This window comes from Miniopterus natalensis, chromosome 16 (assembly GCF_054644295.1).
Source record: "Miniopterus natalensis isolate mMinNat1 chromosome 16, mMinNat1.hap1, whole genome shotgun sequence".
Classification (NCBI taxonomy): domain Eukaryota; kingdom Metazoa; phylum Chordata; class Mammalia; order Chiroptera; family Miniopteridae; genus Miniopterus; species Miniopterus natalensis.
Genome location: NC_142096.1, coordinates 42,553,528 through 42,623,033, shown reverse-complemented (window position 1 = coordinate 42,623,033; position 69,506 = coordinate 42,553,528). Strand labels below are relative to the sequence as shown.

Genomic DNA, 69,506 nt, shown 5'->3' with positions numbered 1-69,506 from the left:
AATTGCCCCTTCGGGGCCCTTCCCAGCCCCAAGTCCCACCTTTCCTGCAGGGCAATGTGGGGCAACAGGGCACAGGGAGGCCCACACCCAAATCCAACTGCAGTGCTGGGTGCTATCCCTTTATCAAGCACCAACTGAGTGCAATCCCTGGACCAGCCCTTCCTTCACCCATGGTCCTCAGCAGATGTGTTCCCCATCATGCAATTAAGCAAACAGGTGACCAGAGGCAGCCCCTTGCTGGGGTCACAGTGACTAGGACAGTGAAGCTCCCCAACCATTCTGCCTGCTCCCCCATCTCCCACTGGGCTGCAAGGGGAGGTGCCATGTCACTTACTGGGGCAAGCACAGACCCACCAGCAACTGACCTTGCAGATCTGCCCTCCCTGTGCTGGCCCAGAAGGTGGACTCTCTGCAGTCCTGGAGCACTGTGTGACTCTGGAGCGAAGTGCCCAGCCTCGCCCCTGCCAACCTCAGCAGACTGCCTGGGGAAGAAGTGGGCATTTTAGTCATGACATCACTGAGGTTGGGGCTGTTTGTCACAGCAGCAAACCCAGCCTATCTTGACAAATCATTAACCTGGAAAGGGGTCTGACAGGAGGGACCCAGCTGGTTCCCCTCTCACTCACAGTCCTAAGCCTCCACGTCTGACAAATGGGCGCAACAGCAGGCACTCTCTCTCTTGTTCCAGGTGCGCTACCTGAGAACGAAATGGAGCCAGGCCCACCCTGAAACCAAACCACCTAAATTGCGCCCTCCACACCCACTAGGGTTGAACACTGTCATCCCAGCTACACAGGACTGCTCACCTCTGTCACCAGTGGCCCCATTTCAGCCTCATGACGGCCTCATGGGGCGGCTGCTCCCCCGTTCCCATTCTTTAGACAAGGGAATGGAAGCTCAGAGGAAGTGACCCCCGAGGTCACACAGCTGGCACCTGACCGCGGCGTGCTGTACCTGTCCTAGCTCCGCGTCACCTTCACCTGGCGGTAGATGGATTCATGGGAGTCAGGCAGGAACCTTCTTGGCTATCAGTCCACCTGCCAGTCACTCAACAAGCGGTCACCAGTGGGTGGAGCCCAGCCCCCAGCCCCGCCCCCATGGACGCCTAGTCCGGCTTGGCTGGGGCGGGGAGGGGCGCAATGGAAACTATCAGGGGATCCGGCAGGTGAATGATCTGTGGTCCGTGCAGACAGTGGAGCAGCACTCAGCGCTAAAAAGAAATGCGCGGTCAAGTCATGGAAAGACTTGGAGGAACCTTAACTGCCTGTTACTCGGTGACAGAAGCCAACCCGAGGAGGCTACATACCGTGTGATTGTAACTGTGTGACTTCCTGGAAACGGCAGCACTGTGGGGACAGTAACAAGGTCAGCCGCTGCCAGGAGCTGAGGGGGTGGGAGGATGTATAGCTGAGCACAGAGGATTCGGGGGGAGGTGAAAAATCCTCTGTATGATTCTATAGCGGTGGCCACACGTCCTTATACATTTGTCCAAACTCACAGAGTGTGCGGCACCCAGGGGGATCCAGATGTAAAGTACAGCTCCGGTGGTCAGTGTCAGGGCAGGTCTATCAGTTGTAACAAATGTATCCCTCTGTGGGGGTAATGGGAGGCCCCGCGTGTGTGGGGCACCCGGTATATGGGAAATCTCTGGCTTCTGCTCAAAGTTTGTTGTAAACCTAAAACTGCTCTAAAAAAATTAAAGTCTTAAAAAACCCCACAACCCAGTGCTCTGCAGGGGGCTTTGAGACTCAGACTCTGGATAAACTGGACCTGTTTTCCGCTTTTCCTTGACCATTAAATAGACGATTGAGTTTGTGGGGAGCGAACTTGCCAAGCTATTAAACCACCTACTGGCTTTCCGAGTTCGGTGTCACAAGCAGCAGAGGGGGTGGCTCCCTTCCCCAAAGATCCTCAGTTGTGAGAGGTGACCTGGTTAGGCCAGATCTACCTCGAATAGTCTCCCCTTCCTCAGGTCAGCTGTGACATGTTACATAACCGAATCAGCGGAGATGGCTCACTATATCCACAGCCCCAGGACGGTGCAGGGTGTGACCATCTTGCAGGCCATCTGAGAAACCTGCCTGCCAAAGGGCCAGACACACCTGGGCTTAGCTCGGCCCAGGCTGGTGTGTGGCTTTGGCTTCCTGCCTCAGATTCCCCATCTGCCCAGGGGTCCCACTCTAGCACCCAATCTTTCTTTCCAACCTCAATTCAAATCATCCACTGACTCACACACTCATTCATTCATTCCTGAACTTACTTGACACACACTAAACATCACCCCACGCAGGCCCTGGGCACTGGACTGACATGATGAAACCTTCACATTACCATGTCCCACCCCCAGGGCCCTGTGAGAGGCCCGCGTGTCAGTGCAGGGAGGAGCTAGTCTACATCCTGGTCCCTCAGAGAGGGACTTGGGGGTCAAACAAGTTTGTCAAAGTTTGGCTTAAAATGTTGAACGCACAATGAACTGCCACTTCACACCCACTATGATGACAAGTGCTGGAGAGGAGGTGGAGGAACTGGAACCTTCACTCACTGCTGGTGGGAAGGTAAAATGGTGCGGCCACTGTGGGAAATTTTGGCTGTTCCTCAAGAAGTTCAACATAGAACTGCCCTACGTCCCAGCAATTTCGCTCCTAGGTACATACCCAAGGGAAATGAAAACCTATGTCCACACAGACTTGCGCATTATTCATAATTGCCAAATGCCCATTGACTGATGCACAGATAAACAAATGTGATATGTCCATACAACAGAATATTATTGGAGTGAAATAAAGGGAATGACAGCCCAGCCAGGCATGGGTCAGTGGTTGAGCATTGGGATCCAGGAGATCAGGGTTCGATTCCCGCTCAAGGCACATGCCCGGGTTGCGGGCTCGATCCTCAGTTGGGGCGTGCAGGAGGCAGCTGATCAAAGGCTCTCTCATCATTGATGTTTCTATCTCTCTGTCTCCTTTCCTCTCTCTCTGAAATCAATAAAGATATATTTTTAAAAAAAAAAAAAAAGGAATGACACACTACACACGCTACAGCATGGATGAACCTTGACAGCATCGTGCTAAGTGAAAGAAGCCAGACACGGAAGGCCATGTGTTGTACGATTCCATTTGTAAATGTCCAGAATAAACAATCCGTAGAGACAGAAAGCGGATTCGTGGTCGTGAAGGGGATACGGGCAGGGCGCAGGGAGGTGGGGGCAACGGCTAACGGGTGGGCTAACAGGTGTGGGCGTCTTTCTGAGGGGTGACGGTGTTCTCAAGTTGGCCGTGGCGATGGCTGCTCATGCCTGAGGAACGTGAAAACCTCTGAACTGTGCACTGTAAACTAATCAGTTCCATAGTATGTTGTGTTTGTTTGTTTGTTTGTGATTTGGGGGAGAGGTTTTTTGGGGGGGAGATTGTTTTAGTGTTAAACAACTTTCTTCAAACAAAGTGAAGCAGTTTTCTGAAAGTTGACTGGTCTGCCAGGCTGGTCCCAAAGGCAGAGCCTGGAGGGCACCAAGAGCCGTGGGCCCCTGGGGCCGCGTGGGTGGGTCTCCTCCTTTCTTTGCTCACGGGAGGGGGGGGTCATTCTTCCTGGTTCAACAGGTAAAACCAGTATACTTTTTTAAAGGGGAAGATATTTTTTTATAATTTTGTGATGCTAGAAAACTGAAATGTTGTTTTTGCCAGGCCCTGGGGGCAGGGGGAGTTTGAACTCCTGGCGGGTTAGGGAAGCGGGGCGGGCGACAGGCTGAGGGCCTCTGGGAAAGGACACCAGCATTGTCCTGGGGCGGGGACAAGCAGAGCAGCAGGTGGGGCACCGAGAAGGCCCGGGGAGGGGACGCTTCCTGGCTGGGCCTCTTCATTTCTCTCCCTTTCATGACTGATTTCCGCCTCAATTTGGGTAATTGCTCTCTACTCAGCACCATTTCTTTCCTTCATTCAGGGACAGGGAACACACACCAGAATCTCTCTGGGGGAAGGAAATTCTCTGGACTCTGCGCAGCTGTTTTCTGTGCGGGCGGGTCGGGGGAGGATGGCTCTTCCAAGGTAGGCCAACTTTTCTCCCCTGACAGAAACCAGTGCTTTCCCACCAGCCTGCGCTCTTTAGAAGCCCAGCCTCAGGTCGCAGGTGATGTTTGATCCCAGGCTCGCCTGCTGGCCAGTCACTATCAGGTCTCCTCCCGTGCAGGAGATGAAGAGACTGGGTCAGGGAAGGTGGCTGCCAAGCCATGTGGCTGGTCCGCGCCTTTCCAGGTGTGCGCCACCTCCCCAGCCCTGAGGCTCACAGAACAAGCGTCGCCTCCGTGTCATAGGTGTGGAAACGGAGGCCTGGGAGGCCGAGCGGCTTCCCTGACAGCTGGTGCTGGGTGGGCAGAGCCAGGCTGGCACCCAAGTGCACCCTCCGCTCCGGCACTTGGGAACACTATGTGAGAGTCACCAGGCAACTGGCAGCTTGTTGAATTTCTGAGTCTTCATCTCCTCTAGCAAAGGGGCCGGCCTGTGGGGGCCACACGCCTGCAGGGAAGAGACCTGGGCCGGGTGGCTTCCTGCTGCCGCCCCTCGAGGACCTCAGGCAGGACCCTCCAGGGAAGGAAAGAGGCACAGTCACCAAACGCACTCACCCTCCCCAAAATGTGCTGACCGCCAGAGCAGCCAATGTGATTTATTAATCTGCCAGGAACTTTTCAAGATTTCACTGTGGCATTTAGAGTCTATTTAACTGGGTAACAGAGACACCTCATGGCAGGAGCTGTGCATAATGACCCCCTTCCTCGGCCTTCAGTGTGGAATGGGGTCGGCCGTCTTCCCCTCCAGGCTGCTCCCCCAGGTTTTCAACTTTTCTCCCTCCTTTAACACAAGCTCCCTGTTCATCAAAGGAGCCCCACCCCAGGCCTGGGGACACAGGGAAGCGGACCCTGCAAGTCTGTGATTAGAAAACAAGAGGGGGGATCAAGGCAATTAATTTTTTTTAACGTAAAGAGATTTTGCTTTGTTTCCCCTTCAGCTCCTCCAGAGCTATGTGAATTATATCTGCTTATGTAAATAAAGCGAACTAGCGATAACATTAATTAGCAGCAGAAAACTTTTGCTCATCCGACTGGAGAGAGCAGGTAGTTGGGGAGAGGATTAATTTCTCTTTTAATTAGAATTCACACTTCTGGCAGCGCGGCCCCAGCAGTGAGCATCGGCCTGCGGTGATGGCCTCCAGTTCCTCCCAAACGGTCCGCTTCTGGGGGGCACTATGGGCATCTGCCCCTCCCAGGGGCTCTTCCTTCGCTTCCAGCCAGCCTGGGCCCGGCTGATTAAAAAATGACATGACAGGGTGACAAAGGTCCTTTGTGGGGCTGGTTCACCCAGCAGGGATTGGGGGGCAGCAGTTGCAGGGCTCCGTGATGCCTCCCAGCTAGGCGCCCCCTCCACCATCCAGGAGGGCAATAATCTCTAAGGATCTCACAGGAGGTGAGAAGAGCTAGCCGTCAGCATTCTGGGGGGGGCGCTAGCCCCCCCAGATCAGCGAGTGGGGCCCCAGTGATGCCCGGTCCTCGGCAATATGGGAGCGTGTTTCAGAGAGGCTGGGGCCTGGGCGTGCTCTGCCTATGCGCATGTGTGTGCCTGCATGTGTGACAGGAGAGTCACAGCTTCTGTGTGACATGTGCTTGTGCAGTGCATGTGCCACAGGTGGTGTGGTGTGTGAAAGGTTCGTGCATGCAATGGGATGTGCAAAGGACCTGGAGTTGGCTTGTGCGCATGTGTGGCCTGACTGAGAGAGCATGTACGTGAATAGGAGCCACCCTGGGAGGCCGGAGCAGCAGCCCCGAGGCCAAGGCCCAGGAGGGAGCCGGGCAGCCCAAGCCGACGTTCCTCCATGGAGCTGCCCGCCTCACCTCCACTGTCATCAACCACACTGCCTGGCTAATGACCCCAGCTTGTCAGAGCCCCGGCTAGATCTGAGGTCCTGAAGGTGGGCCTGCCAAGGGTGACTCGCTTCTGAGCCCGCAGACCCCAGAACTAGGCCCAGCCCTCAGCAAGTGCCCAGGAGACGTCGGACCATCATCATAATAACAGCCAACCCCTGGGCATCCTGTGGGCCAGGCCCTATTATAAGGGCTTTAGATCCTCACTGAATCCTCCCAGCCACCTGCTTAGGTGGGGGTTCCCCATTTCACATATGGGTAAACTGAAGCACAGGGCGATCATGAGTGGAGCCAGAAGGCAGTTCAGGCAGGCACAGGAAAATGGAGGGAGTGAGGGAGGAGACAGACTTCCTCCGTCAGTCCTGCAGGCACCTCCTGCCTGCCACCCCGGAGGCAGCACACGATCTATGGCACTAGGCTGCTATTTTTGTGCAGCATGTTCCTTCAGAGAGTGGAGGGTCCAGCAGCTCCGGCACCTAAGCACAAGCCAGCCCTGCCCTGTCACAGCCCAGGGGAGGGGTGGTCAGAAATCAGGCCCCATGCAATCCTGGAAGACAGAGACTGGAGGGGCTGAAGCACCCTCAGCTCTCCACTAGCAGGTGGCCATGCTGAGGGGCAGCAAGTGTCCAAGGTGACTCCTAGGTCAAAGGCAAGAACCCTGGACAGGACCTCACACCATGAGGCTGCCTTTAAGCCCATGTCCTGGGCCAGCTGGCCTCAACACCACAGCAACACACCTGACACCTTAAACAGATGTCCTGAACTTGTCCCAACTCTTGTCTGTCCATCCCAATGCCCCTGACTCCGGGCCCAGGCTACTATAAGGGCTGCGGGGTGAAGGTTGAGGTCTCCGGGAAAAATCCTGGAGAGCTCCCAACCATCATTATTTGTCCCAGCTTCCCCCCATGCCCCTCAGTCATCTCCCCTTTCAAAGTAGCTTTGACCCAGGCTCTGGCCTCCCTGACCCCACTCCTGCCTTCATCTTGCTCTGCAGCCCACCCAGTAGCCAGGCGACCCTTTAAAAAGGTCCATCCAAAGCCTCTATGGCCCCATCTCACAGATGGCCTACCAGACCTCCAGTGATCTCCCCCCAAACCCCACCATCAGCTCCAGCCCCACAGGACACCTCACTGTACTCTGAACAAATCAAACTCATTACCACCTCAGGACCTTTGCACAGACTGTTCCTTCATGGAATACTGCCCCACAGTTCCCATGGCTGCCACCATCCATAGAGAGCATCTCAGTCCCCCAGGTCCCCTGACCCTGCGGCTCAGTCGCTTTACCTTGTGGTCTTATCTCCAAGCCTCCTGTTCCCACTTGTCCTTGACTGTAGCCCAGCCTGGTCACAGACACTCAGACAGCTGCTGATGAGCAGCCCCTCAGTCCTCACCCTGGTGTCCTTTTGGGGGCAGGAGGTGGAGTAATTGACAGGTGAGCTTTGGGCATCCCTGGGCACCTGGCAGAAATCAAATCACACCATAGTAACCCATAAGGCCCCTCTGACTCCTCATAGCTGGCCACTTCCCGGAGGTCACCCCGGTGCCTCCCTCCATGCTCTCCCCCTGTGCCTGGCACAATGATGACAATGTACCCCGAGTGCCCACTGCATGCCCATCTATGAGACAGAGACGATCAGCCTACCCACCCCTGCTCGTTCAGCTCGTCTTTCCTCTGTCCATCCGTCCGAGGGCAGCGGCATGTGACCATGAGAAGGCAGTTCCCATGACAACAGCCTGGGAGCCAGCTCCAGATGGGGAGTCACCGGAGACACTAGCTCTGCAGAGGCCTGAGCTGCAGACCCGGGTGGGGGTGTCGGTGTGGGAGGAGCCCCTGGGACTGAGGACAGCTGGCAGGGAAAGGTGCCAGGCAGGAGTCAACTGGCAAGCCCTGGGCATCAGGCAGGCCTCGCTGCAATCCTTGTTCACCATGGGGCCCTGTGCAGGTCAGCTTCCTCCTCTGAGCTTTAGTTTCCCCTCTTGAAAACAGACATATTAGGACTTATTTTGTAAGGTTTTCAAGAAAGTTATCATTCCCAGCAATCATTGGGGTCATTTTCAGAGCTTCTGCAAATGCCAGGCACTTTACAAACACCCTCTAGCCTTCAAAGAAGAGCTAGAGGACGGTGTAACTGTCCTATGTTCCAGATGAGAGGAAAGGTCCCAGGGAGCTGAAGGACCCACCAGTGCCACTAGGCTGCTGGGTCAGAGTCTGGTCTCAGCACAGGTCCCTCTAAGGCTGTGGCTTTGTCCCCGCCTCCTCCTATCCCTGGCTGGCCCGTCCCTTGCAGTCCCTGCACACAAGCCCAGGAGGCCCACAAATGGTCGCAGCACCAGGGCTGATGTCCGGATTGCCGAGGCCACATTTGGGGAGGACCACCAGGGCTACAGTTCTCCCCCACAAAAGCAGTTAGTTGAGCTTGTAACTGAAAACAATGGCCAAGTGCATTTCATCAAGACACCCACAGCCGTGGGCAGCGGAACTGCCCGCCCCCACCTTCCCACGCAGGATAGTATGCAGATGCGCACTCCTGCCCAGGACCGTGAAAGCATTTCCAGCATCACAAAAGGCCATCTGCAGGGAAAGTGACTGGTTTGGGTGGCTTTGCGAGCATGCAGCACTGAAGCCCCAGCGACGGCCAGCAGAGCTTGGAGCCGCTGCTTTGATCTATACCTACCATGTGTCGCTTCACCTGCCCCTGCTTCAGCACCCTCCACACAAATGTCAACACAAAGAGACAGACGACACAGCTGTTTTTGCAAAGATGGTTTTGACTTTGTGGCTCCCCTGAAAGTGTCTTGGGGACCCCTGGGGTTCCATGGGCCACACTTTGAGAACTGATGCATTAAGCTCTGGGAGAGCCGGGGTCTCTGTGTGTTTCAGTCTCCTCCAAGAACAGTGCCTGGCACTTAGAAGGGGTTTGCTGAGAATTATTATCCCACTTTACACACGCAGGGTGCAGGGTGAGGGCTGGGGTGGCCTAGACACTTAAACCACGGTGGCCGCTTTAGCTGGTTTGGCTCAGTGGTTAGAGCGTCAGCCCTCAGACTGAGGGGTCCTGAGTTCTTTCCCGCCAAAGGCATGGACCTCGGTTGCAGGCTCAGTCTCCTGCCCTGGTTGGGGTGCGTGTGGGAGGCAACCAACTGATGTGTCTCCCCCTTCCACTCTTTCTGAAAAGCAATGGAAAAAATATCCTCACATTAAAAAATAATAATAATAATAATAAAATAAGCCCCAGTGGTGGCAACAGAGCCTGTCTGCCAAGCACCATCATCCTCCATTGGCTCCTTCCTCTCTGCACAACTCCATCCCAGGGCTCAACTTGCCTGGCCTCCTGGGAGCCACTCCTCTTGGGACCCCACCTGGGAAGGACGCTGCCCCTTGCCCAGCACCCCAGCCCTGGTGATGTAGATGGCAGCCATGATGACATGGGGCACTTCACCTCCCAGAGCCACTCTGTTATCATTTGTGAAAGGGAGAGAGTCGATGCTACCTGCCTGGGATTGTTGGAAGGATCAGAAACACACATGCATGGGCTACCAAAATAGCACTGGAGACCACCAGGTCCTTGGGGGATTTCTGAGTCCTTGAAAGCGGGCTTGAAGATTGTGGATTGAATTTGGGAAGGGGGAGACACTTGGGTGTACAGGAGGTTGGGAGTCATATCTCAATCATCCGCAAAGAGCCCGTCACAGCACCTTCTTCCTTGAGGCCATGATCTCAGGGTCCACAGGTTTCCCTGCCTGCTCAGACCCATCATGTTTACCTCCCATGGAAGTACCAGCAAAGGGAGCTGAGATCATCTGTGCATGTCTGAGGCTCAGTCCATAGCTGGGAGCAGGGCTCAGACCATGACCAGGAATAGGGCTAAGTTTATAATCAGGGTCAATTAGTGCTCAGGATTAGGGCTCAGCCTATGACTAAATTCAGGACTCATTCTAAGACCACGGTCAGAGTTCAGTGTGTGACTAGGCTCAGGCTCAGTATATCAGGGTCAGGGCTCAGTGTGTGACCAAGATCAGGGCTCAGTATAACCAGGGTCAGGGCTCAGTGTGTGACCAGGCTCAGGGCTCAGTGTGTGACCAGGGTCAGGGCTCAGCATGTGACCAGGCTCAGGCTCAATATAACCAGGCTCAGGGCTCAGTGTGTGACCAAGATCAGGGCTCAGTATAACCAGGGTCAGGGCTCAGTGTGTGACCAGGGTCAGGGCTCAGCATGTGACCAGGCTCAGGCTCAGTATAACCAGGCTCAGGGCTCAGTGTAACAAGGATCAGGCCTCAGCCCAGGGCTGAGGAATGAGGGTTAGCAGGGCGGAGTCGTCTGGAATCCCTGCCCAGCTCTGGTATCTGTTCGCATCAGTACAGTGTCTGGGAAGGGGGGATCCAGAGAAACTGGCTGTTGCTTCTGACAGCAAACCACACTTGTTTTGCCTGATTTTTTTCTTCCTTCCCCTACCCTCAGCCCAGCCAGGCAGCAGGGAAGGTGTAATTAAAAATCAGGTTTGTTAACACGAACACGACGTACATAATATTTAAAGCATCCAAGCGCCCTTAGCTCACTACCGACATGCATTTGCTCATTAAGCAGGAACTTTTTTTATGGCAGCAACACTGCAAATAGCTCTTATTAAAATGCTCAAAACACCATCTGGTCCTTCGCTGAAACTCTAAAGTGTTGCCGAGGTAGCCCAGCATGCCTGGAGACCTGGAGATTCCTAGTGGGCGGCAAGACTGGTTTCCCCACCCAGTTCCCGAGTACACTAGGGGTCCCCGTCTGCAACTGCACACTTCTCACCTAACCTCATCCCACATCACCCCATCTTGCAGACAAGGAAACGGAAGCTCAGAGGTTTGGACATCTGCCCAGAATGGCACAAATAATATGACACCTGGGTGTGAGCCCGAGTCTTTCTGACTCAGCTGGAAGCTCAGGCTCTCTCCAAGGAGGGTGGAGAATGATGAGAGGGAAGGAGCCAGGCAACCTTGCCAGTCTATGAGGTAGGGATGGGGAATGAGAGAAGCTGGGCTGCCATTGTTTGGCTGCAAGACATTTTATTTTATTTTATTTTTATTTTTTTTAAATATATCTTTATTGATTTCAGAGAGAGGAAAGGAGAGGAAGAGAGAGAGACAGAAACATCAATGATGAGAGAGTCATTGATTGAGCCCACAACCCGGGCATGTGCCGTGACCGGGAATCGAACCCCGATCACCTGGATCCTAGGTCGATGCTCAACCACTGAGCTACGCGTGGCCGGGCTGCAAGGCATTTTAAAAAGGACACCATTGCCCAGCTTGCATGGCTCAGTGATTGAGCATCAACCCATGAACCAGGAGGTCACAGTTTGACTCCTGGTCAGGGCACATGCCTGGGTTTCGGGCTAGATCCCCAGTAGGGGACATGCAGGAGGCAGCCAATCAAATGACTCTCTTATCATTGATGTTTCTATCTCTCTCTCCTCTCCCTTCTTCTCTCTGAAATCAATAAATAAAATAATTTTTTTAAAAAGGGGGGGACACCATCTCCTGGGGCTTGGCTTTATGGATGGGGTAGACTCTACTCCCTCGCCAGGCTGTGGGGGACACATGGGAAGGGTTTTGCATGCTGTCCCCACAGGGCACCCCAGGATGGGGAGGGGCTGCCAGGTCTCCTGAGCTGCCGCTGGGGGCTGTGTCCAGTGAGGCTGCAGTGAAGTCTGAGACTGGAGGAGCCAGAGACTCCCAGGACCACCAGGAGACGGGCCAGCGGGGGGGCAGTCCAGGGAGGTTAGCAGCTGCATGTCACCTTTGAGCCATTTGTGGGGCTCAGAGGTGCAACCTGGGAACAGGCTTATGAGAGGAAAGAGAACAGTGTTGGGGAGGTGGGCGGAGGGAGAGGTGTGGTGGGGTCGCCAAAGAAGGCTTGGAGGGGGGGTGGGACCAGGTTGAACTGGTAGGGAGGGGGCTGGTGAGACAGCAAGAAGTAAGCTGGGAGGGCAGGAGAGAAACAGTGTGGCAGGAGGGGCTCGAACAGTTTCCTGCCCACTCCACCCGGCCTGACCCACTGTGCATTGACTTCTGAGCCTTCAAATGGGCCCTGAGGACTCAGATGGCCAGGCTGTGGTAGTTCTCATTTTGGGGGCCTCAGGCAAGTCCCCTCAGCCCTCTCAGCCTCAGTTTTCTTCCCCAGTAAAATGGGCCTAAAGTCACATAGCTCAGAGTGCTGCTGTGACAGAGATGGGTGAGGGGGCTGCAAAGGCCTTTGTGTTATTTGTGTACAAAAAACACAGCAAGCACAGATACCCATAGACTCACACACATGCACATGCATACACACATGCATGGATGGGTGTGTGCTGTGTGTTGACACAAACACATGCATACACACTAGCAAACACAGGGGCACACATAGCTGGTACACATGCATACATGTGCATACCCATGCAGGTGCACAGACACAAGTAAGGCCATGCACACACCGAGCTCAGAGCTCTGCACACCTATTTTACTCACAGGTGTGGTGTTGCCAGAATTAGCAGACATCAGACACAATACCCTGAGTAAAAGAAAATAACAACCCAATATTCCAGTTAATAAACTGATCTGAGGCATGTTCCAATAAAAATGAAAACACGGACACAGTGATAAAAATGAGCTACATACAGAAACTCCCCTCCGCTGTCCCCTCCATTTGTCCTCCAAGTCCTGTGAGGCCAGCTCCCCCTAGTGCCCCCTCCTGGACACCCTCTGCCCCTGACCTCCCACCACTGACCTCTGGCAAAGCCGGGATAGGTCCCTTCCTGGTGTTCAAGCTCAGATCAGGGCCGGGGTTTGGTAAGCGTGGGGGGCTCCTCCCTAGCTCCTTCTCAAGCAATAAGTGACAGTTTTTAGAAAGTGTCAACTTATTCCCAGCTGTTGTTGCCAAAAGGAGGAGAAAGGAAAAAAACCTCTTGTTTCAAGGAAACTCACAACTTCAGAAAAGCCGTGAACATGATGGATGTGCTCATTTCCCCGAATATTCAGCAGAGGCCAGCAGCCCACCCCGCTCATCACATGTGGTCTGGAGCCACTGGGGCCAGGGGAGCTTGTCCGGGTCTGGCGTTGTTCCTCGAGCTTCCTGAAAGGCAGCGTCTTTTATTTCTCTTTATTCCCAGGAATAAGGGCTCTTGACATAAACGACTCCCGCTAGCAATTAGCCATGATTAATGTAGAACCGACTGCAGGAGCGAGGAAGTGCCCTGGGAGGGGGGCCACAATCTCGGATTCGTGGATTTGGAACAATTGTGTCTTTAAAAGGAGTGGGGGGAGCTCCTTGAGATTTTTCCAGCACTTGGCCTGGGAACTGGCTGAGACCTAGCAAGGCTGGTGACTGATGACAGGGCCAGGGTCAGAGGACTGGTCAGAGGCCCACCCTCGGCGACTCCCCACCTGCCACAGACACAGCAGCTTGGAGCCTCCAGGCCCAAGACCTCAATGGCTGGGGGAAACTCGGTCAGTCCTGTGACCTGAGCCAGGCCCAGAGCAGAGCGTGGACACATCCTCTCCTTCGATCCACTGCAGCATGCCTCAGTTTCCCCAAAGGGGAAAAGGAGGACTCAGGGGACCCACCTGGTCTGGGACTGGGATGCTCTCAGGCACGCCCTGTCCCCACCCCCACTGCCACACCTCTCTCCTGGGGCCCCATGAACACAGGGGATGCCTGAATATCAGAACTCCCCGTACACCTCCCGGCCCCCCTGCTGGAACCAGGCATGGCCTGCTCTAAACACCCCCTCTCCGGCCTCCATCTGTCCCTGAGATTCTCATTACCTCTCCCATGGTGGGGAGAGAAGGGATGTCAACAATCAGCTCCTCTTCTTAATTTAATTTCAGGGCTTGTTAGCACTCAGTAATTAAGGCATCATGGGGGCACTCACCACCCTGCAGCAGCCCAGCCTTGGGGCCTGAAAAGTCCTCAGCATCTCCTGCCAAGGGCAGTCTCCACCTACAGAGAGGAACTGCCTCCAGGCCCAGTGTCAGTGTGCCCATTTCACAGATGAGAAGCTGAGGGCTTGCAAAGTCAAGGGGCTCCGTGTGCACCTCTCCTGGGTCATTCAAGCATCTCAGCCACCCCTACACCTGTCCTATGCCGAGCCTGTGTCCCCAACATGCCCGTTAGCCAGCAGGCCTTCACGGTGCAGGGTCTGCACCACCCTGGGGTCCCTCCTGCTGCTCCAGCCAAACCCTGAGCGTCCCTCGGTTCATATCTTACCTTCAGGAAACCCCATTGCTGCCCCCCACCCCATGGGGCCTCCAGCGTGGCTCACCTGTGTTCCTGCAGCAGCTCTGCCCCTCTGGCCTCCACTAGCACCCACCCCAAATTTGATTTCAACCCACAGCAGCAGACCAGCTGGTCTCAACCCATCCAGACCAACAGGTCTCAACCTTTCTTTCACTGTCTCACCCACACAGGCACCTAGGGAGCCTTTTCAAACATGTGTTCCTAACTTGCCCCCCAAGAAATGTTAACACCACAGGTTGACCGAGCATCTGCTGGTCTGGTGCATGTGTCTGTGTTTCATACATCAAGAGTGAGATTTCTCATCCCCCAAGAACTGGATTCCCCTTGGGGGCAACACTGCCCCCCTATGAATGCATGTTCTAAGGCAGTCATGAGATCATGTCATTTCTCTACTCTAAACCTACCCATGGGACAAACCCAAGTCCCCTCATTCAGATTCTGGCCCAGCAGAACATACCTGCATCTTCCACTCCCACCCACCTGAACCTGGGTCTCATGCCCCGACACCTGCCATCCCCTCCACCTGGGCTCCCTCCCCGAGCTGTCTGCCTCCCACCCTCCTTTCCCTGGAAGCTCTGCTCAAATCTCCCCTCTCCAGTGGCCTCTCTCTGAGCCACTTAGCACCTAAGATGGCAAGTACTCCCTCATGCCTGTGGCCACCTGGAGGGCAGGGGCTCCTGGGCCTGGCTCCCCCAGGAGCCTCAGGCAGGACTGGAGGAAAGTGAGCCCACAGAAGGAAGGAGAAGGTCTGCACCTGCTCACCCACCACGTGGCCCATGGAGCTTATCCTCGTGGTGCGTGTACACAGCCTTCCTCCACCACATCCAGACCTCAAGGCCTCTGGTGTGACAGAGGACGAAGCTGAGGCAGAGGGAAGAAGCAGCTCGGCCAACGTCACATATCCACATCTGCTGACAGGTGACCTAGGTAGTCACACAGGCCTGGTGCTCAGGGGCCCTCGCTGGTGTAATGTTCCGCTGCCCCCATTATGAGCAGCCCCTCCTTCACTGGCACTGGGCCTGCCCCTCTGCAGCGGCCCTGCCTGTGTGCAGGAGCCTGTGACCGCCAGGAAGCTGGCTGGTGCTGTGGGAGGGAACAAGCCCCCAATCTCAGGGGCCGAGCAACGTGGGGTCTTGCACACACCGGTCACCACGGAGTAGGGAAAAATGACTCTGGAGAGCCTTGCACTGGCAGTAGGTGCTCTGGCCGAGAAGCGACAGCTGCCATGGCACCCACAACCCTTGGCCAGCAGTGATCACCCACCCTACCCAACCATGAGGAAGTGCCAGAGGCAGGAACAGGAAACATGGGGAGCTGCACTGTTGATCCCACAGACCCCAGCTGGCCAGCCCACACCTCCACCCTGGATCCAGATCCTTCGCCCTCAGCCTTGGAGGCTTTCATGGAGATCTTCCTCCAGGCAGCAGCCTTGCCCTCCCCTAGCCCCAGCACTCATTGTCATTCTAGCCCCACGCCTTTGCTGGCTGAACACGGGCTTTATCTGACGGGGAGGGACCCAAAGTGGGTCTTCGAAGCAACTCAATTAATCCTCCATCAGAAACTCTAACACAATCAATTTGGGGAGCCGGCCGACATCCTAACACAGTAATTAGAACAACTTTCAACTCTTGGCTTCCTTTGAAGATTGTAATTGCAATTAATTAAACATCCTCGCTGCTCCTCAGAGTCTATTCCTGAAGAGACTGGAATAGAGGGGAGGGGCCCCACCACAACCTGTTCCTGGGAAACTGGGAAGTCGGTGCCTCTGAATACCAAGGGTGTTTGATGTCTCTTGTGTCCCTCAAAACCTGTGGTGGCTGCAGGGTAAAGAGAACCCAGCCTGGGGCCTCTGAGCTGACGCCCGGTGTCCTACCCTCTCCCCAGTGCTCTCCCTGTACCCAGAATGGAAGGGGGAGCCTCTGGGTGCCCAGCCTTCTGCTCAGCAAGGTTATATCCCAGCCACTTTTCTAAATAAATTTCTACATAGAAGACATACTAAATACAAACCCCAAATTCTTATGACTGCGACAGTCATGAAATTACTCTGTGAACATGCTATGAAAGTTTCTGAGTGGTTACCCCCCCATTCCTGTTCTTAAGAGACTTGTGCTCTGTCCCCTACAGGGCAAGAGGACCTACCAGGGTCAATGTTCCTGGGAGACTTCCTTGTTCCTGGAGTGGAATGGATCTGAGGAAGGCCCCATGCTGCCAGCTAGGGTGCCCAGTGGGACCTGCAGCTGCCCTCAGGGGACACCTTTTATTGGCTTACTTCCCTTCTCTGTCTCCCTTGCTCCCTCTCTTCCCTATGTGTCCATTGTAATCTCCCAAGGAAACCTCCTGCACCTGAATCCAGGTGTAGGGACTGTTTCTAGGGGAGCCCATGCAATTAATACACAGTAGAGGATATTAACACCTAATGTTATCATTGCTGTGGTCCACGGCAGTTCAGGTGAAAACTGCCACACTGAAACTGTGTGCATCACTGTCAAAATAAAGAGACAAGCTCGCAGGTGGGAAGGAGCCTGGAGCAGGAGTTAAGGATCTTATGGGGCCAACAGCAGAGGAGGGGAGGCGGGGAGGCTGGACACACCCCTTCCAGAGCCCCGATTGGGGGGGGGTGTACATTTCCTGTCGCTTTTTCTACAAGTAAGGCTTTAGATAAAAGCATTTCTACCCATGACCAGGAAGCTACAAATAAACCCCATATTAAAGAAAAGGGAGAGGATTCCAAGATGGTGGTGGACTGAGTGGAAGCCACGCTGACACTCCCAGGTCCAAACTGGGAATTACAACTAAAATAGAGAAAAAACATCCTGAATAATCAACTACAACTGAAGATGGGCTGGATAGCACCCTCATAACCAAGGAGGAAAAGTGGAGACCACACAGAGACTGGTAGGAAGTGCAGGGGTGCGAGAGAGCTCGCTGGGCTCCCCCAGGCAGAAGCTGAAGGTCCGGAGGAAGATCTCAGCTGTGGGGGGTTCCCACTGAGAACTCTGGGGTCTAAACCCCAAGCTGAGCTCCCTAGCCCAGAGCACCAGGACTGAGAAAGGTGCCCACATAACATCTGGCTGTGAAAAGCATGGGGTTTCCATCCACCAGGGAGAGATGGCTGGAAATGCAGGCACCCTCTTAAAGAACCAACACACAAAGTTTCCTGTGCAGCCACCCACCTTCAGCTCCTGCAGAGGGAGGGCAGAATGGACTGGAACTGTGTGAGGAGAATCCAGTGGGGCTGGCTTAGGGGATAGAGCTCAGTGGGCAGCCATGTGGATTCCTGTGCCGAGTCATTCCCCTATACTGAAGAGGACATCTTTCTCAGGCAGACATTTACCTTCAAAGCAGCTTTTGTCTGTAGGGGAAACAATTGCCCCACCCTGCTGGAAAACGTCTGGCCCCACCCTATGGAATTTCTACAACCTGAGGCTCCTTAAGGGACTGAATAACAGTTTTGTGTCTTTGCCTGATTTGCTTCCAGACCAGGGCTTGGAAAAGCAGACTTTGGTGTACGTCTTGGTCCTGTCCAAACACACCCAGCCCCAGCAGAGCAAACCAAAAGCTGTGGAGTGTGGAAAACTTCAAACAGGGTACTCAAGGCCAGTCACAAATAGTATCTGACACTGGCCTGCAACAGAGACCACCCAAATGACTGGGAGTTCTAGCAGATCTACCTAATACATAGAAACAAATCCAAACAGGCAGCCAAAATGGGGAGACAAAAAAACAAGCCCCAAATGAGAGAACAAGAGAATTCTCCAGAAGAAGAGCTAAATGAAATGGAGAGAAGTGATCTATCAGATATAGAGTTCAGAATAGTGATCATAAAGATGCTCAACAGCATGAAAAAAGATATAGAAACTATAAAGGAAATTAAGAATGACATAGTAAAAATAAAAGAAACATTGGAAGGAATGAACAGCAGATTAGAGGAATCTGAGGATTGGATCAGTGAATTAGAAGACAGGTAGTAAACATCACTCAATCAGAGAATCAAAAAGGAAAAACAATTAAAAAACAGAAGGACAGTCTAAGGGAGATGTGGGACAACATGAAAGGTAACAATATTCACATCATAGGAGTGCCAGAAGAGGCTGAAAGTAAGCAAGGGTTAGAGAACCTGTTTGAAGAAATAATGGCAGAAAACTTCCCTAACCTGGTGAAGGAAAAAGTCACACAAGTTCAAGAGGCACAGAGAGTCCCAAGCAAGAAGAACCCAAAGAGGCTCATGCCCAGACACATCATAATTAAAGTGCCAAAAATCCAAGACAAAGAGAGAATCTTAAAGGCAGCAAGAGAAAAGCAGTCTGTTACCTACAAAGGAGCTCCCATAAGGCTGTCAGCTGACTTCTCATCAGAAACTGTACAGGCCAGAGGGAATGGCATGAGGTATTCAAGGTAATGCAAAACAAGGAACTGAAACCAAGACTACTCTATCCAGCAAAGCTGTCACTCAGAATAGATGGTGAAATAAAGAGCTTTCCAGACACACACCAAAAAAAAGACCAAAGGAGTTTATCACCACCAAACCAGCATTGCAAGAAATGTCAAAGGGACTTCTGTAATAAGAAGTAGAAATAGAGGAGAGAAACATAGGCATGAAGAATTAAAATCGCAATAGATAAGTATCTATCAATAATAACCTTAAATATAAATGGATTAAATGTCCCAATCAAAAGACATAGGGTAGCTGGATGGATAAGAAAACATGATTCAAATATATGCTGTTTACAAGATACCGAACCTCAGAACAAAAGAGTCACACAGGCAGGCAGGAAAAAAAAACAAAAACAACTTCTGGAGGACTTTAAAGGAGAGATTGACAGCAGTACAGTCATGGTAGGGGACTTAACACCCCACTGACTTCACTGGATAGACCTTCCAGACAAAAAATCAACAAGGAAACAGTGACGGTAAATGACACACTAGATCAGATGGATTTGACATGTACAGAACATTCCACCCCAAAGCTGCAGAATAGGCATGTCCTCAAGTGCACATAGGACATTCTCCAAGGTGGAGCACGTGTCAGGACACAAAACAAGTCTCTACAAGTTCCAGAAGATTGAAATCACATCAAGCACCTTCTCGGACATTTACACCATGGAATACTATGAAGCTGTAAAAACGAAGGATCCCTTACCCTTTGGGACACCTTGGTGGGACCTGGAGAGTATTATGCTAAGCGAAATAAGCCAGGCAGAGAAAGACAAGTTTCACATGATCTTACTCATATGTGGAATCTAATGAACAAAATAAACCGATGAACAAAATAGATCCAGAGGCGCAGAAGCATGGAACAGACTGAGGGATCTCAGAGGGAAGGCAGGGTGGATGGGTGGGTGGGGCGAGATTAACAGAAGAATTTATATGCACATGTGCATAACCCATGGACACAGACAATAGCGGGGTGAAGGTCTGGGGGGAGGGGTACAGGGTGGAGAGGGTCAATGGGGGGAAAAGGGGACATTTGTGATACTTTCAACAATAAAGATAATTTTTTTTTTAAAAAGGGAATAAAAATAAAGCTCTGATTCTATCTGCACTCAAGTGAGAACATGCCCTCCCAGCTCACCTGCCTCACTGGCACACCTGCAACCCAAGCCCCAGTGAGAGGAAACCTGGGCCTTTGGCACACAGGTTGGAGGAGGGAGTCACAGGATCACTCATGCAGTGGCTCTGACCTGTTGCCTGCCAGCCCTCAGTAGGCAGGTCTCCACCAGGGCTTGTCACCTGCACAGAGAGACACACCCAAGATGGAGGCCAGCACACTGGTGGCCGTCCCCAACTCAGGGAATTCTCTCAGCCTCAAAGTGGAGAACAGGAGGCACCTCTCTCTCCCCAGAGTCAGTAGGTGGGGGGGGGGTAAATAAGGGCAGTACTGGGGGATGCTCTGTGCCATTCCCACCTTGGTGTCCCTTTCCCTGTCACAGCCTCTCCCCACCCAGCGTGTACTCTTGGCTCCTGCTTCTCCTCTCTGCTCTGACACCTGTTGCCCTTCCCTCCACCTCTCCACTCCTTCTCCCCCATCCCGATGCCTCTGTGATGGAAAATGGGAAAACTGCTGAACTTGGAGTCAGGCACACCAGGAACCAGATCCCAGCTGCTCCTTGGAGGAGCCAGGACTTTGGTGTCCTGACCTGTGAGATGGTGCCACCCATACTCACCCCAGGAGTGTGGCTAGGGCCCCAGAGGGTAGGCACTGGGGAAAGCTGGGCCACCACCCTCCCTACCCCAGATCCTCTGGCTTCTGGCAGCCACTGAGGCCTGGCCACCCTGTCCTGCCTGCCCTCTTGACTTTCACTCACTGGCCATTTGAGACCCAAGTGGCTATCGCACCCCACAGCTGAGCAGGCCTGGCCTGGGGGCAGAGCTAGGATTCAGGCCCAGCCCAGTCCAGGTGCCTGATCAGGTGTGTCCAGCAAAGAGCGGGGGTGGGAGAAACAGAAGCACTCTTTATTAGCCTTCCGGGGGCTGCCACAGGGCTAGCCCAGTCGGGGGGCGCCCCCACCATGTATGGCGGGCTCAGCCCCTGTGGGCCCCTGGAAGGTGGAGCTGGCGGCAGGCCCGGGTGCCAGGAGCACGAGGCCGGGCCGCTGGCCAGCGCCAGCTTGCGCGTAGCTGAAGGCCAAGCGCTCCAGGTGCTGCTTGCGCAGGGCGGCCTGCGCGGTGCTGTGCAGGGGCCGCAGCAGGGAGGGCGGCGCTGCTCCCGGGCCCCGCAGCAGGAAGTCGAAGCCCGTGCGGTCGTGCGGGTTGTAGAAGAGAGGCCCGTTGGCCGGGTCAGGCCCGGGCGGCCAGGCAAAGGGGAAGGGCAGCGTGAAGTCTTCCGTGAGCACACGGATGGCGAAGTCGTCCTCCTTGCCCAGCGCCCGGTAGGCGCGACCGATGCCGCGGAAGTGCGCCTCCCAGAGCTGTGCGTCCCCGCCGTAGATGTCCGGGAAGGGGAGCTCCTGGGACATGACGGCACCTGCAGACCACATCACCAGTGACGGGCATAAGTGACCACCCGTGCAACAGGCAGAGCCACCAAGCAGACGGCGTGGCCGGGAGAGAGGAAGGAGGTCGTGCCATGGGGAGGGGAGGGGAGGGGAGGGCATGTGGCTGCTGAGATGGGGCATCACCCGCAAGCTATGAAGAACAGAAAGCCCTCGACAGTGTGAGAGCGTACATGCCACTAAATGTTATTTGGGTGGAAATTTCCATATGCGGAGGAAGTCCAGGTAGTTTGCCCAGGCAGGCCCTGCAGGGCCCCCCAGACGAGCTCAGGATGCCGAGCTCACCCTCAGACCATGGAGAACAGGGAAGAGGGTGACCTAGTCACTCTCAGTTGAAAGTTGATAGTGGGCTGTGCCGAGAATGGACTGTGGGGACCCAGCCCAGAGGCCAGGTCAGATCCAGGTAAGGACAAAGCAAGGACAAGAACAAGAGAGGCATAGCTGGGGGGAGGTTGAGGGGCCAAATGCCAGGCCTTCTAGATCAAAGTGGAGAGGAGCCCAGGGTGATAGTCTGGTTCCCAGCTTGGCACTGCTCCACAGGGGACAGGGGTCAAGTTGGAAGGTGAGTTTGTCCTGTCTCTTTTGGGCACCCTTGGGGGCAGGTTGAAGGAGGAATGTGGAAGTCTCTCAGTCTCTATCCTGTGGTCTCTTCCTGAGTCATGTGTGGATCCCTGGGGGGTCTGGTGAAATCCAGGGACCCACTCTCAGAAAACCATGTGTGTACAAACACAGCACTTTGCCCTTGGTCTCGGGTCCCTGTGCTTTCAAAGCCCATCCATGGCCCCAGATGGCAGCCCAGGCTGCTGCTCCATGCCCACACCCTGAACCTAACTCAAAACCCTGGCTGGGTGATCCCTTCCTATTTGGCCAAGAGCCCCTGGATGATAACATCCTCCCCTTCACACAGATATTCATGGGCATCTTTGCATGCCAGAGAGGCACTGTGTTGGGCATCACAGCTGTGGACCACACACTCAGGTCCTTGGTCACTCCAGGGCAAGGAGCCAGTAGACCTGCATTGGAGGTCATACCTTCTACCTGTGAGAGCTTGGATTAGTCATTTAACTTCCCTGCACCTCAGTTTCTCCTTCTAGAAAATGGGAGCAATCAAACATGTTCCACTGTCCTCACAAATGAGAAGGCATTGGTGAACCTGCCTTATCACCGGGACGTATTTTCCTAGCTCAGCACCCAGAGATCTTCGAAGTGGGTGGGCTGGAGAACTGTCGTGTGCAGCACCGTGGACAGCTCCAAGGCCCTGCAGGAGCCCCTGACCGGGAGGGGCTGAAGGGTGGTGCCTCCATCCACAGCAGCCCCTTGTCATCCATTGGGAGGCCTCCTCCCTGCAGGCCTCCAGGGCGAGCAGCTGAAGGTGCAGGGCTGCCCTCAGGTCTGAGCCACTGGCCTGGCCTCACACTTAGCACCAACAGGTGGGCAGGCAGTCAGGGCAGGGGCTGTGAGGTCTTGCTGTGGGTTGGGGGTAGGAGAAAGCTATGGAGAAGAGAGGAGCTGCGTATGGGGCCCCCAAGACTAGAGAGGAGAGAGCTCCAGGAGCATGAGAGGAGTGACAGCATCTGAGGGCAGTTAGCCAGGTGAGAGGGTTGCTGAGAGCAGACGGGTGGGAGGGGTAAGCGCAGCAGGGAGGCCCGGAGGGAGCCAAGGCAGTAATCCAGGCCAGAGGGGTTGTTGGCGAGGCCAGGGCAGTGGTGAGAGGTACTCAGATTCTGAATGTGTCTTGGAAATAGAAATGACAGGCACTGCTGATGGGGGGGGGGGGAGAAAGAAGGAAGACACTGAGGTTTCTGGCCTGAGCAACTGGAAGAAAGGAGGAGATTGGGGTGGGGAGCCAAGAGCCTAACTTGGGAAAGTGGGTGCCTTTAGACAGGCCAGAGGAGAGATGCAGAGGACAGCTGGCTGAGAGTTTGCATTTGGGGTGGGGGCTCCAGGCTGGGGTAGACACCTGGAAGGTGGTATTTAAAGCCATGAAACTGCATGAAGTCACCAAGGACATGAGGGCAGAAGAGGCCCTTCTCCCCGCACCAGGTCAGGGAGCGGAGGAGGAGCCCGCAGAGCTGCGGGAGGAAACCAGGAGGCGCACACCAGGCTGCGTCAGATGAGGCCTGAGAATCATCTTCAGGCTTGCGCTTTGGCGAAGTGCAGAAAGGAAGGGCTGGGCCAGGCGGGTTCCAGCACCCGAGGCAGCAAGTATAAACCACGGTTCTGAGGAGTGTTGCTGTAAACAAGGAGCAGAGAACTCCCGGAGCGGAAAGGGAGGTGGGGTCAGGGCACAGGGTAAATACTGTGTTGGGGGGAAGGTCTAGTGGAGAGAGTGTCCCGATGCAGCAGTTAGTGCCCCGGAGTGAGGAGTGAGGACCAGGGCCCTGAGCAGGAGGGAAGTATTGGGACCCGCGGGAAGTTGGCTTTGGCGGGAGCAGGGACTGGTCATGAGAACAGAGCCTGAGGGCACAGGTGCAGGTGGGCGGTGCCCATGATGCCAGGACCCCCAGGAGTCCCCTTCCCATGGCCTTAGTTTCCCAGTGAAAGAGGGAGCAAGGCCACCCGCTGAGGGAGAAGAGAAGGGAGGGGAGGGGAGGGGAGGGGAGGGGAGGGGAGGGGAGGGGAGGGGAGGGGAGGGGAGGGGAGGGGAGGGGAGGGGAGGGGAGGGGAGGGGAGGGGAGGGGAGAGGAGAGGAGAGGAGAGGAGGGGAGGGGCTTGGAGAGCAGCTGGACAGAGGAGGAGCATGGGGACCCAGAGTCTGGGACTGCCTCGGTCAGGAGAGGCCCTCCAGGCATTAGTGCCTGAGCTTCTCCCAGCTCCGCTCAGCTGAAGGGCCCATGGAGGAGGAAGGAGAAGGGGGGGAGTTGGGAGGTTGCCAGGCTGACACAACAAAAAAGAGGGGGCCAGGAGGGAAGGTGTGTGTGAGGGTGTGGGGGTCACGCAGAGGGGGAGGCAGGCAGGCAGGACAGGCTGGACCAGGCGGGAACTTGCTAGATGCCCTGGCTCCCCCAGGAGTGCGAAGCCCGGCCCCAGACGGCCCAGACTGAGTGAGACTCCTGAGGCTGGGGTGGGGCTGCATGACCGGGTGCGGGTGGCTGGGGTGGGGTACAAAGCACTTTAAAAGGAGTCTGGGGGGCTGGGGGGCCAGTGTGAGGGAAGAAATCACCAATGTGATGACACAGAGATGGAGAGAGTGTCAGTGAACAGAATCTGAAGTTGAAGGAAGGGGGATGACCTCAGGTGGGGGTATGACTCCCCTCCCCAGCAGCAGCAGTGGGAGTGGATATCTGAGGACCTGGAGTGCAGAAGTGGGGTTTCAGGGATGTAGTGGGGGAATAGGCCCAGAGAATGATCTGGAAGAAGCCCTGAGGAACAAAAAGGACCCTGTCCCACCTCCAGGCTCAGGGTGCAAGGGCTGCAGGACCCCCAGGCAGGCTGCAGGGCAGCTGGTCCTGGAGGGGAGCAGGAAGAGGGACTGTTAGTTAGGGGATGGGGTCCATGCCCCAACCCCAGCCCTGTCCTGCTCTGTCACCTTGGCAAACCCCCGCCCCGCCGGCCCCAGGAAGAGGAGGTGGGGTGGCTGCTTCCTCTCTCGCATTTTCAGAGCCCCAGATGCCATGGGCACCCCTTCTTCTCCATCCCTCCCCCCTACCTGGTGTCTCACCTGGAGTAGGTACGGGAGGTGGCAGACTTGCTTTGCTGGGGTCCCCAGAATAGGGGGAGGCCATGTCTGCAGCCTGGGGTTCGGCTTGTTTACCTGGCTTCCCAGGAGACTGGGGGAGGGGCCCCCAGGGGAGGAAAGAACCTTGCATTTAAAGGGGCCTCACCTGGAAGTGGGCTGGGCTGGGAAGGGAGAGGGGCCCCTCCCCCACACCTCCGCAGCTCACCTGGCTCTGCTCAGGAACTATCATTACCCACCCTGGCACTCAGAGACCTCCCCCACCTCCACCAACCCACCCTTCCCCCTGTGTTCAGGTCACTCTGGTGCCCACAGCCCCCGGCCTGTAAACGCTCACAGAACAGTAGAGGCCGTGACCGGAAGAGGCTGGCCGGCCCTCCGGACCAAAGCCATCCCATCCCACAGGTTTCCAGGGTCCAGGGCTGGTCAGCAGCCCCCTCTCGGCAACTCCACAGTCCCTGAGATAGGGGTCAGACAGCACTAGCCTCAAGGACCCTGTCGGGGCCTAGGAAGGTGCTGTGAGTAGGTGGGTGGGGAGGCCATGGTTGCCATGGTGAGGAGCCTGCAGCTGCTCTGTCCTCCCACCTCCCTGGGAGCCCAGCAAGGGCAGGCCCAGCACCTGTCTAGGCCAGACTCCTGGTGGGAGGGCAGAAACCCTCCCCCCAAATGAGCCCCCTGGCATCATGGGGGAGGGAGAGCCTTGCCCAGGCAGGAAGGCACACAGGAGGGAACTGTGCGGGCCCCACTCTTGACTGCTCTAGCAATGAAGGGGACTCTATTTCCTGTGCCACCTCCATCATTTTGTTAGTGAGCATACAGCACACTTACAAGGGCTTCAGAGAACTGGAGCGGTTCCATCCCTGGCCCCACAGCCCCCGTAAGACTGGAGGCTCTGTAGCCACCAGGCTCCTGTCCCTGGTGACCAGGAAACCAGTCCCGAGGGGTAGGAGGGGGTCCTTTATGACCAGGTTGAATTTCTATTTTGTTACATTATATCATCGCTTCTCTACAATAATTACTTTTCTCATTTAATCTCAGGTAAACTGGTTTCAGCCCTATTTTACAGATGGGGAAACTGAGGCTCAGGGAGATAACTGTGTTTATTTGCTGGGTTGAATGGAGTCCCACCACTTTGCATCCCAACCCCTGGAAGAGGGTTAGAAGGTCAGGGGAAATGGTGCACATCACTTCTCAAAGGAGGCCTCAGAATCGAGTCATGCGGTCACTCGGCTGCAAGGGAGGCTGGGAAGTGCAGTCCACACCTGGCAGCAAGGTGCCAGCATCCAGAGGGACAGCTTCCAGTTTGTCACAATAATTAAAACAAACACAGGGCTTTCCCAAGCACAGTGTGTTAGTTTCCTGGGCCACTGTCACAAGTCCCCGCACGCCGTGTGGTTTAAAGCAGTATCACTGGGCCGAAATCAAGGTGCTGGCAGGGCTGCTCTCCCGCCACAGTCTCTAGGGAAAAACCAGTTCCTGCCTCTCCCAGCTTCTGGTGGCTGCTGGCACTCCTTGACTTGTAGCCACATCACCCCAATCTCTGCCTCTGTGGTCACATGGCCTTCTCTTCTTCTGTCTGTATCAAAACTTTCTCTTACAAGGACACCTGTGATTGCATGTAGACCCCACCCAGATAACCCAGGATAATCTCCCTACCTCAAGATCATTGACTTAATCACAGCCACAAACTCCTTCATTGCCAGGTAAGCTAACAATGACAGATTCCGGGGATTAGAACATAAATATCTTTGGGGGGCCATTATGTAGACCCTAAGGCAGTGGTGTGAGGACTGAGGTCACTGGGAAACATCCCCAGGGTGACAGAAGGAGGCCAATCAAGGGTGTCATCAGGCAAGTGGTCATCTCTGGGAGTCACTGGGACTTTATCCCACTGGGCGTTCCTGTCTGAGGGGTAAAGAGCCCCGCTAGTCAACCCCCTACCCATCAATCATGGGTTGAGAGCTGCTCCTAGGAGAGTTGATTCTCTGGTTCTTTCAGGCAGTGGCCAGTGAGCCCCTAAGACAAAGAAAGGCAGGGCTAGCACTGAACTACAGAAACAGTAAGCACCCGTGGGATGTGGGGGGGCAGTATTGTCTGCTCCCCAATCCCCACTACAAGAAGCTTACAGTCTAGCTGGAGAGATACGTAAAGGACAAGTTCATCAATAAATAAAAGAAACACCAATTGTGATAAGGAAACTGTCCAGAGCTGTGAGAGTGGCAGGGGTGGAGGGACACCTCAGCACCATTCTGTGATCAGGGACAGCCTCTTGGGGAAATGGCATTGATGCTGAGGGTAAGGGCTGCATGTCATGTGAAGGGAGGGGACCAGGTCTGAGGTACTGCATGTGCAAAGGCCCTGAGGTAAGAAAGGCACAGTGTCCAGGGGAACAGGACACAGCCCAGGAGGCTGCGTGGCTCGGTTGGTGAGCAGTGAGCCAGGAGAAGGAGCAGGGGCCTTAAGCAAGAGCGGGGAGAATGGGGGGCCAGACCCCTCTCCAGCTGGGGGGCCACAGCCCACACGTGCCTTCCTCCCTCGCCATCCCATCACCTCCATTCCCAGCAGCTCCCCCACTGCACGATTCCCTTTTCCTGCCTCCCTGAAGGCAGAGAAGGGGGTCCAGGCAGAGAGGGCAGGGGGGCAAAGGCCTGCAGGCTACAGCCAGGGGGAGAGCGGAGGGCGGCCCAGGGGAAGGCTCGGCTCAGCCCACGCTTCCCAGATAATCCTCCCTGATGCTGCCACCGTCTTGCAGTTATTTTTAAAATCTCATTTTCAGAAAGCGGAGGAGAAAACCTCTTTCTTTTGCCTTTCCCTCTTCTTTCTGTGAAAGATTAGGAGCCAGTGTGAAGGGAGGAAGCTCTGGAAGGGAGCCCCCCCCCCCCCCCCCCCCGGCAGTGCACCTGCCGGAGGCCCGGAGGCTTCTGTTGACACTGGGCCCCCACCCCATGGATCCCAGACCCATAAGGCAGGACCCGCACACTTGGGCAGTCCCTATAAAGGGCTCATCTTCTGCTTTCACCTAGCAGACACTTTGTGGGCACATACTAGGCGCTGGAGCCCAGCAGGGAAGGAACTCTGGTCTCCACCTTCATGGGGTGCAAGGTCCAGTGGGGAGACCCTGGCTATGAGCTGAGGGGAAAGAGAGTCCCAGGCCTGGGGGCTGGGAGCTGGGGGCTGGGGAGGGGCACAGGCCTGGCCTGGGCCATAAGCAAAGGCCCCTGGAGCAGTGACGGGGCAGGGCCGGTCCAGCAGATGGAGGGCAGGCGTGCGCAGAACACGGTGAACCTGGGTGGGCTGGCAGGACTGGGACTGACCCCAGGGGCCAGGAACAGAGTAGGCCCTTCAGGTGGGTGTTCTCACTGCCACCCCTGGAAGGCCCACAGAGGGGAGTAACTTCCTGAGCCAGGAAGTGCTGGAACCAGCTGCCAAGTTCCAGAGGGAGGAACTGGAGAGGGGCAGAGAGATGGGGTCTCAGTAGCAGGGCATGGGCTGGGCTGCCAGCCCTGAGTCAGGCCCCTTCTCCTGGGGGCAGTAGCAGCATCCTGTTATGCGGTCCCCAGGTGCAGCGGGAAGGAACCTGGGAAGTGGGACCACCCACCTATGCAAAGGTGCTGAGGTGGCAGCACTTGGAGCTCTCTCACGGCGACCTCCCGGTGGTAGTGGTGTCCACAGCCCCAGGACCACCCCCGAGCAGTGGGATGTCAGGGGCCCCTCCCACACACACTCTGACCTGACCGCCCTTCTGGGTTCAGGAGGGCTGTGGGGTTGGGGAGAGCCTGTCCCTGAAAGAATAGCCTCCCTGCTCCCCGCCCAGCCCCTGCCGGGAGTCCTGCCTGGGCCTATGGCGCCATCTGCTGGTAGTGTGGAGGCGTGGGCGAGTGGGCCTCCAGGCCCCAGCTGAGCTTGAACCCTGGGGAGGAGCTGGCACCCTGGGGGGTGGGAAGGGGAGGCAGGTGTGAGGTGGTCCATGGGCTTCATCCTCACCTTGGACTGGGGTTAGGGACCTCAGTTTGAACCTGGCTCCACCACTGACTGCTGTGCAAACTCCAGCCAGTTCCTGACCTTCTCTGAGCTTCATCCTAATGCCAGGGTGCAGAGTGGTGAGCACAGCAGGCTCCTGGGCTGTGAGAAATGGCCACCAGGCTGGGAGCCCATATCTAGCAGAGACTGTGACCCCTGGTGCTGACAGTGCCCCCTAATTCCTAAGAAGTTCATGGGGAGGCAGGTACTAGGTGTGCCCCCACAGGAACACTTCGACCCTGACATCTCGCCATCTTCAAATATGGTGAGAGTTAGGGGAAAGTGCACAAGGATCAGATTCCACAGCCCAGTAGGTGTCCTTCCCCATGTCCTGGGACTGAGTCTGCAGCCCTGTGTCTGGACCTCACCCCAGTGTGATGGAACCACACAGGATCCTAACTCTGTCCGTTTCCTGCTACAAAACATATAGTAGTTATCTACTGCTGTGTAACAAATGACCCCAAACCACAGTGCTTCAAACAGCACACATTTACTGTCCCACAGTTTCTCAGGTCAGGAGTCCCACCGAGCTTAGCTGGATCTCCTGTCTCAGGGTCTCTCGCAGGCTGCAGCCAAGGTATCTGCTGGGGCTGTTCCGTGGGTCTCACAGGGGACAGCTGAGAACCAGAGATGAAAGGGCCAGGCCCAAGGCCACACTGGACACACAAGTAAGTACCCACAAGTGCACTGTTTCCCAACGCTGTCCCTGCAAAGGTCCTGGACACTGGAACCATTGTGACCTCAGGGGTGAGGTCAGGACTGGCAGAGCCAGGGAGGGTGCCCAGAGATAGGGCTGTCCCACTGGCATGAGGACAGGGCCTGTGGGTTCGTCAAAGCGCACCCCAGATGGATGGGCAGCATTCGGAAAAGCAACGCAGCCATGCCATGGCTGATAGGACGACGTCAGACGTGTCCCAGAGCCCCAGGTCAGCCAGGGCCAGACAGGGACCTGGAGGCCGAGGAGGGGACCCCAATGCCCTGCTTCCCACAGTGCCCTGGCCTCTCCCTCTTTTGGAGAGAGCTTCCCTGCAGGGAGCGGGGAGCGAGAGCAGACCCGCCAGGCTCCCTGGCTGAGGAGGGACTGGTCCTGCAGCCACAGCAGCTGGGGGAGTGGCCCCACCAGAGCCCTTGGTGTGGTGGAGAGGCAGCTGGGAGGGGGGAACCTGAATTCAGCCAAGTGGTGTTGAATGCTTGTGAGGACAAAAGGTGTAGCCAGCCGAGTGTCAGTCCAGTCCTCACATGCCTACTTTTGGAGGACAGAGGGACAGACTGTCCTGTTCCCCTGAGCTTCGGCTTCTTCAAAGAAGGTTCCTCTATGGCCTTAGGGCCCCAGTGTCCAGAGTGTCCTGGACGGGCCCTGGGGGCAGCTCCACCTTCTTCCTCTGCCCCCTTGCTGCAGGCTGGAGGGTGCCCTCCTTGGGGGCACAGGGAGGCCAGCTCCGCAGACTACCCTGGGCGGTTCCGAGTCAGTTCCGGCCAATGAGCCCCTCCCTGCGGGCTGTTCCGGGAGCAGCCCTGCATCTTCCACCTCAGTGTTCTGATCAGCACACCCTTGTCTCGGGGTGTCGGGCTGTGTCCTCCTCGCCCGGTCGTGGATGCTTCTAAGGGGAGAACACTCTCCAGTCTGCAGCGGTTTGTCTGTGTTCCCATTGTTTCTTTGTATTAAAAATACATTCAATTTTGCGCCCAGTTGGGCGTGGCTCAGCAGTTGAGTGTTGATCTAGGATCCAGGAGACCACAGTTCGATTCCCGGTCAGGGCACATGCCCGGGGCTGCGGGCTCGATCCCCAGTGGGGGGCGTGCAGGAGGCAGCCGATCAATGACTCTCTCATCATTGATGTTTCTCTCTCTCTCTCCCTCTCCCTTCCTCTCTCCGAAATCAATAAAGATATATTTATTTTAAAAAAGAAAAAAGAAAAAAAATACATTCAATTTTGGTCACTGAAGGGCTGGGATGTGGGTTTCGGGGGAGATAACAGTCTCAGTAGTGCCTATGGCTGCACTGACGGGCCTGAGGCCCCTCCTGGGCACAGAGGGAGACCAGGCTCCAGCCTGTGTGGCATGAGATGCCCACAGGCTTCGTGTGAAAAGTGGGGCTCTCGGGGATGCAGGCTTCACCGTTTTGCAGAGGCTGTGTGTCTTGGGACAGGTCACCCTCTCTGCGCCCGCAGCTCGTGGGGTCGGTGTGAGGCCCCACTGGTGGCAGTGGGGCGGTGAGAAGGCCGCGGGGGGAGCTGCCTAGGCCCAGCACGCCCTCATTTATGCGCCTCACTTTCATTGCTCGTCACCCGCACGCGCGGGGCACGTCCTCGCTGAGCATGCCTGAGCCAGGCTATCTGAAGTCTGACCCCCACCGCTTGTCCACCCCTCTCCCTGCGGATTGTCCCCAGATTCAGAGCTGCTTGTCTGTCCGTCTCTCTCCCCGTGAACGGGGCGCGGCGAGGGGAGGGGCTTCTGCGTGTCCTGGTGGCTGCAGCGGCACCTGGCACGCAGGAGGCATTTACTGAGCACCCACTGAGCGAACGAGGGTGGCTCACAGGCAGCGGCGGCTGCCGGCCCGTGGAGCTGGGGGTTCTCTCCACGCGCAGTGCACTGAGGCACGTGCCGTCGCCCGTGTGGGTCACTCACCTCTGTTGCTGCTGGAGGCATTTCTCTGGATGGAGCACGGCGTATACGCTCGCCGCCTTAAGGACCTTTGGGTGGTTTTCATCTGGGGCTGTTACAAATAAAGCCACCATAAACACTGGTGTACAGATCTTGGGGTAAACAAGTTGTCGCACTTGAGCGCACGCGCAGGTGTGAGCGAGCTGAGCCGGGGGTGTGTTTAACTGCCTTCCACGCTGGCTGTGCCGTTTTGCACCCCACATGGTGTGGGAGATGTCCAGTTGCTCTGCGACCTCGCCAGCACTTGGTATGTTCCGTTCCCCCGATTTTAACGGTTCTGGCTGACGTGTGGTGATATCCCACTGTGGCTTTAATGTGTTTCTCTCCTGGGGAAAGATGTCAAGCACTTTTTGTGTGTCAATTGCCGTCTGTTTATCTCTTTGGATAGAACATCTGTGCCAACCTTTTGCTCATATTTTGACAGGTTGTTAGTGATTTTGTTCTGTGTTGTGTTCCTTATATATTCCAGATACAGTCCTTTATCAGACATGTGATATGCAAATATTTCCTCCGAGTCCACAGCTTATCTTCTCATTTTTTATAGCTTTCTTTCCAAAAGCAGAAGTTCTTCATTCTGATGAAACCCAATTTTATCATTTTTTTCCTTTATGGATAGTTCTTTTGGTGTCAAAGTAATAAATCTTTGTCTAAACCAAGATCATGAAGATTTTCTTTTTTTCTTCTAGAAGTTTTAGAATGTTAGGTTTTACTTTGAGGCCTATCTACTTTGAGTTAATTTTTGTACATGGTTTGAGGCATAAATCAGGGGGTTTTTGCATGTGTATATCCAAACCATTTGTTTGTCCTTTCTTAATTGAATTGCTTTTGCACCTCTATCAAAAATCAATTGGCCTTGTATGTGTAGGTCTTTTTCTGGACTCTATGTTTTGTTCCATTTATTTATATTTCTATGCTTTCAGCATGCCATATTGTCTCATCTACTGTAGTTTTGTAATAAATCCTGAAATCAGTCGTGTTGCTCCTCCAATATTGTTCTTCAAAATTGCTTTGGCTATCTCAGTTCCTTCACTTTTCCATATAAACTTTAGAAACAACTTGTTGGTTACTACAAAAAAAAACAAACAAACAAAAAAAAAACCTCCTGTGATTTTCATTGGAATTGTATTAAATATCTAGATAAATTTAGAGAAAATTGGTATCTTAACAATATTGAGTCTTCCAATCCATGAACATGGTGTGTCTCCTGTCATTAAAGTTTTCTTGATTCCTTCCATCACTGTTTTGTGCTTTATAGTATATATATCTGACAATTATCAGTTAGGTTTATACCTGAATATCTCATAGCCTTTAGTGCTATTGTATATGGTACCTTTTGTATTTCAATTCCCAATTATTTATTGCTAGTATATAGAAATATGACTGCTTTTTGCACACTGACTTTATATTGCAAATTTTATAAACTCGCTTTTTTAATTTTAGTAGCTTTTTTTTATGGGGAATGATGGGAGGATTTTGAGTGACATGATCTGATGTATTTCTTACACGGTGAAACAAGTGGGTGGGTAAAATACTGAGAAACGAACTCCGTCTAATATACTGCTGCCTGCCTGCCCCGGACGGTCTCTGACCTCCCTCCAACACCCCACCAGGGATGGGCAGTGGCCAGGGCAGTCCTGTGTGGCCCTGGAAAGGCCACATCCTCCTCCAAGTCAGTGCAAGAGCTGGAGCCAGGGATGCTGTACCCCGAACGCTCCAGTCCTACCAACCCTGCCTGTCCCCCCAAACACTGGCTGGGAAGTCAGGCCCACCCCCCAGGCCCACAGGCAATGCTGCCAACTCAACAGTGTCCCTGAGGCTACAAGACTTGTGCCCTCTTCCCAGAGCTCAGTCAGTCCACTGAACACAAGGGTGGACACCTGGAAGGATGTGACTAGACTAAGCCTGAGCCAGACCAAGGTGCTCTCAGTGTCCCTTGCGCTCATATCCATGAACACACACAGGGCGCCCAGGCATGTACACCCAGGAGCCCTTTTCCATTTCAGAATCTCCTCCATCTCGGAATCCACGAGGGACCCGTCTTGCAGAAAGGCACCTCAGACCTCTGCCCACAGGGACAGACTGATGCACCCCACCACCATCCTCCTGTGCAAGTCGAATAGCAGCCAGGCTGCCCTGGTGCCCCAGGAGCACAAGATGTTCTTGGAGAAAGCCTACAATGCAGGTGATCACAGCCCCAGGACTCAGGTTCCAGCACATTCCATCATGGCCCTCTGCCCAAAGAAGTCCTGGGGATGAGTGTCAGGGGGAGTCCACCCTCTAGGACCTGGGGGATACCAGAGGTGTGGGCATAGTGCAGCTTTCAGCAGAGAGCCCTGCATGCCCTCCTTGGCCCCTTCATGCCTCCTGAATCCCCAAGGTGCCCTCTTTAACACCTCACTTCACCTCTATTCTCCTACCACACCTTTCACACCTTAGAACCTCAGCTTAGGCCTGGCCCACTCCCTGAAATGCTTTTCCCCTCATTCAAAGAATGACTTGGCCACACCCTTCTAAGCAAAGTTAAATTTCTGCCTCCTTTGGAAAGCCAGCCTTGACTGCCCTTCCATCTTAGTCAGGATTTATTGCCCCTGTCCTCTGTGTGCCCAGGGCCTTTTATACAACTACCCCACAGAACCAATGTCCACTGATACTGGGCATGTCTCCCTGGGCTGGAGGCTCCTTCAGAACATAGCTGGTCCTTGACTTCTCTTTGAGCTCCCAAATACAGCCCTATGACCACCCAGAGTGAACATTATTGAACACTGGATGACTGGATGGAGAGTGGAGGGATGAAGGAATGAACAGAAAGAGAGAGAGAGGGATGGATGATGAATTTATGGATGGATGGATGGATGGATGGATGGATGGATGGATGGATGGATGGACCAATGGATGGATGGATGGATATATTTATTAATGGTTGGATTGGTGGATGAGTGTAAGAATGGACAAACAAGTGGATGGATAGCTGGACTGATGAACAAACATATTTATGAATATATAGGTGGATGGGCATTTGGACCAGTGGGTAGGTGGATGACAGATGAATGGATAAATGGATGAATAAAAGAATGGCTGGATCAATGAAGAGAAGGAAATATGCATGCATTCCTGCTCCTTCTATCTTGAACTCCAGAAGGACTGACTAGACAGACAGGAGGCCCAGGATGTGTTCAGTGCTCCAGTCCTCACTCTCAGATCACTTCTTCCCATTCCCAGCCCACCCAGCCCTGCTGGCTCAATGGGACTTTCCCACAGTCCATCCACCCTCACAGCTTCTTTCCATGTGGTTTAGCCATCTGCTTCAAGATGCTCCGAGACCTGAATGGTTCGGACCCTGTCCGCCTGAAGCACATTGTCAAGAAAATCAAGAACATGGCTCACAAGGCCCCCAACCTGGTGCTGGAAACCATCCATGACTACTTTGTAGACAACCCTGAGGTGGGAGCTGCTTGGGCCACTCGTGGGAGGCACAGGGAACAGAGGGGAAGGCTGGATCCCCAATCTTGGGGCAGGCTCAAATCTTGGCTTCTCCATATGGCAGTTAAATGATTTGGGGCAAGTCAATCTCCTATAGGCTGAGGCGGGAGGAAGAAAAGTTGGACCAATATGTGTTGACTGACCCAAGAACAATCTTGTGATACAGATATTATGATCCCCATAGATGAGGAAACTGAGGCTTAGAGAAGGGAAGTGATTTGCCTAAAGTCACAGAGCTATTAAGTGGGAGAGATGGATGGGTGGATGGATGGGTGGATGGATGGGTGGGTGGATGGATGGGTGGATGGATGGGTGGGTGGGTGGATGGATGGGTGAATGGATGGATGGGTGGATGATTGCTGGGGAAGATGTGAGTTTTAACGAATGAGTGAATAAATGAAGAAATAAATAAACTGGCTTTAAAGATGGGATGCTTTTAAAATCCCATAGCAGTTCCCTGAGGATAGGGACACATTATCATTCATCTGTCTCTGCAGAACCTAGTTCAATGCCTGCATATAGTAGGTGTTCATAAATGGATATAGGCCAAATGGCCAAAGGCATCCACTTAGGATCTTTTCCTTTGGGCATCTTCCCCCTCCCCCACCCCAAGCTCTCGCTGGTGACTCCCAACTTGTCCATGAGCCTCTGCCCAATCTACTGCCCACAGATCTCTAACAGGCACAAGTTCCGGCTGTTCCACATTCTGGAGACCGTCATTGGAGCCAGTGACTCACTGGAGCAGACCTGGGAGAAAGCCTTCATGAAACTGGCCCTGGAGAACATGACCAAGTCCACGGTGGGCCTCCCCCCTCCCCTGGACTCCCGGGAAGGCAGGCAGCTGCCCCAGGGTTCCAAATATGCTAGGACAGCCCAGCCGTGGGTTGACCAAGCAATTCCTATCCATTTTCTCATTTTCTTACCACCAGCCCCTTCAGAGGGACAACTTCATGAACCCATTTCACAGTTGAGAAAGGTGAGGCTCAGAGAGCTCATTGTTGTCTGAGGCCTCAGGACCCTTAAGTGGAGAGCCAAATGTCTGCTGCAGTTCAGCACCTTTTCCCTGCAGGTCCCTGCCCTGTGGTAGGCTCTGATACCCCCTCTCTACCCATTTTCTTACAATTCCCACTGGGGCTTCCCATACCACAGCTCTGGAAGTAGCTGTGAGTCTCATCCATCACCCAGGCTGTGACTCAGCTCTCGGTTGCCTACCTTTGGGGTCCTGCCTGATGGAGACATACAGGTTTGGACCTGGACCACTCCCCATCCCCATATCCCCCCAAGCTGCAATCTAGGGGGCTGCTCCAGGCCAGCCAACTCTCTCAGCTGATTGTGGCTTCAGGGGCTTGGGGGGCAGTGGCTTTACTCCAACCACTAGCCTAGGGCAGCCCCATGGTGGACTCACCAATAAACACATAACTATTCATGGCTGGAGATTGGTGATGAGTCTCCAGGCCCACCACCACGGGTCCAAGCTCTGGGTCTCCATGAGGTGAAGATGGGCATGATCTCACCCCAACAAGCATTTACAAACCCCCCTCACAGACAAAGGGACCGAGGTGCCACACTTACAAGACGGGCTGCGGTCAATACCCAGCTGGCAAGCAGCAGGTTCACAGATGCCATGCCCCCCACAAAGTGCCTGCTCATCGCCCCAGTGTGACTCCTAGAGAAAAATAAGAGGATAGCCCTACCTACTATAGCCTTTTTCCTAAAATTCTTTTTTTTAATTTATTAGAAAATATTTAACTCATCATTGTGAAGTAAATCAGGTATACGTTAAAAGTGCAAGGCATCCGAGTATAATTACAGACTAATAATAATAATGAAGAGGGGAGGCGCGACCCAGGTGGGCAGGGCTGCAGGACGAGCAGAGCCCATCTCTGTCCAGGCGGCAGCCTGGCTTCAGCCCTGCCAAGGGCAGACAGGAGCCCCTCTGGGGCAGCATGGGAGGGTCTGGGTAGTTCTGGGGGCTGCCTCCAGCCTGGGTTGGGGCAGGCACTCCTGTGGGTGCCACAAGCTGGCCCACGACTCACAGAGCAGAGCAAGCAGGTCACCACCCAGGTCCAGACCAGCCAAGCACGTCTCAGCATCCGAGCCAGGACTGGGACTCTCATTACCCACCCCACTTGGGGGCCCCGTCTCCTATTCCCCAAGCCTTCCTCTTTCCCGTTCACCCTCTCACAATGGAGACACAGCCTGTAGCAGCTTCTCAAGGAAGGTGCTCTGGAAGCACCACTTTGAGACCTTGCCTTTCTGGAAATCTCTGTTCTGTTCACCACGGACTGCACGTTGGAGCTGGTATCCCGTTGTCTCCCTGCCCCCGGTGCGGCTGCGGAGACTCCGGAGCCATCCTTTACCGGGGCCCGCCTTCTGCTGGGAGGCTCCTGGCAGCTTCTCTGTGCCCTGCACGCTCTGCGGGTGCACAGTGGCGCCTGGCTCTGGGCTGTTTTTAGCCACCAGGCTTTGCAGTCTTGCGCCCTTGTCATCTGGCAGCTTAGCTCCTTGCTCTGTGGCGATGGTTTACGCTAATGCACCGGCGATGATGTCTCCTGGGAGGCTAACGTTCAGAGGAGGTGCTTTTGAAAGCTCCTAACATTGTCTTGCCTCTCCTTCCATCTCTCTGCCCTTCGTTCCGCTCCCTGAAGATTCGTTGTTGCCTTCCAACCCTCCTAATTGAGTTTCCCCCCATATCTTTAACTTTCAAGAGATCTAGATTTGTTCTCGGAATGTTCCTCTCTCGCATCACGTTCGTACAGTCACAGATGCAATATTGGCTCTTATCTCTCAGAGGATATTAAAGAGGCTCTGCTCTGCTGGGAGTTTCCATCTCCCTGCTTGGCCTCTGTGTCCTCCCAGCTGCTTGCGTCTGGGCTTCATCGGGTTTGTGGTGGTGGGTTTCACTGTCTCCCATGTGCGAGGCCTGCCCCTGTGCAGCTGTCTGCCGGTGGTCAGGAGTTGTTCGGACGCTCTGAACACACAGGTGGGCTGATGGGATGTGGGGTCCATTGTGGAGTAAAGAGGTGAGCCCACTACCCCTGCACCCCCATGTCATAGCTCTCAGTCTTCCCTCCTGGGCCATCCAGGCTTTGCACAGAAGACCTTGGTCCAGTGCTTGGCCTGGCGCTGAGGCCCAGGAGGTGTTGCGGAGGACCTGGCCTACCAGGTGACCACTCCTGTGCTTACGGGCCTGGCCTGGCCTCCCCACTCAGCAACCCCCTGCGGCTCCTCCAGACACCAGGCCTCCAGACTTTACTGGACCCTCCAGGTGTGCAGAGTGGGGAGGGCATCGAGGCACCTGACCAGTTCTTAACCCACATTACCCGGCCCCCCGGTGTGGGAGACGGGTGCTCCGCCAGAGCTCCCTGTACGAGCGCCGCTCTTACTGCTCACCCCCCCTTGCCCTGCAGGAGCTGGAAGAGGCATATCAGGACGCGGCCAGCAACGTGCTGGTGGCCATCTGCAGGCACTCATGGCGGGCGGTGGCCCAGCACCTGGAGACCGAGGTCCTGACAGGTGTCTTCCCACACCGCAGCTTCCTCTATGTGATGGGCATCTTGACCTCTAAACGTAAGTCCTGCCCATGGGTCCTGAGGCACCCCCAGGCCAACCTTTGCCCTGGGCTGGCATGGTGGGGGTGGGGCAGGTGATGGAGAGAGGACCGAGGAGGGGGCTGGGCATGTTCATGGCAGAGGGCAACCAGCTGCAGACCGAGTACCCACAGCCCCCCTCCCCTCTGCCAGCCGGGCCATGTGGGACCCCTGCAAAAGGGGAACACTGCCCAGCTGTGTTGCCCATTCTGACTCTAAGTTGAGGTCTCACTAGGATGAGGGTTCAGCTATTGCAAGACAGCAAATGTTGACTGAGGACCTGTCACATGCCATTAGGCTCACAGGGAAGCAAGCATCACTCTCATCGGGCATGAGCTGAGCTCACTGCTGCTCATCAGGGAAGGCTTCCTGGAGAAGGCAGACAGATCTAAGCTGTGCCTTGAGGGATGAATAAGAGTTTGAGGAGGGAATGGTGTATATGCCTCAGGGCTTTAGAAAGGAATTGGTGGCAGTGGCAGCGAGGGGTTGGGGGACAGTGGGAGTACATAATGTGGTCTCAAAGGCCATGCTTGGGAGTTTAAACACTAAGGCCTAGGAGAAGGTAGGCTCAAGGTTGCCTCGGCTTTGCATCCCTTCCCTGGGACTGGCAGGCTGGGTGAAGGTCCCTCTGTGCCTGGGGTGACCTCTGAGACCCCCAGGGTCATCCCTAAAGCAGCCTCTCCTTCTGAGGCTGGGTTTAATGTCTCACAATGCCTCCCCTCTAAGCCTTATTTTCTTACCTTGAGGGGACCCCAGCACATCCCAAAGAGTCATGCCAGGAGTGCCCCTTTGTTCACCATTGGGGAGCTTCATGTGGCCCCCTGAGGTCACACAGCAAAGCCAGTGGGGCCACAGCTCCAGCCCAGCTCTGGACCCCGTGCTCAAGCACTGTTCACAGTCCTTGGAGCTCCCCTCCAGCCTGGAGCTGAGACAGGGAAAGGCAGGACAACCTCAATGTCACCCTGACTCAGTCCAGTGTCCAAGGATGGAGGAAACAGAGCCTGAGATCCAACCTGGCTGTGACATCAGCCCCGGCCTCCAGTGACCCTTCTTTCCCACAGAGGAGCTCTTCAGCCAGCAGGAGAAGGTGTGCTGGGAAGAGCAGCTGACCAAGGTAGGGAGGGAGCCTTTTGTGGGGACAATGGGGGACAGAGGAGCAGGTAGTACACTAACATGGGTAGGCACATGCTCAGCTCTGGGTGGGTGGGGAGAGCCCCACTTTACAGATGAGCAAACAGGCTTTGGGACTGGAGAGGACTTGACCACAGTCAAGGGGGTGGTCCCTGGGGGACTTGGGATTTGAACCTTGGCCCCTAAGTACCTGAAACAGAGCAGGTGTCCAGCACATACAAGGTCTTCCCACCCACCTTGGGGGCTGAGTCCATGACTGAGGGGGCCAGAGAGGATGCAGAGGCTGGATCTCAGAGCTTGGCAGGAAGGAAGCAGGTTGGGGTGGGCTGGATACCACACCATTGCCAAGGTGTGGTATCCTCGAAGGTCCATGTCTGACCACCCACCCACATGCGGGCTGGTGTGGCTGGGAGAAGGAGCACAGGATACTGGCTGACCTGGGTTCAAGTCCAAATTCAACCAGTCTCAGCTGTGGGACCGGGCTGACCTGCCTTTGCTTCTCGGCACCTTAGTTTCCTCATCTGTGAAACGGGGATGAAGGTACCTAGCTCAAATGTCCGTTGCCAGGGTTATAAGAAAAAATCCATATAAAGGGCATGTTAAATGTCAGTTATTATTATCACATAGTAGCAGCAGCAGAATCATTGTAATTAAATGGTATCTAGAAGAAACAAGACCAGCAGCAGCAGCAGCGATACAAGTAATTAATAGAGAAATAAGACAGAAAATCACTCAGGGTATAGACAACTTGAACAACCTAATTAACCACATCGATCTAATTGGCATTCCTTTCAAATGTAAACAGGACGTTCACCAAGACAGATTCATGGCTGGGCCATATGTAAAGTTCCAATAAATTTAAAAGGACTGAAACCAAGCAGAGCCCATTTATGACCAGAACATAAGTTATAGGTCAATAGCAAAAATAGACCTGGGGAAAATTCAAATATTTGGAAATTGTAAGTAACCCATGGGTCACTGGAGAGACCACGAGCGGACTAAGGAAACATTTGAGCTGAATGATGAGGGCGCAGCACATGGACATTGGTGGGGTTCATCCAAAAACATTGCTTAGAAAGAAATTTATATTTTTAAATGCCTACATTAGAAAAGAAGGCAGCAAACCCGTCATCTAAGCCTTAATTTAAACCCGTCATCTAAGCCTTAATTTAAAATGCTCTCAAAGAAAGCGAGCAAATTAAACCCAAAATAAGTAGAAGTAATAAAAACTAGAGGAGGAATCAAAGGAAGTTTCTAAAAGAAAAAACAATAGAGACTGAGTAAAACCCAAGGTAGGTTATTCACAAAAGACTGGCAAAGCGATAAGTTCCTTGATAGGTTAATCAAGAAGGTTAAAACAAACCCACAAAGCACCAGGATCAGGGGAGAAGCACTGCACGGCCTTCAGGGCCAGACGGCAATGCTGAGATATGACTCCAGTGAGTTAGGCCATTTAGGAAGAACACAAGTGACTGAACTGACCCAAGGAGAAACGGAAAGTCTGAGTGGTCCTGTAGGGAGGAACCTGGAGTCATAATTATATACCTGCCCACAAAGGAAACTCCGGGGTTCAGGTACTTCACTGGTTAATTCCATCACAGTTAAGGGACAAAGAGTCCAACTCTACACACATTCTCAGAAGGGGGAAGGGGCAAGAGGACGGTGACTCAGGGCACCAAGTGGCCGGGGTGGACCAGGCTGGTGGAGCCCAGCTCACAGGGAAAGGGCTCCAGCCCTGCCCACCCTGTCTACTCACAGATAGCCGTCAAGTCTGTCCATTTCCTGCACATGGACGGGTGGTCCAAGGAGCTGCTGTGGGCACTCACCAAGCCTGACCTTATATACCAGGAGCAGCCCCCAGAGAAGGTGGGTCCCATTCTCCCTCCTCATGAACAACCCTGCTGCCTGTCCATAGGATGCACACCCGAAGTGAGGCGCTGGGCCCTAGAAAGAAACTGCTGGACCCAAGAGAAACGAGAGGGGGGGCACTGAGCAGCACTGAAGCCACACCCCTTAAGCTTCACCACACCACTAGGCAGGGGTTGATGGTCCCACAGAGTGTGGCTGCAGGAGCCCTGGCAGGCCACCCAGTTGGACAGGGATGGACAGAGATGGGTCTGGCTCAGGACAGGAAGCTGAACCCTTCCCCAGGCCTTCCTGTTCGTCTTCTATGGGCTGATCCTTCAAGCTGAGGAGAGCAGCACCACGGTCAGGACACACCTGCGAACCCTCCTGGAGACATCCCACCAGTGGCCTAAGCAGAGGGAGGTGAGGGCCAGCTCTCAGCCCAGCCCAAAACTGACTGAGCCTGGCCACAGGCTTAGCCTGCTCTTGGTCACCTGCTGAGCCCTGACCCTGGTCACACTCTGAGCCTCACCCCATCACAGACTGAGCCCATCACAGCTTAGGTCCTCTTTTTCATCACGCACTTAGTTCCTGGACCATGGTTCCTACCTCTGGCTCATGTCTGCTCAGAGCTGGGCATGGGGTGGGGGTGATTACAGGCCTCCAGGCCTCTCCTTCCTGCCTCCCCACCCACCTTCCAGAGCCCATAAGAGAAACTCCTACGGGGTTGGGCTGAGAGATGCCTGTTTTAGAGTGTGTGGGGGTGGGAAGTGGATGTCTGTGGCCTCAGACAAGTCCTCTCCCTTTCTGGGCCTCAGTTTCCACACCCCCAGTGAGGGGTCAGACTCCAGACCCCACACAGTGACCCTGTTCCCCCACCCCTTAGGGCATCTCTCTCACAGTGGGGCTGACTGCAGTCCGCCACCTGGACCATGTGTGGGCTGTCCTGGAGCAGTTTGGCAGGAGCACACCCATCAAGTGCAGCCTCCACAGCTTCTCCCCAAAGGTACTGGCTCTGGGGTCACTGGAGCCCCAGCAAGGGACTGGGACATCCGGGCCCCTGCCCTCCAGAAAGGTCTGAGCCTCCCAGCAGGATCCCCTGGGGCGAGTTAGGGGCACAAGCTTTGGACCCTGTGTCCTGACCTTTGGTTCAGGACCCACTTCTATACCCACCTGTGGTGTGACGCTCCTGTGCCTCAGTTTACCCTCTTGAACAAGTCCTTCCTCCCTTGCCAGTTGTTGAGTTGAAATGAGCCATGATGGGAAATGCTGGGTCACAGCTCAGGCATGGCAGTGGTGGCTGCCATGTGTCTATTAGGTCTTAGACCACGGGCCTTGTCTCAAACATGAGACAAGGGCCAGAGGTCATGTGCCCAGCAGAGGGACTAGCAGCAACCCTGTCCTCCCTGCACCTGAATCACTCTCACGGGCAAAAGCATTTTTCCCTATTTTCCTGCTGAAGTAAACTGAGGCCCACCATCCCTCAGAGCACCCTGCCTCCAGTACCCTTCTAGGACCTGGGATACCTCCCGTTACTGCTCCCCCAGAGTCGGGGCCCAGCAGCACCCTGATGCTCCTCATCTACCCCACCCAGGGCCAGACTTCAGAGGACCTGCGGTGGAGGTGGGCCAGCAGCACGATCCTCCTGGCCTACGGTCAGATGGCAGTCAAGGCCAAGGCCCACATCCTGCCATGGGTGGACAACATCTTGTCACGGATGATCTTCTTCTTCCGCTACAGCTCCTGGGTACGTCCAGGGCCAGGGGCCACCCCTCTCCCCCTCTGCAGTGCCTGCTGCCATGCTTGACTGACTCTCGCTCTCTCCTGCCTTCCCCACCCCTGGCTCCTGGCCTCCTCCCCAGGATGAGACCCTGAAGCAGAGCTTCCTCACTGCCATCCTCATGCTGGTAGGGGCCATCAGCCGCAACAGGGGCGCCCAAAGCTACGAGTTCTCCCAGATCCCAGAGCTTTCAGAATGCCTGATGGTGAGTTCCAGGTCCTGGGCAGAGGAAGGGGGTGGAGGGGTTGCCCGCCTCAGACCAGCAGTGTTTGTTCATAAGAGGCACCCCTGGGAAAGGGGTGGAGCAGCTGGGTTTCTAGAGTATGAACAAGCCCCTCACAGCCTTTTACACCTGGGAGCACAACCATGTCCCCCACTTCACTTAGTTCTTCCAGTGGCCCTGAGCTGGCCAGGTATGTCCCCCACACAGGTAACCTTGCTGAGGCCCAGAAAGGTCAAAACCATCCATTCTGCTCATCCTGACCTAGATAAGACCAGCAGTTACTAGAGATTGTGGCCTCACAGAACCCCAAGGTTATGGAGGAAATACACATGTGATGGGCAATCACAAATAATAACAACAGCATTTCCTCTTTGCTGAACTCCTGCTGCAATTCAGACGCTGCTTCAAGTGCCTTTCTTCATGCATAACGCCATGCGCCAGAGCCACGGTGCTTGTGAATTAACACAGCTCAGAGCAGTTTGGAGACTTGCCCAAGGTCAGGCAGCTACTACGTGGGAAACCAGCATTTAGATATGACCTGTCTAATTCTAAAGCCCATGTTCTAGTTCTCTAAGTGGTGGCCAGACTACCCGGTGGATAAGGAGCTGGAGAATAATCCTGTGGGTCACACGAGTACTAGGCACTGAGGTCTTTAGGAAGATATCAAACTTGGTGTCAGGAGTGGGATAGGCCCAGGCATGAGTGACAGCCTTCACCTGGGCATTTGCAGGTTTTGATGGAGAAGGAGCCCAAGGACTCACTGTGTACATTGACTCGCCAGCAGACCATCCATGTCATCTCCAGCCTCTGGTAGGCTCCCCAGCTCCACACAGCGAGAGGTCAGAAGTCAAAGCCCCCCTAGGAAGGGCTAAGGTGGCCATGGTGGCTGGGGGATGGGCAGCTCATAGAGGCCAGAGCATTTGGTCTGGGGGCACAGCCACTCCCCAGAGTGAGCTGACCCCTAAACACTCAAGGTCAGAGCAGTCAGTCAGGGAAAATCCCAGCTACAGGCAGAGTCTAGAGCAGGCCCCAGGTGTTGGAGGAGGAAGCCTTGCCTAGATTCCAGCCAATATCCCAAGGAAGGAAGGGAGGCTCAGGGATGCCAGAACAGGTGGCAGGTCCTGATTTAGCCACCCACCTACAGGCAGGATGAGGGGGTGCCTTGCCTCCCTACCCTGGCCAGGACAGGATGAGTTGACTAGGAAGTGGGAGCTCAGGGAGTTCAAAGCCGCATGCTCTCTAACTGCAGAGGGACCCAGCAGGCAGCAGGCAGCAGCCAAGCATCCTGCGGCCCAGCCCTGCACTTGAAAGGTGGGAGGTGGAGTTGTGACAGCCTTCCCCATAGTGGTCAGACCAGGTTCAAATCCCAGTTGTGCACCCAGAGCTGGGAAGACACCCGAATGCTTCATAAAGGACTCCTGGGGTACAGGGCTTCATGAATCCCTGCTCCCAGGCAGGCCAGTAAGTCCCTTACAAACACCTGTGGAAGTCACCTGCGCAGGAGGCCTGCAACAGGACACAGAGGGGAAAGGCTGGGGAGGCAGAAGTGTACATGTATTCAAAGCAGAAAGGCCAGATGGGATAGAATGCCTGAGTCCTGGGGGAAGGGGGGCGCTACTGCTCAGGGCTCACACACTACTGGCTATGCTGGCAGGTGACCCCTTCCATCCCCAGCTCCCACGCCCCTCCCTCACTGCCTTCTGTCCTCCACACAGTAAGCTGAGGCCGCCCTTGGACACAGAGAAGAAATCGCGGCTCCTATCTGTCTGCCTCCGCAGCGTGCTGGCCCTGCCGCTGCTGGACGTCCTGGAGAAACACACCTGCCTCTTTCTGGAGCCACCCAACATACAGGTGTGAACCTGGCCAGCGTATCCAGCTCTGCCTGCTGCTCATGCTTGGAAGGAAGCTGGTGTTAACTGAGCACCTGCTATGTCCCAGGCCCTGTGGAGCTCCCCAGGGCACCCAGAGCATTGGTGGCCAGTGTCCAAGGGCTCTGCTCTCACGGGTTCTGGTGAAGTGTGGGCTAGGTCATTTCTGTGGCCCTCTCCCTCCCTGAGCATGCCTGGTGAGCCGATCAGTAAAGATTGGGGGCCTCATGTGGGGGACCCAAGCATTGGAACCAGCTGCATAATTTGCTGGGACCACTGCAAAATGAAAATGTGGGGCTCTTGCTTAAAGTCCATTAAGAATTTCAAGATGGTGCCAGCAGAGCAGTGAATGGTGCACTCACAGGGCCCTCCTGGGGCCAGGGTCTGTGTGGGTTGCATGCCTGTGAAGCGAGCCCCTGAGGAACCTGTGCCCTTAGGAAGGCCCAGGCCATCCTCCTGCCAAGTCTCCCCATGTGCCAAACAGGGATTGTGATGGGGCCCTTCATGGGCACCTGTGAGCTCTCTGAGGAGTCTGCGGGAAGCAGGTGCCCCTAGCACTGAGATGGCCAAAAGCACTAAGCCCCACACAGGCCTCCACCTTCCATCCACCCACCCGGGCTCGGTGGCCACCTGACTGGTGTATCGTCCCCACACAGACCCTCTACAACCAGACCTCAGAGGCGCTGGACCAGATGCTGCAGACCTTCATCACCCAGAACCCTACAGCGGCAGAGCTGCACTTCGTGCTGTCGGTGAGGTGGGGGTGGGCAGTACAGGGTGGGGGCACAGGCAGGGCTGGGCCAGAGGGTGAACCCAGGAGGGCGTCCCAGAGGAGACAAGGCCTGAAGGGGGGGGGGAGTGGCCCAGGAGGCGTGAGGGCTGCCCCTTTAGGAATCACAGTGATTCGAGACAACTAAGGGGGAGGAGGGGCACAGAGGCAGGAGCAGCCAGGTGGTGCCTGAGCCTTAAATGCCACACTAAAGGGAGCTGGTGAGGAAACGGCCATGGCCCTGCCCGGGATCTTCCCTCCCACACCCCAGAGAACACCCCCTGCAACTGAGTGCCCAGCTGTAAGGGAGTCTCATGAGCCCAGCCCCCCACTCTTTCACCTACTGTCTGGGCAGGAGGGAGACCAGTCAATAGGCAGTGACAGTATCCAGAGGCAGGGGAGGACCCAGGCAGGTCAAGGTCACTGGGACTTCACCCTAATGGGGGCTAAGGGACAGAAAGCGAGGGGAGGGGAGGAAAAGGGAAGGGGAAGGACCCTGTAGGCAGAGGGCACACAGGAGCAAAGTGAACAGCACGCATGAAGACAGTGGGCCCATGCAGCGGTTCTGCATGGCCAGGGCATGGCCTGGTGTTAAGGGTGAGGTCAGGTCAGCAGGAGCTCCCGACCTGGGGGCACAGATGGAAGCTGGAGTGTGTGAGCACGGCTAGGAGTAAATGCCATCTGCATTTTCACTCACCTCAAGATGTAGAGTGGCAGCCGGATGAGCTGTCTGCCACTGGAGGAAGTCGCAGATGTCACAGGGCATCACCGGGGTACAGAATCCCCAAATACTGTTTACCCTCCTCCGTCCGATTTGAGAATCTACTCTGGTGATATATCGCCCTAACAAAAAGACTCAAATCTGGCATGAAACTGTCCACTATAGCTGTCTAATGGGCCTTGGTGCTCCTTTATAATTCTGTGCATTTTTGTGCACAGAAAAGCATTGCTCTGGAGAGGGGCGCATTGTGTGGGGCAGGCCAACAGCCAGGAGCCTCAGCGGGCTATGAGCTGCAGGGGTGCGCCAGCTACAGAAAGGGGAAAACTCTGGGCGCGGGCGGCAAGGGACCAGGAAGGCTGGCAGGCGGAGAGGTGGAGGGGAGGGAGCGGAGCCCGAGCCCGAGCCCAGGGCGGGCAGAGCGGAGCAGAGCCGGCGCCAGGGACCGAGCGAGGGGCCGCGGCCGGACTGAGGCGACCAGGCCGGGGGAGGGCGGGGCCGGCGGGGCGGGGCGGGGGCGGGGCCGGCGGGGCCGGCGGGGCCGGCGGGGCGGGCGGGGGCCGGGGGCGGGGCCGGCGGGGCCGGCGGGCCAGGCCGGGCCGGGGCGGGGCGGGGGCCGGGCCGGGGGCGGGGCCGGCGGGGCGGGGCGGGGGCGGGGCCGGCGGGGCGGGGCGGGGGCGGGGCCGGCGGGGCCGGCGGGGCGGGCGGGGCCGGGGGCGGGGCCGGCGGGGCGGGGCGGGGGCGGGGCCGGCGGGGCGGGGCGGGGCCGTGCGAGGCCCCCGCCGCAGCGCCCCTGCCCTCCCGCCCCTTCGCCCCCGCAGCACCTGTACGTCTGGCTGGCGTCGGAGAAGGCGCACGAGCGGCGGCGCGCGGTGAGCAGCTGCATGGGGCTCCTCAGGTTCCTGAGCGACAACCTCTACCTGGACGTGAGTCCCGAGCTCGCGGCCCCCGCGCGCTGCCACCAACCGCGTGGGTCCCTGAGTGCCCTGCGGGGGCCGAGTGGCCCCCTTTCTTAGCGTCCGAGGAACCAGGCGGGGTGGGGACGGAGGACCGCTGAAGTCCTCCCAGCTGCGCTCTGGGCCCAGGCGCCCTGACCCTTGACCCTGGAGGCTGGGCTCCTGTCGGAGCGCCGAGAAGCCCCACCCCGAGCTCGGCTTCCCACCGGTGAAAGGGAGGAACGAGCCCTCCTCGGAGGGATACGGCGGGACTCCGGCGACGTGCGGCCCGTAAAGGGCCCGAAGCGCGCCCGCCCCCGACGAGGGCGCCCCGTGCGCCCTCCGCGCATCGCGACTCCCGCGGCTCCTGCGGCCCCGCTTGACCTCCGCCTGCCGCCGCCTCCCCGGGTTGAACCGACACCGGCCGGCGTGGGCCAAAATCCGCCCCAGTTCCTCAGGGGGCCTCCTGGGGGGTAAGGGGCTCGGTTCCTCCGCGGAGGCCTGGAGGGCGCGTCGTCCTGACGCGGGGGGAGCTGGGCGTCCCGGGGGAGCTCGCCACGCAGGCTCCCCGCTCCCCGCTTCGGGGACCCCTCTAGAGGGCGTCACGGTGGCTTCGGTTTACTCGAAGTCAGTCCCCACAGCACAGGACCGAGACCAGGGTAGGCCAGCGAGGCTCTCGCCTGGGGGGCCAAAACACAAAACACTCCAAACGAGACCGATATTTTAATGTGACGTTTTAAACGATAAACTCAGCAAACTGTGGCCCATGGGCTGCCTGCCTGTTGTAAGTAAAGTTTATGACAACCCGTCGGGATTAGGGTGAGACTAGCGAGGCGAAGTCACGGGAATGTAGTCCAACGCCGTCTTCGTTTACAATTTTAAAACATTTCATCCTGGGGTTTTCCCATTCATTCTGATTTTTCTAAGTATTACATCAAAACATTATTTTTCTTGACTTCTGAGCTTTTAGCCACCCCTTAAATTTTGCCCAAGCCCAAGTCCCAGCCCTGCCACATGACGAGGGTGTCCATTGTGACCCTGGCAGTGCTGGCTGGGGTGAGGGTGTGGCAGGGTGGGGGCTCCATGGGTGTGTTCTGCCATCAGTGGTCCCCCTGCACTCTCCCCACAGCCAAAAGAGGACTTCAAACGGATTGGACAGCTGATGGGCATGCTGGGGATTCTGTGCCAGGACCCAGACAGGGCCACCCAGCACTCCAGCCAGGAAGGGTTGGGCCATCTCTACCAGCTCCTGATGCGCCAGAGAGGTGAGTATCCGTGTGGCACAGCCTCTGCCAAACCCACACCAGCATTCCTGAACTCAACTCCCCCAGTCTGCCCAAACCTACCTCTAACTTCACACAGACCCCCAGGACCTCTCTGACTCCCATCCCCAAACTTGGGCACAGGCCTGACCCTGATTACCAATGACCCCACCCTAATTCCTGCCTGTCCCAACCTGGACCCCAATCCCACATTTGCCCCACACTCACCCTTTCCCATTGCCTCCCTGGCCAGCAGAGGCTTCGCAGGTGAAAGAGCTGGTCCCCAAGCAACTTTCCCAAGCCAGCAAGGATGGCGCCCTGCTCTGGAGCAGCGGAGACCAGAAGGCCACTCCCCCTGCCCCCCAGGAGGCTGTGTTCCCAAAGGACCAAATCTTCCAGCTGGGCAGCCACCAAGTCATCAAGGTCAAAGCCCTTAGAATCGTGGGCAGGTCTGGGTGGGGGGCCGTGGCCATGCTCTGCTCCGACCCCCACCCCCACCCTCTTTGACATGGTTCTGGTGCTGACAGGGTAGCCTAGCTGGACCCAGGGGGTCAGCACCTGGGCCAAAGCATGAGTATTAAAACCTAGGCCAGGATCTCATCTACGTCTTTGGTGGTTAACTGAGAGCTTTGGGGGAAGCCCGGGCCGCTGGCCTGGGACAGGGGAGAGAGGCGGGCGTGGTTTGGAAGAAGGAGCTGGGGACAGACTCTGGGGCCAACAGCCCAGGCTTGAGTCCCAGCTCTCTCACTGCTTTTACCTTGGACAAGCCCCTTCTCTCTGATCCTCAGTCTTCCTCTGTAAAATGGGCAGAGTGGTGCCAGTGACATCCCAGCCTCCATGAGCACCCAATAAATCGCACTCTCAGGGCAGCTGTCATGGTAGGTGTCCTCTGAGGCACCATACGACATCCTCCCCTTTGAGTGTGATTCTTGCAGGTGAACGCTGCAGAAATGTTCCTGCTCTCCTCATTTTCACAGAAGCCTTTCTTAACCCTCTGAAGGCATAGCCTGTCTTTCCTCTCCCACTGTCATATGGTCTACCTCAGCAGATCCTCCATGGTCAATGGCTTGGGGGAATCCAGTTGTTCCCCAACATCCCTTTCATGATCACAGTGAGATTCCGTGTCTTTGTGACAGTCCCTATCTGATTTGAATTGCATTCCTCTCTGGAGATGAGCGCGGCTGAGCACCAGGTGTGGCTGGGTGTGGCATGGATGGGCTGTGTTACATGGAGCCTCAAGTTCTGAGTGGGCAGTTCATGTTGTCTCTGACATGCTGGCTTCAGCTTGCCCGTTCTCGGTGTTAAACCCATAGCTAGTAAAGACCCTGCAGTTGGTGTGCTTGTCAGTCTCCCCCAATACACCTTGTGCACTCCAGCCCAGAAGCAGGTCTCGGCAGGACCTGGTGGTAGAGCCAGCTTCCGATAAATACCCATTCAGTTGAATCAAATGATGAAGTGACAAAGGCACCAAGGGTTCCGAATCCAGTCCTGGCTGACTCCAAAACCCGAGCTCTCTGCAGCTGCAGCGAGCTGTCAGTGAGGCTGATCAGAAGAAGTTCAGTACAGAAGATCTAAAGCCCTGAGTGCATCAATTATCTGGGCCAGATGGGAAAACCTGGTTTGGTTTCAGTTTATGCAAAAAAACCTGGGCTGGGAGTAGAAGCAGAACAGGAGAGGAGGGATCCTCTAGCCACCAGCTCAGTGGGGACCAGTGGTGAAGGGACCCCAGAGCATTCAGGTCCTCAGGTGGACTGAGCTACTAGGAGCATAGTGTCCAGGACCCGAGAAGGGGCAGTCTGCCCCACTCTGCACTGCCCCTCAACATAGACAGTGGGTGTTTGGCTCTGGCTCTCCCTTGGGCAAGTGATAGTAACTGACAGGAGCACAGAGAGGGGAGAGGATGGGAGGGTCTTCTAATCAAGGAATGGTAGATCTGGGAAGATTTGGTGAACAGACCTGGGTTCTAGTCCCAAGTCTGTCCTTGATTGCCCATGTGGTCTGGATATACTACACCTTCATCACTACACTACCTTTATTACCACCGTCACCACTATCATCACCACCACCACCATCTCTACCATCACAACTGTTACACCACCTTCATCACCACTATCAACACCACCATCTGCACCATCATCACCATCAGCACCACCATCACCACAACAGTTATCACCACCTTCATCACCACCATCACCATCTTCATCATCATCACCACAACAATCACCATCAACATCAGCATCACCACTATCACCACTGCCATCTCCACCATCACCATTATCCCCACCACCAATTCTGCATTACTGTCACCCCCATCTCACATTTATTATGCTCTGGGTTAAAGTAAGATATCTCAAAAGTATTTACCAATCCAGAGACTGTAGTATTCTAGGATTCTGAGTGTCTAACCACCATTCCAAGTTGAATTTTTTCACAAACATACTAAATACTAGAACTTTAACAAAACTTGACATTTTAGAAAACAATTTTAAATTTGATGTTCTAACAAGATTTGTGTTAACCTAATATTCTTTTTAAAAAGTTAGTATAGACTACAAATAGTCCATTGAAGTTATTTTAACATCATAACAAACAACTAATAATCTAACATTCTCACAAAAATTTTACCAAAATTTTAGAATAATAAGATTCTAATTAATATTCTAAGATGCATTATTGACCACTTATTTGTATATCTAATATACATACAAACATTATAACAGATTTTTTAAAATTTTAACAAATATCCTAACATTCAGAGAAACATTTTATTGTCCTTAATATTCTTGCAAACATAATTTTGTGTCAGGCTTCCCAACTATCACTCTTTCACCAGCATTTTTCTTGCTCTAATTATCAGGTGCTCCAAGTCAGAGCCTTCCACAGACCTTTCTGGGGGAATGGGAGTGCCTGTATCTGCACCATCCAAGGCAGCCACTAGCCATGTGTGGCTATGAGCAGTTGAAATGTGGCCAGTGCAACCAAGGAACTAAATTTAAATTTTTACTTAATTAAATTAAGTTTAAATAACTATATGTGTCTGGTGGCTACCATATTTGGCAATGATGCTCTAAGTCTTTCCAGAAAGGTTCCACCTGAACAGCCCGATGCCGACCCAGCCCTCCCTCTCAGAGATCCCACCCACCACCTTGCATTTCCCTGAGAACCTCATTATTACCCTGAGTAGCTAATGTCTGGTATTGAAAGTGACAGCCATCTCCCTGAACCTTTAGCTCCTGGGAGAATGTGGGCAGAGCAGGCATATTCGGGCTCCTGGGGAGGCCCTCCCGTGGGACAGGAGCCCTGGGTTCCAGACCCAGCCTGACCCCTCCTGGCCCTATCCTACACACGGTGAGAGTGGCCCAGGCACCTCTTTAAGCCTTGGGATCAGTCCAGGTGACCTTGAAGGTGGGCTGAGGCTAGCACTGAGAAAGCCCATGCGATGAGGACTGGGCAGAATAGGGAGGAGAGGAGGCTGCCCAGGCCACATGGGTGCTGGGACAAGCACTGGGGTCTGTCCTATGATGGGTGTGACACCTCCTTTCCTTCCCCTGGGCTGTGGTTGGCTCAGAGAGATGCACAGGTGATTAGACTGCATAATGGGGTACACGTGTTGGGGGACCCGGAAGGAGTAGCTCAAGAGTGTGGATGTGCTCAGGAACTTGACGCACCGGTGGCATGGGAGAAGGGGTACGAACAAAGGTGGGAAGTGGACCCTGGGGACAGGTGACCCACGGTGACGGCTGCCTCCACTCCTGCTGCTACAGGAGGTCACAAAGCATCTCACATTGGTGGAGCTGACCGACCTCATCTGGACGGCTGTCGAAGGCCTGGGCTCCACCAGCCCCTTCCGCGTGCAGGCGGCCGCCAACATGCTGCTCACTGCGGTCCAGGAGCACGGGGCCAAGCTGGAGACCGTGAGGGGCATGGGGAATCCACAGAGGGCCGGCCAGCGTGCGGCAGTGGGCAGGGGGATGGCCCGGCAGTCGGACCCAAGGGCTGGGGCCTCTGGGCCAAGGTGGTGGCCCTGAGCTTGAGCCTGATGGGGGAGACACAAGCCCCACCCTGATAATTCTGAGGGAGGGAGGGAGGGAGGGAGGGAGGAGGGGAGGGAGGGAGGAGGGGAGGTGTGCTGGGGCCCTGGGTGGTGTTTGCAGGGTCACGGGGCAAACACCGGTGAGCGAGCAGTAGTGTGGGAAATGGGGAAGAAGGGGGCACAGCCAGGACCCTCCAGGAGACTCAGTTCAATGGAGGGAACAGACCCCAGACAGATGAGGACTGGACAGCACAGGAAATGCAAAAGCAGGGGAGTGCACCCTGTGGGACGGTACCCCCACAAAGAGGGTGACTAATGCTAGGTCGTGCAGACAAAACCCCATGTGGGTGGTATTGGGTCTGGGCATGAGTGGATGGGGAAGAGACGCCCAAAAGGGGAAGGAGGAGAGGCATTCCAGTCACCGGGAATAGCAGATGCCGAAGTGGCGTGTTCAGGAGATGAGGTGGGTGTGCCTGACCCTTCCAGGGCCTGGGCAACATTTAGACAGAGTTGGAAGACCTCAAATACCTTATGAAAGGTAGTGATACTGTCTCCCTCTCAGATGGGGACACCCCTTCTGACCAGATGTCCAGGGCAGGCTGGGCCTCCTCCCTCAGACCACCTTGGGCAGGCCTGTGTCTCCCCCCTCACACTCCTCACTCGGGAGAGGACCATGTCTAGAGGGGCTCCACGCTCAGCAGGGCAGGACCTTGCTCCCCCTGTAGGCTCCCCAGGACAGGCCTGGCCTCCCCAGGCAGACCGACCCTCTCCCCCACACCCTCCCTGCACAGGTTGCCAACCTGGGCCGGGCCATCCACCTGCAGCTCCGCTCTGTCCGCATCCCCCAAGCCCAGGAAGATGCCCTGCATGTCATCACCCTGCTAGCCCGGAACCACACCCCCGAGCTGGTGGCTGCCTTCCTGGACTTCTCCATACCCCTGGACAGGTGCCCAGCCCCACCTTCCTTCACTACCCCCTGCGCACCCTCCTACCACCCCCAGTCGGGGCAGGGCCTACACCCCAGCTCCGCCCTCCTGCCTGTCCCGTCCCAGCCCATGAGGACTCCTTCAGGCCTGGGTGCAGGGAGGGAGTCCAGGACCTGCTCATTTATTGTGCACCTCCTGGGGCGGGGCTCTGCTCGCCTTTCATTCTATCCGTGTTCCACATAAAACACCCTGCCCAGCCTCAGCCACCTACCGCTCGTGGAGAGGGCGCCTGACGATCCCCCAACCACACCAGAGCCGCCTTCTCTCCTGCTCCTCCAAGGACCCCCTTCCCCCTACCTGCTCGTCAGTGGTCACCACAGCCCTCGGGGGTGGGACTGGCTTTCTCCCTAAAATCTCAGCTCTAAATCCCAGGTCCTCAGTCTACCATGGGCTACTCACCCACCACACCCCTGCCGAGGGTCCTTGATATAGTTCCTGGTCACAGACACCCTCTTGTTCCCTCCCCCATCTGAATCTCAGGGGTTTCACTCTTTCCCTCACCCTGGCCTCTCAATACCTGAATCTCCTCTCTCCCAGAGGTCCTGTCCTCCATCCTTCCTCAGCCACTCACTCCACAGTCTTCCCCTCTCCTCAGTCATCTCCAATTTCCGGCATCCCTCCCCCTTCCAGACACGGCCCACCTTCACATCCCAGGAGCCTCTGTCCTTGCAACCCCAGTGCCCTGCCCGCCCGCCTCACAGCCCCTCACCTGTCCTCATCTCCCTCCTGACCAGGGTGGATTCCATCTTGCAGTGCTACAGTCCCTCCCTGAGCACACCCCAAGCCCCTGGTACCCTCTGTAATACTCAGCGGGCAAAACCCAACTCCGCTTAAAGCTGGCTCCACCGGCCTCACGGCGGCCCGGCCGCAGCCTCAGGAAACAGCACACCACCACACTTTCAACTCCCAGCCACACACCTTGTGAGGACCAGCTGCATTTCCTCAGGCCACCCCTCTCCCCTCTCTCAGCCCCTACACCTTACCCACGCCCCACACTCAGCCGCACGCCCTCCTCTTTTGTGTCAGTAGTTTCTAGTTTATCGATCATGTTCACAGAATGTCAATGTAACATTTCTGCTTTATGAAATTTACTTATCTTTTAAACAGTTCTTGTGAATGTTTTCTGGGCACTTGAGAAGGTAGGTGCCCAGATGTGTATCCACAAGACGTGCCTTGATGGTGGTGTTCAGGTCGTCTGCGTCCTTCCTCATTTATGTTCGCGTTGATCTGCCTGGTACTGAGTGGTGTGTTCAAGTCTCCTGTTATCAATGTGTTTCTGCCTGTCTCCTTCCATATCCTGTAGCTTTTACTTCATAAAGGTGGTTGCCATGTTATTTGGTGCATAGTATTCATAAATGCTATGCTTGCTCTATGAATTGTGACTCTTAGCATTAGAAAGCACCCCACCTCGTGGTTAACACTTTGGGGGCTTGCATTCCACTTTGCTATCAGGATCACTGCCTCTGCTTTCTTATTTTTCCCCGTTTTCCCAGTACGCGTTTGTCTATTCCTTTATCTTAACCTTTCAGGGTCCATTGTTTTAGGTGCCCTCATATATAGCATATAATTTGGTCTTGATTTGTGATCCAAATTTTAAATCTTTTTATTTTAATAGTGAGTTAATTCCAATAGATATCATATTTATTGATGGGACTGATGTGTTTTCTCCCAACTGTCGCAGCATTTTGTAATTGTGTATTTTGTTACATTTGCTGCATTCCTTTTTTTTTACTTTTTTTTTTTAATCCTCACCTGAGGATATTTTCTCCATTGCTTTTCAGAGAGAGTGGAAGAGGGGGAGGGAGAGAGAGAGAGAAACACAGATGTGAGAGAGACACATCGATTGGTTGCTTCCCACACGTACCCCGACCAAGGCCCAGGATCAAGCCTGCAACCCGGGTCTGTGCCCGTGGCTGGAACTGAACCCCGGACCCTTGCGTCTACGGACTGATGCTCTAACCACTGAGCCAAACCAGCCAGGCCCATTTGTTGCATTTCTTTTTCTATAAGATGTGCATTCTTTGGTCTTCAGGTGTGTGTATTTTTAATTTAGAAACGGTTCTGTTTGTTCTAGTTGTTGCCTTTGTACTCCTAACCTATTTTAATGCCCCTAGTCTCCTGCTTTATTATTTAACTTTTTAATATCTCTGTGTGTGTTTTCATTTTTACCGACATTCTTTAACTCCCACCCATTGCCCATCTAACCATCAGTGAAATTGCTCCCGCTTTCCTCTTTCTGGCTCTTATATCCTCCCATTTTTTCAGTTGCGAATGTATACTTTATCAAAATTTGCAGTCTCGTCTTCCAGCCTCATCCCCGCCTTTGTTATTGTTGTGTACACATGCTCGGCCCAGTCCCTCTGTGACGTTATCTGGTCATCCCTTAGCTGCATGAAACTCATCTTCCAACAAGTTACTCAAGAAGGGCTCATGGCTCCAGAACCCCCTCCCCCACTTCTTTATGTTGAAAGTTGTTTTTGTGGAGGACAGCTTGTCTGAATATAAACTCCTTGGTTCGCACTTCCTTTTATTAAGTGTTTTATAAACGCTGCTCAGAGATAGCCTTGTTCTATATTCGAAAACTCTGATAACAATAACTTGTTTGCCTTTGTAAGTTATATGCTCTTTTTGCAGATTTTTTTTCTTTGTCTTTGAAATTTAATATTTATGCTAAGAAATGTCTCAGAGTTGGTTATTAATTTTCCCAGGTCCCAGTGGGTTCCTTGAATGTGTAGATTTAAGAATTTCGTTGTTGTTGTTTCTGCAAAGTCCTCTTGGCTATAGTTTTAAGTGCTAGTTCTGTTCCATCGCCGTTTGGCTGCTTCAGAGAGGCCAGCGACTCAGATGCCCCTCTCCCCTTACCCTTCATTTCCACTACTTTCTCTCTGATCCTTCTGACTTCTGCCTTAAGCTCACAGTCACTCTCTTGGCTGTTTTACTGCTTTCCCGAATGCCCCTTATTAAATTTTCATTTGAGTCTTATCTTTCTTGGGCACATTGTATTTTTTTCTGAGATAATTTTGTCATTTCTTCCATCTCTTTCCTGAATTCAGTCAACTTTTCCTTTCTTATTAGAGGCTTTTTTATGTGTCCTTTTTTAAATTTATAATCCAAGGTAGATGTTCCTATCTTTAAACGCTTGCTTGAGTGCAATGAACTGCCTTTGAAGTGTCCTCTTACAGCTTTGTCTGCATCGTGGTGGTTTTCAGGGGAGAGTTCCCTCATTTGATGTGTGTTGATTTTGTCTTCTGATTTCTTTGCAAGTACTTGATGGATCTGTTCATTCTGTTCCTGTTCACATAAAACACTATTGGAGCTTTTTCTAGAATTTCAAGTTCAATGGCACCCTCTTCTGTCAGTACAGCAAAATCCAGAAAACTCTGTAGATTTTTGGTTTGGCAGTAGGTGAAAGGGTCACCTGTCCTCCAGTGTTCTGGGTTCTCTTTTCTCTTTCAGGCCCTTAAGTGTTTCCCTTATGTGTCTTTCCCTTTCACCACGTAGTTTCCCAAAGGGGACTTCTTTCTTTTTGCTTTTTTCCTCTCCCCAAAGCTGTGTATGCTGAAGACTGCCCTTCAGACTGGACACGCCTCTCTCCGGTCCTTAGCTGCCATCACCTCCTGGTGGGGTAAGGAAGGCACAGTGGCTTGGCACTTTCCTGCTCGTAGTCAAGCTGGAGTTCGGGTGTTCTCCCAGGTCACAGCTTTGGGTCATCTTACTTTTCCCTTCTTCCTGCTCTGTGTTGTTTCTCAAGGACATTTTGAACGGTGGGAACCCAGGCAGCCATCGCGGTCTCCCGCTGCCCAGTCTCATCCGGATTATCTCTGTGTTGAAACATATTTCTGACTTCCTCCGTCCTCAGAAGCATTTTCCACTTTCCAATGTCCATGCAGCAGGAGTGCATGTGACATGGGAGATGCCTTACATCTGGCTCTATGTAGCGTCTCGGCCACCTGGGGGAACTACCAGCCTGAGGACATTTCACATTTAAACCCTCTGCTCGAGGTTTCTTGGGGCCACACTGGTGGTGTGAATCAGACCCCAAACAGATTTGTGACTCAGATCCTGAGGAGAGCCTCTCCCCACCCGCCCAGTGTGCTGGTCGAGGCACACAGGTATCCTTGTTGTGTTTCTCTGTGTGGCAGGCATTTCCTTTTTTCGCATTTACACTATCGAGGCAGCCCTTGGGGCCCCAGCTCTAGGATGGGGTTATACACCCATATTGGATCATTTTTCTTTCTTGGAAGTACAGGAAATAGTACGGTGGTATCCTAAAAGTGTAAACAGAAACTAGTGTGTAACCTTCCAATATTCTTTTATCTGGCTTTTTTTCTTAACATTGAGTGTACAGGGCTCCTCCTAGCACGTACCATATAGTTGGAGGCAGGCTCCCCCCACCCGAGCTGCATGGCTCCCCTAGCAGACTCAGGTCCGTGCCCAGTCCCCTTTCTTGCTGAAGCCTCCCTGACTGCCCCACTCAAAATCAGCAGCACCAGGTGCCCCTCCCTCTCTGCCCTCCCCTGCCCGGCTGTCTGCACTTAGCACCTCCTACACCCTGCTTGCTGCAGGCTGTGGTGGTCACTCCCACTATCGGGTTTTTGCTGGCTCTGTCACTGCCGGGTCCTCTGGGAGGTACCCTATATGTGATAGTGCTTAGCACACACACTGACTGACAGATGCCCATAGGGAGCAAAATAGAAACCTTGGACCCCTGGGAATCTTGCGCCTGGAGAATCATCTCACTTAAGCCCCTAAAGAGGGGAACTGACGTCCCCAAGGTCACACCGCCAGCACAGGCAGAGCGGGGATTTGAGCCCAGAACCTTCTGACTCGGAAGGCCCCCTCTTCCCAGGTGGTTAGTGACCACACTTGGGGATCTCTCAGAGTCCTCTGAGCTGTTATGCCCACCCAGCCCAGGGTCATATGGGACAGGGATGGCCTCCCCAGGGCTCATGGGTGGCCGCCCATTGGGTCTGCCTTAAAGCTGGGGATCAGAGCCCATCCAGTTCACCCACTATGGCCCTCCCAGCCCTCACACATCATTCCAGAGTCCCTCCCACCCTCCAGCCCTTTCCACCCAGCACTCAGGCCCGAAGACCACCTTGCACAGAAAACAGAAGGCTGTCAATCACCTATATCTTGGGAGCCCCAATGCCCCCTGCCTCTCCCAAGTCTCAGAGGGCCACGCCCTTGGACTGATGGAAAGGCCATAGGATTATGCAGGCCTGGCCTCCAGTCCTAACTCCCCAGTTCTAACACAGAGCCCTGGGCACATCCTTTCTCTCTCTGGTCCTCAGTTTCCCCATCTGCAGAATGGACTCTGCAAAGCTCTGCACATGCCAGTGATGGTCCTTCACTTGACTCAAGTTGGGCCTAGGGGAGCTGAACCCCAACAAACCCAGGTCTAGGAGGAACTAGCCAGAGCAAGCTTCTATGAGGAGGAGACTTCAAAGCGAGCCCTAAAGGCAGAGTGGAAATAGGCCAGTGAGGAAGAGTGCTCCAAGCATAAGAAACGATAATATACGAAGGTCCAGAGGCAGGAGAGGAGGGAGGACAAGCAGGGGCTGGAGGCCAGAGGGAAGGAGTCAGAGGGTGACAACTTTGAATGCCAGCCTGATTTGTCCTGCCAGTACTTGGGAGCCACTAAAGGTGACAGAGTCAGAGTCTGCAGCTGGAGTAAGGAGGGCCTGGAGGAGAGACCCTGAAAGTGGGGAGACCCAGGAACAGGGACCCAGGGCATCTCCCATGTCCCCCCGGCCATGCCACTCCAGGCACCTGAGGCCCTGGTCATGGCGGCACACTAGCAAGGTTGAGCCCTCACAGCCCTTCTCTGCCCACAGCCACGCCTTCCAGTTGTGGAGGGCACTGGGGGCTGAGCAGCGTGGGAGCCGCCTGGTGCTGGCCACGCTGCTTGCATGGCTGCAGGAGAGGCCCCTGCCCCTCGGTACCAGCAGCAGTGGCCCCCAACCCAAGGAGAAGACCTACCTGCGTTCACTGGCCGTGAGTCTGCCACCCCCAGAAGCCACCACCCACTGCCACTGGGCTGAAGCAACTTCATGTGGGCATTCAGTCAGATATCATGGTGTCTGGGAGCCCACAGTGTGCCAAGCCCGGGGAGGGGGGACACCCAGCCCTGCCCAGCCTGGCCTGGAAGAGAGGCCTACAAGGCCGCCCAGCCAGGGCTGACTGCATGGACCGGGCCAGGCCCAGCTCCCACCTCCTGGCCAAAGATTCCGGACCCCTCCCGAGCCTGTTTCCCCTCAGTGAGGTGGGACGTGGTGTCCTGCGGCACACTCAGGCATATGGTGTAGAGGCAAGACTCAGGACTCACTGTGAGGACAGTGTGGAGGCAGAGGGGCTTCGGGCCAGGTTCAGGCAGAGAGGCGGGAGTGGCGAGGCGGGCTTGGGCTCTGGGGGTTGTAGATTCTGGAGAAATCTTAGAGGCTGCCTCCTGCAGCTCCCCCTCCTATAGGAACTGCCCTGCCCCCAGCTTTCTCCACACGCCGAGGCTCTGCTTACACAGCGCCAGGAACAGGGAGCTCACTTCCTAACATGCCAGCCCATCCTCTTTGGCTGACTCTGATGAGGCAGCAGCTGTGCCCCACTCCTGGTTTTTTCCAGGCTGAGACCTCCCCCTGCCCCAAAGCCCCCTGAGCAGCAGCCCAGAGTACACACTCCCCTCCCTACCTGAAGCCACCTAGACATACTGCATACATCAGAGGCCTGACAGCTGAACCTGGCAGCAGAAGGGAAGTCCTACCCTTTCCCCAACACTGCCCAGCCCAGGGCTGGAGCCAGCCTCCCTGTCGACACCACACAGCAGCATGGGTGAGCAGGGTGGCCTTCGCTGCATCCAGCCATGCCCCAAGTCCCTGCCTTCCCCTTGTTACGGTTGCTCCCTCCTTCCCCTCGAGAACATTCTGGACCGAATGCCACTATAAGCACAAGAGGCAATAGCTGTGTGGGCCGGCAGAGCCAGGCCTGCGGGAGGGGCATCTCAGGGGCTCGGTCCCCGTGAGCAGGGAGGGAGAGGCGTGGTTGGACGTGGGTCTGATGCACAGCTGGTCAGCAGACAGGGCCCCGGACTCCAGGTCTCGGGTGCTTCAGTAGCCCCTGCCGCCCCGCCAGGCCACGAACACGCTCCATAAGCTGCAGTCCGCCCGAGAGTTCAAGAAGCCGGTGCAGGAGGCCTACCCGCAGCTCCTCCTGGCCCTCCTCACCCAGATCCACTACATCTTGGAGCTGCGCCTGCCCGAGGAGCCCCAGCCCGAGCAGATTGCCCAGGAGGCGGCCGCGCCCAGCCCCCAGAGGTAAAGCATCTGCAGGACCTGCCGCTGAAAGATGCTGTGTTTGCTTCCTAGGGCCGAGCAACTAAGGGCCACAGTAAGCAGCCTAAAGCAACAGCACTTATTCCCTCACAGTTCCAGGGCTAGAAGTCCAAGGTGTCCACAGAGCCATGCTCCCTCTGAAACCTGTAGGGAGACTCCTTCCTGTTTCTTCCAGCCCCTGGTGGCTCCTGGCCATCCTTGAAGTCCCTTGGCATGCAAACCATCACTGTCATCCCTGCCTCCCTCACCACGCGTCTCCCCTGTTTCTCTGTCCCGATATCCGCCTTCTTATAACAACACCAGTCCTGATGGATTGGGGCCACTTTAATTACCTCTTCCTAGCTTGATTCCATCTGCAGAGACCGTAGTTCCAAATAAGGCCACCTCCCCAGGTACCAAGGGTAGGACTTTGACATCACTTTGGGGAGGACACAGTCCAACCTTCCAAACCCCATCTGAGGCCAGCGCAGTGGCCGGTGTAGAGAGCACCCAGGGGGCAGGGATGTGTCCCATTGACTTGTCACCAGAGGATGCGCAGTAGCAGGGACACTCAGCTGGCACATAGGCTCCATAAGACGACACTTGCCATATTTGCCACACCTTCCTTGAGTGTGGTCCTTTCAGGGATTCTGTAAACAGATGTGTCCCCCATTTTACAGACAAGGAAACTGAGGCTCAGAGAGGGTCAGAGGCTTCCCCTGTCCGTGTGTCCCTGAGCTAGAGCCCATAGCACAGCAGGGGCATACGCCTGGCTACTGCCTGGTCCCTGGAGGCAGACACCCTTCTGGGTCACCCATGAGAGTCACGGGACCCCGGTACATTTGTGCTGATGTCATGGATGGTTGCCGGCCTCCACCCTGCCTGACAGCGTGGATGGGACCTGTGTGGGAGGGTCAGGCCTGCTGCACACAGCTGAGGTGTGGGCTGGCGGCCTCGGTTTCCCTCTGCACAAGCTCGCGTCTGGAGAAATCCAATAAGCAAGTCTTTAAAACCGCGGGGGCTGGCTCTTTTCATTTGTTTGTATTATGATGTACTTCACGCAATTTGTCAGTTTTAACAGCTCTCCCCAAGGCATGGCACTGAAAAAAAATGTCACTTCTTCTCACATTGCTTCTCAATTCAAATGTGCATCAAGTTCCTTTTCCAGTCAACTCACCCGTGCAGAATGCACAGATCTCCCCTAATCAGCTAATAAAATGTCCTCCTCCCAGAACTCGGCGGGAGGGGAGAAAGCTGCTAGGCACAGCGTCAGTGCCTTGGCTTCCCCCACCCACGTGGGGCCGACAACCGACCTCTCCAGAGCCGGGCAAGGGTCCCGAGAATGCCCAGGTCAGACCACATGGTCTTCCTGGACGCCCTGGTGGGCTGCAAGGACAGGCAATCATGAAACCAGAAGCTTCCAAGAGTTGACACAAGGGGAACAAGCCACCACTCTTCCCCAAAGTCCCCTTCCCCTGAAACGGTCCTCACTCTGTAGCTGAGACCAATGACCTGGAAATTGCTGCCTTTTAAGTGGGGTGGCTTGGAGCAAGATGACAAGCCAGCTGGCATTTGGGTTGGCACCACAGGGACTTCCGGGGAGAGGCGTTTCATTCTTTGACACTTGGCTTTGCAAACCTGCTCAGCCCCTGCCTGGTGGGAGCCGACAGCCTCGTCCTGGGGTTCACTCACACATCCAGAGTGATGCAACCAGGCTCAGAGTAGCCTGGATGGGGATGGGCACAGAACGGGATGCCCTGCTTTTTGTGGGCCTGCATTTCCGGGACCTGTACCTGCAGCCTCCATCAAGGCCGGGGCCAGTGGCCGTGACGTCACAGTGCTGGCTTGGAGCCAAGGGTTGGGTTCAGCTCCACTTCTGCTGCCCCTGGCAAGGCTGTGTGACCAGGACAGGGCCCGGCACCTCACCAGACTGCTGCCTCCTCTGTAGGGAGTGCGGCTGCACAGGGTCCCCTTAGCCAGTGCAGGGGCGACGCCTGGAGTGATACTGGTTGCTGGCTAGCACTAGTGGCCATGCTTCATGCCTGGCGCTCTGTTGAGCATGGAGTGCACCTGTGGAACCTGGCTTCTCTCAAGGCAGAGGAGTGTCAGGAGTTGCGGATGGACCTTCTCTGGGCTTCCATGATGCCACCCAGTCCTGGGCTCACCTCACACTCCCCCCATGCCCTCTCTGGACTCTTAGCCCTGCATTTAAAGGGACCCCCTCCACCCTGTGACTCAGAAAACTGATCATTTCTATGAACAAGAGCGGGAATAAATGGGACGTCAGGCACCCCCCAGGGGTAAGACCTTCCCCGTGACCCCCTCTGCCCCCTGCAGCATGTCACTGGAGGCACTGAGGAGCTTGCTGTCTTCCACGGGGCACTATCAGGACTTTGCCCACCTGGAGCTACAGGGCGCCTGGGACCTCTTCACCACCATGGACACCTACCCACAGGGTGTGGGCCTCCTGGCCAGGTAGGGACAGGGACAGGCAGGGGAGGGTTGATAGGTCGCAGTGACCCTCAAGGCCGGCCTATGCAAACAGTCCCATGGACTCATACGTGTGCACATAGGCCCTCGGGCATGAAAGACGTGTGCCCCCGTGCCCATCATACCCATGCACTGGGAACCGATGGTTTCAGGAGTCTCCCCCAGACCCCACCCAAGCCTGAGGCCTTTTAAGGCATAAGGGCAGTGCCTGCTCTTCTCTCAGCCCAACTCCCCAACTCCCAGCCCAGGTCTGGCACCCAGTGGCTACAGAGGGACTGGAAGCTCACTCTAAGGGATGGTGCCCACACTCAGTGACACCTCCAGCCACTTGGCCTGGGTTGGGTTGGGTGGTGACGGGAAGGTGGGCATGGGCTTTTCTGTGAGCCCAGGACCTGTCACCCTGTCCCGCCCTTCGTGCCCCACCCCCCAGGGCCATGGTGCAGAGCCCCTGTAGGCAGATCAAGGCAGTGACCCGCCAGCTGCTGCCCAGCCTGCAGAGCCAGGAGGAACGGGAGAGGAAGGTGGCCATCCTTATCTTCAATGAGGTAGGCTCTGGGCGGGGCAGGGCCCCTCAGAGACAGCCTCCAGCTGCCTCAGCACCCCATCAGGACCCACACCAGGCCCCTGGTGACGGGCTGGCCCACCCAACAGACCCCTCCTTCCCACACTAGGGCTCCTGGCTGGATCCCCCACCTCTCAGGTCCCCTGCAGGGCTGAGGGACACTGAGTATAGGTCAGGCACACCTGGCTTGAAATTCAGGCTGCCCTCCCCCCTTGGACCTGGGTCCACCCCTGGGACTGTGAAGTTGGAAGGTGGTGGTTAGAAGGTGGTGGTTAGGCGCTGGGCGTGGCCCAGTTTGCAACTATGAGCTGGGGACGACGCAGGGAGTGGGGGGCACATGTCATTTCTATAAGGACATCCATAGGGAGAAACCCAAATCAAAGCCTGGTGCTTCTCCTTTCTGCTGGCAGGAATGTCTGGGTCACCCTCCTGGGCTCTGTCCCCAAGGGGCCTATGAGCCAGGCTGGTGAGGGACATTGGCCCCAGCCTCACTGTGAGGCCTCAGGCAAGGCCCTCCCCCCCACCCCCGAGCCTCAGTTTCTCCAGCTACACATTGAAGGGCTGAACCAACCTGGAGATGGGTTTCAAATACTTGTTAACCAAGATACCCAGTGGGTGCTGGTCAACCACCCCCCAACCCCGAAACTCCTGCCAGACCCTGGTCCCAGATCCCCATTCCTGGGCGAGGGTGCCAGGCCTGAGCTGCCTGCCCTTGGGGGCCACCCCAGTTCCTCTACAGCCCCACCCTGCTGGAAGTGCTCTCCGAACAGGAGGCCCTGATCATGCTGGCCCAGAGCATCAGGGACCCCAGCCCCGAGGTCCGGGTGCTGAGCCTGCAGGGCCTCGGGAACATCCTCTTCCAGCCCGAGAAGGTACAGGCACCCCCACCCCGAAAGGGTGGGGCATGGGGTGTAGACAAGGAGCCCTGGGTTAGAATTCCAGCTCTCTCCTTTCCAGCCGTGTGGTCAGGGACACATGACTGTGCCTTTCAGCTTCCTCATCTGTAGAATGAGGCTGGGTTGACCTTTGGCAGGGTCATGGGCTTGGTGACCACCTCCACCTTGTCTCCTCCAGGCCCCGAGGTGGGTGCGGGGCAGTGCAGGCGTCCAGGCTGGGCTGGGGTCTGGGGAGGGACATCGCAGGGAGAACCTGAGTTGGTTCTGGGTCCAACCAGCAGGGTAGGGGTGGGGGGCACAGGGACAGTCTGTCCTGGCACCCCTGGCCCACCGCCCCTGCCACCCCCAGGGAAGCCTGCTACGTGAACAGCTGCTGCCCTTCCTCAACGGCTTCTTCCAAAATAGCGAGCCTGTGGTGGTACGTGTCATGGGCACAGTGTCCAACGTGCTGCACTGCCTGGGAGCATACGGCCCGGGGGCCCAGAGCCTTACTGTTGCAGTCAACACCCGCTCCTTCTTTGATGACGTGAGTGTGCCCCCAGTGGGGGCAGGGCACCCCCTACTCAGGCCCCTCCTGGGCCCCGTTCCTCGAAGGCAGGGGGAATCCCAGCTGGCCTCCAGAGAGGGCAGGGAGATGGAGGCTCGGGGCTCTGGGCGTGTGCCGGCTCAGGCAGGCCGGGCGGCACAGTGGCCCCCAGGTGGCGCTTGCCCTTCTCCACGGGCCTGAGCCTGAGCTCAGTCTCCAGCCCCACCAGGTCCACACCTTCCTAACTGGTCTTCATGTTTCCAAAGACTATTTTCCCTTCTCTGGGAAATTAGGAGATAAGTCCACCACCATTATACACTCGTGACACTCGGGTTGTCAGGATGATTATGAGTGTGAGAGCAAAGATTTTAGCCCTTGAGGGGGCCTGGGAGCCACCCCAGGAGCCCTGATGGAGAGGCAAGGCCCTGCCCTGGGTTCACCGGGCCTGGGTGATACAATCCTGCTGAGGGAACTGAGCCCCATCCCCACAATGGGGTGGGAAGGTTCCAAGTTGGGTGGAGGCAGGGCCGCCAGGCAGGTTTAGCTGTGACTCAGCAGCCCCTATCTTGCAGGAGCGGGATGGGATCCGAGCGGCGGCCATGGCACTGTTTGGGGACCTGGTGGCAGCAATGACAGGCAGGGAGCCCAGTAGCCTGCGAACCCAGGTACACCAAAGCATGGTGCCCCTGCTCCTGCACCTGAAGGACCGCTGTCCGGCTGTCGTCACGGTCAGTGCCTGCTAATGGGCCTTTGCCCTGGCAGGGCTGGAGACCCACAGGTGGCCAGGGATCATTGGGCTGGGGGTCTGCAGAGTAATGGGTCCCCCTGGGGCAGCAGGTTTGGCTCCTGCATTGGTTTCCCTCTCCACAGTCTGCCTGCCTCCCCATGTGCACGCACACACACACGATCGTCTGCTCTCCTGTGTGCACATACATGCATGCACACGTGTACACATGCAGCTGTGCCTTCTGTCCAAGCAAGACCCAGTTTCTTTTGCTCACTGCTATGTCCCCAGCACCTGCTACATGGTGGGGGACTCATATTGTTCACTGAACCTCTTGAAATATGGATGGAGCCCTACTATGTGTCAGCCTGTGCCCCACTCGCAGACCATTAAGACAGCTCAGCCTTCCTGAAGCTCCTGGCCACTGGGGAGGTGAACAATAAGCAGCCAGTTCCAAAACAAATGGGAGAGCTGCCTTCAGTCCAACCTGGGGCCCCAGCGCCGCAGCCTGGCAGCCCGGGCTTCCTCAGGGGCCAGTGAGGTGCCAGGGTGGATGCAACCAGGAGAAAGGTCAGGGAGGAGGACTGCTGGCAGTGGAAGAAGCCCAGGACGGATGGCCGCACCATCCCTGGGGCTTCCACAGACCCCACCCTAAGCCCTGGTCCTCTGGCTCAGAGACCCCAGGTAGCGGGTGACCCCTCCCTCGCTGTCCCTGTAGCAGGCCAAGTTCGCCTTCTACCGCTGCTCGGTGCTGCTCCAGTGGCATCTTCCACACACCCTCTTCTGCACACTGGCCTGGGAGAGGGGCCTCAGTGCCCGCCACTTCCTCTGGTCCTGCCTGGTGAGGGGCCTGGGGGTGGGGTGGGGGGCCCTGGGCTGCAGCTGGGAAGGGGAGGTGGGTGAGGAGCTAGCCCCAGTGAATGACAGGCATGCTGTCCTCTGGCCAGATGACCCAGAGCCAGGAGGAGTTCAGCATCCACCTGTCACAGGCCCTCAGCTACCTGCACAGCCGTCATCACCACATCAGGACCTGGGCAGCACTCTTCATTGGTGACTGGGGTGACTGGGCTTTGGGAGCACCCAGGCCTGCCCCACCTGAGCACCCTGACCCTCACCAGCCTTGTCCCTCCCACCTAGCACCGGCCACACCACAACTAGACCTCAGGGCCCACTAGCAAGAGAGAAAAGGTGGCCCTGGCAGGTGTGGCTCAGTGATAGGAGCATTGGCCTACGCACCAAAGGGTCATGGGTTTGGTTCTCAGGCAAGGGCACGTACCTGGGTTGCAGGTTCACTCCCCACCCCCAGGCGGCATGTGCAAGAGGCAAACCAGTCCATGTGTCTCTTTCACATCTATGTTTCTCCCCCTCCCTTCCACTCTCTCTGAAGAGCAATGGAAAGAATATCCTCTGGTGAGGGTTAAAAAAGAGAGAGAGAGAAAAGGGGTGGGTTGGGGCCTTAGAAGGGCAGGAGTGGGTCTGAGCCCCCAAAGAAGACAGGGAGGCCCCACCCACCTATGAGCCCCATCCCCTGGCCAGCATGCTCTCCTCTGTGGAACAGGTTATACCATCTGCTACCACCCCCAGGCTGTGTCTCAGGTGGTGAATGGTGCAGATGTGAAGCTGCTGTTCTGCAGTAAGCAGCCCCCTCCCTCTGCCCACCCACCTGTCACAGGCTCGCCCACTCCACCTAAGGCTACGGGTGGGTGCCTCAGTGAGAGGGGCCCGAAGTGGGTGGTGTTGGGGATGGAAGCCTCCAGGCATAGAAGGTGGAGGGGGTGGGGCCCGGGCCCATCCTGCCGCCCCCATCCACCCCAGGGAGCATGAGGCCCCCTCCCTCCCCATGGGCAGTGCTGGGGGGGTCTCCTCTGACTAGTTCCTCCTCTCCTGGAGCTTTTGAAAACTTCAAGAAGGACCTGGAGCCGGGCATCCGGGAATTCGCCACCAGGCAGCTCAGCTTCCTCGGAGAGTTAGCAGCCAGACAGAAGTGACCTCTGCCCCCTTCCTCACCTGCCCGCCCCATGCCCACCACCTGTCAGCCTGGCCCCATCTGCACAGAGCTTGGTTGCTTAACATTTTTTCATTTGAAAGAAAGATCTAGATTCAACAAAGAAGTGTCATGCCCATCGGCTCCCTGCCCACTAGATTCAACAAAGAAGTGTCATGCCCGTCGGCTCCCTGCCCACTAGATTCAACAAAGAAGTGTCATGCCCGTCGGCTCCCTGCCCACTAGATTCAACAAAGAAGTGTCATGCCCGTCGGCTCCCTGCCCACCCACCCCTGGGCCCCCAGGGGACTGAAGCCAGCCTAGGAGACAGACAGGAAGGGGTCCCATGGCCCGATGACCCTCTCCACCCTCACCTCCATCCCCCTGACACAGTCAGGGCTGGCACCTGGGTGGGCAGCAGAACCAGCCTGAGCCCAGGGTCAGACCTTCCCACAGGGGCCCGGCCACCTGGCTGAACTGTGCGGCCTCGGCTCTTCCATCTATAACATGGGTAGCAAGAACTTCCTCCTGAGGCCCACCTGACCTTCTTCAGCCTGTCCTTCCCTCTCAGCCTTGGTTTCCCTACACGTGAAATGGGCAGTGTGCCCTCCCCTGGCCTCATCCCAGGCTCTCTCTCTCGGACCAGACCAGGCTGCAGCCCCTCTAGCAGTGTCCTCCAGCCCACCCTGCCCACCTGCCATTCTCTCCAGTGCCCACAATGCTCCTCCACACCTTAGCTCAGGCCACTCCTTCCACCAAGAGCCCCTCTCCACCGGCACCCACCTTGGTACCTCTAAGGCCCCATCCTTAGAGGACCAATCTACATGTCCCCTGCCCCCAGCCCCTCATCAGCTCCTCCTATGGCTGGACAAACTCCTAGC

General features: G+C 55.6%; 2 protein-coding genes across 2 annotated transcripts; one reads left to right on the top strand and one right to left on the bottom strand.

Annotated features, from left to right (window-relative positions):
* Positions 1-20,649: 20,649 nt before the first annotated feature.
* Positions 20,650-24,884, bottom strand: C16H8orf90 (chromosome 16 C8orf90 homolog). The gene is made up of 2 exons (XM_087825195.1): positions 24,821-24,884; positions 20,650-21,131 (listed from the first exon to the last, which is right to left on the bottom strand). Exons 1-2 carry the CDS (start codon positions 24,882-24,884, stop codon positions 20,650-20,652), a joined length of 546 nt encoding a protein of 181 aa, XP_087681321.1.
* A 4,817-nt stretch (positions 24,885-29,701) lies between these two features.
* LOC107539814 (maestro heat-like repeat family member 5) lies at positions 29,702-68,629 on the top strand. Its single transcript, XM_016216411.2, has 30 exons — positions 29,702-29,781; positions 33,523-33,701; positions 34,815-34,960; positions 35,670-35,798; positions 38,410-38,569; positions 39,651-39,703; positions 41,479-41,586; positions 41,872-41,988; positions 42,452-42,571; positions 43,166-43,312; positions 43,428-43,550; positions 44,299-44,378; positions 45,284-45,421; positions 45,999-46,188; positions 47,745-47,849; positions 48,988-49,123; positions 49,374-49,543; positions 52,885-53,034; positions 53,945-54,099; positions 59,977-60,136; positions 61,265-61,446; positions 63,775-63,918; positions 64,364-64,478; positions 65,224-65,367; positions 65,741-65,917; positions 66,490-66,645; positions 67,360-67,482; positions 67,589-67,691; positions 68,200-68,274; positions 68,532-68,629. The coding sequence occupies exons 1-30, from the start codon at positions 29,702-29,704 to the stop codon at positions 68,627-68,629; spliced, it is 3,963 nt and encodes a 1,320-aa protein (XP_016071897.2).
* Positions 68,630-69,506: the final 877 nt, after the last annotated feature.

What these genes read in the sequence shown, in the direction of transcription:
- C16H8orf90 (XM_087825195.1), bottom strand. Translation starts at nt 24,884, where the DNA reads ATGGCCTCCCCCTATTCTGGGGACCCCAGCAAAGCAAGTCTGCCACCT. An exon ending in ACCTCCCGTACCTACTCCAG is followed by an intron (nt 21,132 to 24,820) that starts GTGAGACACCAG and finishes TGTGGTCTGCAG; the next exon opens with GTGCCGTCATGTCCCAGGAG.
- LOC107539814 (XM_016216411.2), top strand. Translation starts at nt 29,702, where the DNA reads ATGGATGGGCAGCATTCGGAAAAGCAACGCAGCCATGCCATGGCTGAT. An exon ending in GACGTGTCCCAGAGCCCCAG is followed by an intron (nt 29,782 to 33,522) that starts GTCAGCCAGGGC and finishes TTTCCATTTCAG; the next exon opens with AATCTCCTCCATCTCGGAAT. An exon ending in GCAGCCACCAAGTCATCAAG is followed by an intron (nt 49,544 to 52,884) that starts GTCAAAGCCCTT and finishes CTGCTGCTACAG; the next exon opens with GAGGTCACAAAGCATCTCAC.